Here is a 70,311-nt window from a genome sequence, read left to right as displayed (position 1 = left end):
TAGCGGTATGGGTGAGGCACCCCACCTCAGTGCTTGGTGAGGGCAGCATGTCGTCACTAGGCAGAATGGCCTATTCTTGGCTGCATGGCTTCAAACTGGGTCTTCCCGCAAATTATCCAATCTCCTGTTAATCAGTTCCCTTTCTGCTCACATCTGTCAGAGCTGGTCAGTAACCCACACCCTCAGCCCCTGTCAAAATATTTTCAGCAGTAAGAGTTCATGAAGAATGTTGGTTTTTGCCATCAAATGAGTCCAACAATGAGTCTGTAATCTGTTAACTCAGACTCGACATGAGGCATGAGTTTCATTTAAAAGTCAGAATTTTCCAACACACTTGTTTCTAAAGATGCTTCTGATGGGGGCAGAATTAAGTTCTTTTTGAATATTTGGTGTCTCTTGTCACAAGGATATGTGCCATCTGCTAGTTGAAGCCACAGTATTTTGGGAGGATACCAGCAACCGAAATTAAATATGAATTTAATTAGATTTAATCCAAAATTAAATTAGAAGCATATGCCAAGGGCAGTAGCACTTCACTTATCCAGAGGTGATTTATACAGCAACCTCAATTATTTGGAACAGGAAACAGAAAAGGAGCAAAAACCAATGAAACCCAAAACTGATGAAGAAACAAACAACTACCTTCAAAACAAAACATAAAAGAACGCTGGCAGCCAAAATAAATGTCCCAGAACTCATCCCTCAGAGTTTATGCATTTACCCAGAGGCAAGCTGTTTAGACCCTCCTTTAGTTTTACTCTTGGTGTAGATACAACTCCAGAGAAGATTCGGGTGAAGGACTCCCCATTCCAGAGCGGATTTGAAAAAGTCCCTTGGGGGAGGCGGAGGCTGCCCGAGGTTGACATTCTGATAGGAACGAGATGTTTGCTAGTTTGTAGGAAAGGCAGAAACAAAGGCAGAAGCGGACAGCAGAGCCTCCCAGCCCGTTCATTCCGACAGGAGCCACCCCGTGTTATTGTCCATCCACGAGTGGGGCTGTGCGCGCTATGGTCTGTGTCCCCCCAAATCCATATGCTAACTCCTAGTCCCCAAGGTGATGGTATTAGGAGGTGGGGTCTTTGGGGGTGATTAGGTCATGAGGGTGAAGCCCTCAAAAATGAGATGAGCACCCTTACCAAAGAGGCCCCAGAGAGATTCCTAGACCTGCCACCATGTGAGGCTATAATGAGTCTGCAACACGGACGAGAACCCTCTCCTGACCATGCTGGCACCCTGACCTTGGACTCCCAGCCTCCAGAGTGGTGAGAACTAAGTTTCTGCTTTTATACATCCCCAGGCTGTAGTATTTTGTTATGGCAGCCCAAAGAGCCCCAGAGCACTACAGGGCCCGCAAAGGGGGCCAGTATCCAGTGTCAGTGAAGATGTGGACATTGGGGGGTTCCCCCACTGCTGGTGGGAGAATAACCACTTAGGAAACTGGCTTGGCAGCACCTTGTAAAACCCAGCATGTGCAGAATTCTTGACCCAGCCTTTCCTCTCCTGCATATAGATGGTCCCAACTTACAAGAGTTCAGCTTACGAAAGTTCAACTTAACGATGGTTTGAAAGCCATATGCATTCCGTAGAAATCGTACTTTGAAAAAAAAATCGTAGTTTGAATTTTGAACTGTGATTTTTTTTTTTCTGGACTAGCCTGTGGCACGACACTCTCTCCTGACGTTGGGCAGAGGCAGCCAGCAGCAGCTCTATAGCAAGCCACGCAGTCTCAAGGATAAAAGACCGATACATTAACAATGGTTCAGTTTTTTTACTTTCGGTATAACGATTCAAAAAATCAATATATTGAAGGCTAAGCTATGATGTTGGATAAGTTAGGTGTATTCAATGCATTTTTAATTTATGATATTTTCAACTTATGATGATGGGTTTGTCAGCACATAACCCCATTGTAAGTTGAGAAAGACCTGTGCATAGAAAGAACCCTTGCCCATGGTCATGGAATACATGAGTCTGAAAGTGCATGGCAGCACTGTCCAAAATAGTATTCAAAATCCCTCAGACACCCGCCCAACAGTAGAATGCACAAATGCACTGTGGTATGGTCTGCAATGGAATATTATATATATACTCTCTCTATATATAATCTCTCTATATATCCTCTATATAGAGAGAAAATCAACAAATTACAGCCACACCTAGCAACATGCATGAAACTAAAAAACACAACATTCAACAGAAGGAGCTACTCACAGCAAAATACACAAGTCAGGTTCAAGTTATGTGAAGTTCAAGAACCAGCAAAACAAATTCTACTGTTTGAGGCTACAGGGACATGTGGTAAAACAAAGAAAAGCAAGGACAGGATTAATGTCTGAATTAGTTCCCTCTGATATGGAAAGAGGGGGCTGAGTATAGTGTAGTATTATCGTGCTGTAGTGATACTCTTTTTCTTATCCGGGTGGTGGGTCTATTGGTAGCTACTTGGTTTATATTCTTTATACTGTATATACATGTTTTACTCATATATATGATCTATCCCACCAACAATTTTTTTTAAAAGAAGGAAGAAACAAAAGCAAGAGTCAGGTTTTGTCCAATTTTCTCCGTTGAAGATGGCGAGTTAGCATTTAAGAACGTTAGAAACATTTCCACCAGTAACACTTAAAAGGAAAGAATTTGGGAACCTGGAGGGCTAAGTTTCAGTGATCTGGAAAGTTCATTTATACATGATTGTGGCTCAGCTTCTTCTCTCCATACAATGGAGATTATAGGTAGTGACCTGGAGTCCCATCTGTTTTCCAGTGAATTTCTGAATTGTGCATTGGCTAAAAAAGAAAAATGAGAGGAGTCTTGGTTGAGGCTCCTTGGAGATGGCACAGAGGACTTTCACCAACCAGCTCCAAGCCTGCATTTTGGCTCCTTCCTTCCCTCTGGCAGCCTCCCCATGGGCATCACCTGGAAGCTGGTTCTAGAATCTCAGGCTCACCTTAAAGCTACTGGATGAGAATCTACTTCAAATGCAGACTGAAGTATGAAAGCAGTGCTCAAGCCTAGACCATGACCAGGGACCAGATACCCAGCTTTTTAGACTTTCAGGAAAACCCACCCTTCAAACAGGCCCAAGGTGGACACTCAGTACTGAACTCCATGTTGCAGTAAATAGTGCACAGAAAAATTTGAATGCACGCATTCATTCAATTAATATTAGCATGAAATTGCCATGCTGTAGGTAAAAAATCATTGAATATTGTCAGATTGACATGGTCTGGCTTGGAATATTCATTGAGCTCCTATTATGGGCCAGGCACAATGGGAGTATTAGGGATACAACAGTGGGCCAAGCCAGCCTTGGTGGCTGCCTTCATAGACCTCACAGTCTACCAAGAGAGACAGCCATTAATTTTTTAAAAATTCACACAAATAACATGAAATCACAATGGTGACAACTGCTACAAGGTAGAGGTCCCTGGTGCATGGATGGCCCAGGAGTTGACATGTTTCTGGCCAGGGGGTGGGGGGTTGTGGCCAGAACTAAAATCTCATGGGTGAGGATGGCGTGGGAGTGTGGGGTTCCAGGCAGAGGGCACAGCAGTGTTAAGGCTTCCTGTCACTGATTCCAGGAAGACAGAGGCTCTGCCCTGAGTGCAGGACCCAGCTGGCCTGGTCTGGATCTCTTCTCTCCCAAAGGACTACCAGAGATGTAGCTGAGTTTATCCTCGGCAGCTCCCCATGCTTTCTGCTTTTCCTGCAGCCTCTGTGTTCATAGAGGCTACCGGGGCTTTTTCTCTCCCATGGGAAGGGATTGGCTGACCATGGTTTAATGACCCTGTAGCCAGATCTAGTCACTTCACATCTGTGGGCCCTGATTTTGATCTTTCTTGTTCGAATAAACATTGATGGTCTTGGGATACTTCTGTCATTCGTTCCCTGAATTCCCGTGATGAGCTCTCTTGCTGGTAGGACTTTGCATGTGCTGATCCCTCTGCCTGGAACGCCGTAAGACAACTTGTTCGTGTCTCTCCATTCTGAACAACGAGCTTACTCTTGGGCATTGGCAGCACTTGTGCAGGAAGTCCTCTTTATCCCTTACCCCCAGATCTTGTGCCCCTGCAACCCCCCACACATAAGTCAGCCCAAAGACGCATCACCCTTTAGCGCCAAATCTCATTTTCCTCATCAGTCCTCCCAGCTCTGGGTGCAATAAATGCTCAATACTTACTTGTTTAATACAAAACATGAAACACTGTGTTGAACCAGACACACAGCTGCAGCTTCACATTGGGGGTTGGCCCGCTTGGCTTACTCACCACCATTATTTCCCCCTGTGATGCTTGGAGCTGCAGTGGCCACATTTCAACCAGGAGAGAAAGGCCAATAGAATCAAAGAGACAATAGTACAGACATTGCCGCACCGCAGAACCAGAACTGGCAGCTATTATGTCTGGGCTTCTCTTCATTTAAGGAAGGCGAATGCCTATTCAGTCCACTGTTACATAGATTTTTCGGTTATTTGCAGCTCATAATGTGCCTGAGAAGCTATGTCTCAGTAGCTGCCAGCAGTGGTGTTGGAAGAAGGAGAGAATAGAAAGTCTACTGTTTGGCTTGTCAAAGAAGGAAATTAACATTTCTTGAGCATTTTTATGTCCTAAGTTTTTACCCTAGTCGCTACCTATATATGACATTTAACATCACAGTCTGTCCAGGTAGAATTATTCTGCCATCTCCCAGATGAGGCAACAAAGGCTCGAGACCTGCATGACTTGCCCCCAGCACGCAGCCAGTGTGGCAGAGCTGGTACGGGGGGTGGTCTGCTTTCCCTGCTCTGTCCCACCACTGCCTGAAGAGAAGGGGGGTGGGCTCTTAGCAGAGTCCACCAGCTTTTCTTGGGGTGGGCATCCTGGGAGCTTGTCTTAAATCTAGATCTCTCCCCAGTTGACTAGGATCCCTCTAGCTCAGCACCCTTTGTGTCTAGCAGCTACGCTAGCTTCATAAAGGTCAACTGGGTGTAGTTAGATCAGCAGCGATGGCTTTGTGGGTTAGATGGTCACACATCACCACCATTAGCACTGGCCACTGTCACTGTCACTGCCAGACACACCCTGCAGTCTAACGGACCAGTTCTGGTCGGGGGTGGTGGTCACAAGTGAGGTCTGGGGGCAGGGAGGAGAGGGAGAGGAGAGGAGAATCAAAGTGTTTAATTGGCCCTGGGCCGCTATCCCCTGGGGCCTTGATGAGCCTAAGGTTAGCTCTCTACCTGATTCTTAGGGCCTTAAGGCTGGTCATTGATTCTGAGAGCACCTTCAGCCAGATCAAGTACAGTCTAGTAAGGCTTTGGAAGGGAGCCTGGAGGGCTCCAGAGACAGGCGGCAGCTGGACCACTTGTTCTCTCCTGACCTTGGGATCCAATTGCTGCAGCTGAGAGCCAGGTCCTTCCGAGGTGGGTCTGAGCATTCGGCATGTGCACTTGTGTGTTGGTGGGGAGGGGCTCCACCCTACCGGCTGACCTAGCCCTGTGGGTTGTTATGGCAACCTCTGCTTGAGCCAATCTCAGATGGTATGGTTGTTTCTGAAGGCAAGCTGATAACTTCCTAGCTGGAAGCATTGATTTAGGCTGGACTGAGAGACCCTCTAGATAAAGGGACCACCACATTTCTGGCTTTGACACCTTGGGCTTCCAGAACTCAACTGTAAGAACCAGTATTTGTACTTTTGGCTGGGTACGGAAGTCCCTTTGAGGACCAGCAGGAATAAAACTGTCCCTCCACATTCTGAGTCCGGGCCTGAAGGCAGGCAACAAAGGTCCCCTGATAGGAGGAGGAATGCTTCTGGAACTCCCTTTTGCTGGCTCCTGGCCTCCCTGCTTATGTACTAGATCTGTGTTGACTGCTCTCTTTCCGTGCATATTTTCTGGGAAATAGGATGCAGGTTCTCCTCATGAGGACTAAGCAATAGTTTATCCACATGCCAGCCGTTGTGCTAAGCACTCACACACTTCATTTACCCTCACTGTAGCCGCAGAGCGTACAGAGGGGAGATCAGGCTGCAGAGGAGGGCACTGACGCTCCTTGCTAGGGGAGGCTTGCCAGGGGTCATGGAGCCAGGTGGCGGTAGGGACCTGGAATCGAGCCCAGGTTGTCTGACTGTGGAGCCCTTGCTGGAACCGCTAGCACACTCTCTCAGTTTGAGTCCTGTGAGCAGCCTGGAGGGGGACTAGTCGTGTGTATATGGGGAGATGGATGAACAGAAGCCCAGGAAATACAAAGGCGACCCAGGTAAGTGGGGCCTTCCCTTTCGTTGCCATTCTGCATTGCATGCCCTGTGGAGAGAATGTGTAAGAGGCACCCCTCCCAGGATTTAATTATCTGGAATAAATATCAACTTGCTTCCTCAGAAGTTCAAATTTGGTTTAAAATAGCAACACAGTGAATTTCAGTCTTTTTAGATTTGTAATGCTTCGTTGCTTTTCCTTGTTTCTTTGTTTCTTTTTTCCTCTCTCTTTTTTTGATTTTGTAAATATCCCTTTGGTAAAAGGACATTTATCTATGATATAAAATTCAATAAAAAAAAGTTTGCTTTGGGTGCCTGAGTGGCCCAGTCGGTTAAGCATCTGACTCTTGACTTTGGCTCAGGTCACGATCTCAGAGTTGGGAGGTCGAGCTCTGTGCATAGTGTGGAATCTGCTTGAGATTTTCTCTCTCTCTCTCCCCCGTCCCTCCCCATGCTCATGTACTTATGCTCTCTCTCTAAAATAAATAAATAAATCTTTTTAAAAAAAGTTTGCTTTGAAATCTTCAAGGAAACCCCTTAAGATAATGGAGATGCCTAAAGCTGCTGTTACCTAAACTAAATGGAGCACATTACTAGATGTGTGCCCCCTGTGAACATACATCAAGTCGTACACTTACAGTCTGTGAACTTCTATGTTTGTATGTTAAATTCCAATTAAAAAAATGCACTTAGGGGTGCCTGGGTGGCTCAGTGGGTTAAGCCGCTGCCTTCGGCTCAGGTCATGATCTCGGGGTCCTGGGATCGAGTCCCGCATCGGGCTCTCTGCTCAGCAGGGAGCCTGCTTCCCTATCTCTCTCTCTCTCTCTCTGGCTGCCTCTCCATCTACTTGTGATTTATCTCTGTCAAATTAATAAATTAAAAAAAAATGCACTTAAAGTGTAGAAAAATAAAAGAGTGAGAGCCCTCTCTGGACAGTATGTAAATTAGAATGAGGATCTGAGCATCTATGATCTCAGTTTTTTGGTGGTGCTGGTGTTGGAATTCTGGGTCTCGTGTGCAGGGCCCCCTAAGGCTTGCCTTCAAGGCCCACCCTTGTGAAGACTTTTCTCATGGCAGCTGGCTGGGGCCCTGTGTACCTGCCCTGTAGCTTTCAGGGCCTCCAAACCAGAGTTTGCACAGAGTTGAGTGCAAAGACCTCTGTGTGTGTGTGCACATGCACACACATGTGCAAGACAGAGAGGCAGGCCAGCAATTCTGGAAGCAGTTAGATTGTTTTTATTTGCAGGGCAGCTCAAGCACATGCTAGCTGTGTGACCCTCAGTGAGCTCCTTAACCTTCCTGAAACAGTTTCCTCATTTGCAAAGTGAGGATGGTAATTGGGCCCACATGAGACAATTGTAGAAAGAAGGATAACGTAGTATAATTCACATAAAAGGCTTAGCTCAGGATCTGGTACATAGTCAACACTAATCAAGAATAACGTATGGAATCAGCATCTCTGGGAGGGAGACTCAGTCATCCTGTTGTTAACAAACTCTGTAGGTTGTTAACCTACAACCTACAGGTTGTGAGGCTGACACATAGCCAAGTTTAGGATTACACTCTGACCTGGCCTCTGTCCCCACCAGGGCTTGTGGAAGATCTAGAATGCTAATCCTCTTCTCTCCCTCTCTCCCAGATTAGAGCAGAGGTCTTCCTTTTGGAAAGGGTGCATGGATACCAAAGGAAAGTCATTTCTTCCTTCCTCCTATAAACATCCACTAAATGTGTGCCAAGCACCGTGTGGGGGAAGGATGGAAAGACAGTCAGGTGTGACTCCTGCCCTTCAGGGGGCTAAGTGATCACAAAGGAAACTGCCTGACAGCAGGCAGTGTGGTGAAAAACACTGAGCCCCTGGGTTCTGCTTCTGGTTTTGCTCCATTTGAGTGTCTCTGGGCTGTCATGTTTACATCTAGAAAAGGAAGGGGATGGACTGGATGATTTTTGAAGTCCTTCAATCCCTGAAATTCTATGAATCCTTAAGTGAGTCCCTAAAAATGCTGTATTGTGAAACTCAACACAAAGGAAATATCAACCCAATTAAAAATGGGCAAAAGACATGAATAGGCACCTCACCAAGGAAGATACACAGATAGTAAATAAGCATATGAAAAGATGTTCCACATCACAGATGAGTAGGGACTGCAGATTTAAAAAAACAATAAGATACCACTACACACCTATTAGGTCAAAATCCAAAACATCGACGAGACCAAATACAGGTGTCATGCAGGACATGGAGCAAAAGGAGCACTCACTTGAAGCTGCTGGGAATGCAAAAATGGTACCTCCACTTTGGAAGACAGTTTGGCTGTTTCTTACAAAAGGAAACATAGTCTTACCACACAACCCAGCAACTGTAGTCCTTGGCCTTTGCCCAAGTGGGTTGGAAACTGATGTCCACACAAAAACCTGCATGAGAAATGTTTATATCAGTTTTTGTTCCAAAACTTGGAAGCAACCAAGATGTCCTTCCATAGGTGAATAGATAAATTGTGGTATATCCAGACAATGGAATATTATTCAGTGTTAAAAAGAAGTGAGCTAACAAACCATGACATTGGAGGAAATTTAAATGAATTTTGCTAAGTGAAAGAAACCAATCTGAGAAGGCTATCTACTATATGATTCCAACTATATGATATTCTGAAAAGGCAAAATTAAGGCAGTAAAAGAATCTTTGGTTGCCAGGACTGAGCAGAGAAGAAGAATGAATAAGTGGAACACTGGGAATTTTGAGGGCAGCGAAACTACTCCGGATGATACTATTGGTGGATATATGTCATACATTGGTTCGAATTCAAAGAATATACAACGCCAAGAGTAAACCTTAATGTAAACTATGGACTTTGGATAATAATGATGTGTCCTTATAGGTTCATCAATATAATACATGTTCCTTTCTGGTCAGGGTAGGGGCAGAGAGTGTAGTTGACCTTGAACAACCCATGTTGAAACTACATGGATCCACTTGTACATGGGTTTTTTTCTTCTTTTCTCTTCTCTTCTCTTCCTTCCTCTCTCTCTCTTTCTTTCTCTCTTTCAAGATTTTATTCAATTATTTGACAGAGAGAGAGTTCAAGCAGAGGGAGTGGCAGGGAGTGGGAGAAGCAGGCTCCCACTGAGCAGATAGCTTGATGCGGGGCTCGATCCCAAGACCCTGGGATCATGACCCAAGCCGAATGCAGATGCCCAACTGACTGAGCCATGCAGGAGTCCCTATACGTAGATTTTTTTCCCCAATAAATACGGTACTGTCAATATATTTTCTCTTCCTTATGACTTTTTTTTTTCTTATGACTTTCTTAATAACATTTTCTTTTCCCTAACTTTTATTGTAAGAATACTGTGTATAATACATGTAACATATGAAATAGGTGTTAACTGACTGTTTATGTTATCGATAAGCCTTCCAGTCAATAGTAGGATATTAGTAGTTAAGTTTTTGGAGAGTCCAAAGTTATACACAGATTTTCAACTGCACAAGGTTTCGGTGCCTCTGACCCCCAAATTCTTAGGGGTCAACTATAACTGGGAAATCTTTGTACCTTTTTCTCAATTTTTCTGTGAACCTAAAACTGTTCTAAAAAATAAAGTTTATAAAAAATCAAAATTGGGGCACCTGAGTGGCTCAGTGGGTTAAGCTTCTGTCTTCGGCCCAAGTCATGATCTCAGGGTCATAGGATCAAGCCCCACATTGGGCTCTCTGCTCAGCAGGGAGTCTGCTCCCACCCCCCACCCCCTGCCTGCCTCTCTGCCTACTTGTGATCTCTCTCTCTCTCTGTCAAATAAATAAATAAATAAATAAATAAATTCCTCAAAAAAAAAAAAAATCTAAACCAAAACCAAATAAAATGCCAAATAGTGCATGGTTGGGAGCACAGGCTTTGGAGTTCAACTATTTGAGTTTGAGGCCTGGCTCTGCCTAACTAGCTGTGACCAACAACAAATTAGCTAAACATTCTGTGCATAGGTTTCCTCATCCATGAGATGGGGATAAGAATAGTGCCTGCTTCCTGGGTTTTTGCATGTATTAAATGAATTAATAAATCTAAAGCATTTAGCCCAGTGCTTGGCACTTGGTAAGAGCCCAGTCAATATTAGCCACTGTTTACAAAGTGAACCTTTGAAAGAGTCGATTCCAAACAATTGGTTGTAGCTACCTTTTGACCATAGCAAACCCTTGCGCTTAGGATAAACCATCAGTTGCCTGACAGGATAGCTTCTCTCTGCTGTATGTTGGGGTAGAAGATCTTTTTCAGAACCAGAGCATCCAAGCCCACATGTGTTCTGAGGCCCAGAGAAAATGCCTCTTAATTGGCACCCTGCCAATGAGCCAGGCAGAAAAAGCAGTCATATATCTATGTCTCATTTGCCTGAGTGACCAGGCAGGTCCCCCAGTTCCCATTCTTTCCTTCACCAGCCAAGCATTGTTATGTTTCTGATGTCACTCTGGGGAAGAAATCTCTGTGCTTGATTAAACTGAGGTTGGTGTTGAAACTTAAGGTGATCTTACTATCTTTTGACCATAGCAACCAGCCTTGAGCACCATGGGCTGTGAGAGATGAGTTCATCAACCAGTGATGTACTTGGATGTTATGTTGCATACTTAAAGTGCACTTCATATTTATTGGACATTCTCCCAAATCCTTCTAATGGGATTATTGTGTTTGCAATTTATGCACATACACACCAATACAAGTAGTTTGATTTAGGATTTTTGTTTTATTATTATTATTATTTGGTGGGCAAAGCAAGTTTATTGAGTGATAATACAAAACTCTCAAAGAGGGAGGCAACCTGAGAGAGTTGCCTGGGGATTTTTTTTTTTTTAAAGGTTTTAGTTATTTGACAGAGAGATAGAGAGCACAAGTAGGTAAAGCAGCAGACAGAGAGAGAGGGAGAAGCAGGTTCTCTGCTGAGCAGGGATCCCAACGTGGGGCTTGATCCCTGGACCCTGGGATCATGACCTGAGATGAAGGCAGATGCTTAACCAACTGAGCCACCCAAGCACCCTAGGATTTTTTCTTTTTATTTATTTATTATTCTTTATGTATCTATTTGTTCTTTACTCTTTTTAGTCCCTGAGAATCTTAAATAATATCTATTGCTTATAGATAAAGAATGAACCAGTTATTAACGTAATTAAGAACTGTAGGCACTATAGTTGACCTTGGTCCAAAAGGGTCAAGTGTGGTCACAGCCTGTAAAGTAAGTGAGTGCCCCCAATAGGCAACTACACGTTCCCCTCCCGAGAAGATTTATTCATGTCACCCACTTTCACTAATCATGATCTCTGTGGTAGAGGACATCCTACAGTGCTGGATGTGAAAGTCTCCCGAGCTCACATGCACACTAAGCTACCCTATTTGAACTTCACAGCAGCCTTGTTAGACGGATCTGAGGTTCTCAAAGGCTGAGCCCTACTCAAGCTTTGTCAGTTGCTAAATGACTTAATTTGGACCCAGCTCTTTTGCTTCAAAGCCATATTCAATCTTTTAAGTTTTTTCTTTTTTTAAATATGTTATTTATTTATTTGACACAGAGAGAGAGAATAAGAGAGCACAAGCAGGGGGAGCAGCAGAGGGAGAGAGAGAAGCAGGCTCCTCGCTGAGCAGGGAGCCCAATGAGGGGCTCCATTGGCAGGACCCTGGGATGCTAGCCCATGCTAAACCAACTGAGCTAACCAGGTGCCCCTCGATCCTTTAAGTTTTAACATTTTCTCCCTTTGCTTGATGATGTGAACTGGTTGCAGGAGTAGGCATCACAGGTTGTACTTCTAAGAGCTCCCTTCCCTCTCCCCTGGCAGCAGCAGAGTCCCAATTTATTTTGTTCAGGGGTCTATGCCTCCTCCCAATGACTAAGCCAATCACCGTCATCCTGGCACCCTGGCCAGACACTTGTCTAGAGGTGGGCATGTGACTCAGTTCGGTCAGTGTGATGTGAGAGGAGGTCTAAGAGGGAAAAGAAACCGTCTTCTTTCTCTGATGGGCAGAACTCTCTATTTCCATTGGACTGGCTTTATTTTTAAAAGACTTTATTTATTTATTTGACAGAGAGAAATCACAAGTAGGTAGAGAGGCAGGCAGAGAAAGAGAGAGGAGGAAGCAGGCCCCCTGCCGAGCAGAGAGCCCGATGCGGGACTCGATCCCAGGACCCTGAGATCATGACCTGAGCCGAAGGCAGCGGCTTAACCACTGAGCCACCCAGGCGCCCGGACTGGCTTTATTTTGATTCCTACTTTCTGTGGTTCTCTTTTGCAGAGCACCTGGCTGACTTCCTCTGAGTCCGGGCCCGTGGGCCTTGGCTCATTTCTGGATGACTCCAAGGCTGGGTCTACGGTTTGGTGGCACTTGGCAGCAGCTGCACCCAGGGCTAGAGGCAGGGAGCCGCAGGGTGCAGCTGTCCGGGCTCAACATACCTGAGTGGCTGGCCCAAGGGGAGCCTTGTGGACTCAGGACCCCCGGTTGCTCTCAGACAAGCCTCTCAGGGCATAAAACCTGAAAGGGAGCCCCCGACCAAACAAGCTGTTCATTCTGATGCTTCAGTAGCAGCAGGAGGCAGGGTGACAGGCAACGGCGCCTTCTAGAAGTGAGCACTCTCTGTGAGACCATGATTACTAAGCACTGTGGCTTGGAAAAACCCTTTCTTTGAGCGGCCCTGTCCCAAATAAGAAACCTCCAATAATCAGAAACTAACTTTTTACACATGGACAGCAACTGCTTCATTCGTAGTACCCAGGCCAGCTTCCCAAATGGATTTAATGATCTTCATGGGAGGGTAACATTACCAGCACAGAATGATTGCCTAGAATTTCTATTTTCAGAGCAAGTCTTCTATTGGTTCACTTTATTCTTTTGTCAACCTTATAAAGAAGGTAAGGAAGGAGTTACCAACAACTCATGCGACAGTGGGAAATGCCCTTATGAGTACATACCCAACCATCCCCAGACTGTGGGTTAGATGCGTTACAGACAGCCTCATTAGTCCTCATGGTGACCCTACTTAGTGGGAATTCCTACCTTCACTTTACCTAAGATTATAACGAACCTCAGAGCAGAGATTAAGTCTTGGGGCTGGGATTTGAATCTAGCCTCTGCTGCCCATGTCACACGACATGTCTGGGTCTCAATTTCCTTAGATGGGAAATAAGGGGTTTATAAAATGGACTCTCTAAGGTCAATTTCACGCCAAACTCCATGATTCTATGAACGTTTTCCTCTGCCTTAAAAAAATGGAATTGAAGTATAGAAATGATCTTTGCCCAGCCCGAAATAAGAACCTAGAAGGATAAGAGAGCCCTCCTCAAAACGAGCTCTCTGTGTTCCCTTCTCCTTGTTCGAACAATGAACAGTTGGAGGCATTCCTGGTACTAGGACATTGAGATCAACGTGCTGCCCATGTAGCTGGCTTCGGTGTCCTTGTCGATTTAGCTTCTGGGCAGTCTTCATTGCTGCCAAGGCCTTGTCTCTTTAAAAAAAAATCTCCAGACTCTCCTCCTAGGAAAGCAGCAGCTTGATACTCTGACCCAGGCTGGGTTCCAGGACCCAAGACTGGACACCTTGTCAGGGGAGATCCAAACTCTAGCTTTCAAAATCTCCCTTCCTGAGGCATCTCAGTTGTGGAGCATGAGACTCTTGATCTTAGGGTTGTGAGTTTGAGCCCCACGTTGGGTGAGGAGCCTACTCAAAATAAAATAAGATATATATATATTTTTAAAAGCTCCCTTCCTGAACCCTTACTTGTTTCAAGCACTGTTCCAAGAGATTTCCAGGCAGTAACTCTTTGTATATTTAAATCTTTATAAAATCTATCTGAATTGGATATTATCACACTCACCCCATTTTAATAATGATGAAATTGAGCACAGAGAGGTTAAGTAAGTTGCCCAAGGCCACAGAGCTAGTATGCTTCGAAGACAGGATGCCAACAGGGGCAGTCTGATTCTGGAGTCGATACTCTACCACTAGGCTTTATCACCTTGCATGATGCATTAACCTTAAAAGACCGGGCAACTAGTTGAAAACCACACCTACGGCCACAGATGACAACTTGAGACACTGAGATAGTGAACAAGTTGGAGAGAGAGTTAAGCTTGGGCAGTGGAGCCTGAGGAGATCCCCTGGAGCACTAACTCTTTGACCCATGGGAAGAAGGAGCTAGTCTCCAGGGGCACCTGGGTGGCTCAGTTGGTTAAGCGACTGCCTTTGGCTTAGGTCACGATCCCAGGGTCCTGGAATGGAGCCCTGCGTTGGGTTCCCTGCTCTTTGGGGAGCCTGTTTCTTCCTCTGCCTCTGCCTGCTGCTCCCCCTGCTTGTGCTCGCTCTCTCTCTCTCTCTCTGTCAAATAAATAAAATCTTAAAAAAAAAAAAAAAGCCTCCAAAAAGCGCCCCCCCCTTTTTAAGTAGGCTCCACACCCAGCATGGTGTGGATCCTAAGATCAGGACATGAGCTGAAATCAAGAGCTGGACAGTTAACCAACTGAGCCACCTAGGCATGCCTCCAGAAAGGCATTTTAAAGGACATTCACCCCTGCGCCAGTGAGTAGACTAGGCCTGGGGCACCAAGCTGACTTGCATAAGAGTTTCTGACAAGTTGAAGAAGGTTGATTCTGATGGTTTCTCTATCTGTCTCATAACAGCCCTTAATTCTCCTTTGCACAATTGCAATCATTTAATTAGCTAATTATTCATTCACCAAAGAACTGGGCCAGTCTTGTTCATGGTATTGCTACAGCTCTGCACAGAGAGAGAATCCAGTATTTGTTGAATGAATGAATGAGTGAGTGAAAGTCTGGCCCTGCGGTCTGAAGGGTACTTTGAGCCAGAGCTCTTGGGGAAGGCTCTTGGAGGGGAGGGCACGAAAACAGCAAGTTGACATTTGAGGAAGTATTTGAAAGGAAAGGCAGGCTTTAAAAAAGAGGAAGGAGAGGATTAGGGAGGTGTATTTAAGAGATAGAGAAACACTGGTGGAGGCCAGAGTAGGGAAACATGGGCATAAAACCTGAAAGGGAGCCTGTGAGTCGGGCCAGGGCTACCAAAGAAGCCCTTGTCCAGAGGCTTCCCTCTGCAAGGGGAGGCCTCCCTCAGAGCCTTGTCCTGAAGCCAGCCCAGAGATTTCTCCAGATACAGAAGTGAGCTCTAATTTTAACAGTCTTATCCTCAATTACCCAAGGATAGCAGATTGCCCCTCCGTTCCTGGTGTGGGAAAATTTTTGGTCCTGGGGTGAGTTTCCTAGAGTCTGGCCTGGGGACTCTCCTAACCCAGGTAGGTTGCTGGGTGAGTGGGGCTCTTTGGGCCAACTTAGGGCCACACTTAGAAAAACAGGCGTCAAAACCTGGCCTGGATTACCTGGAGCTGGAAGAACTTTCCTAGAAGTGCAAACCCCACCCCTGCCCCCGCTCAGCCGGTCCACACAACAGCCCAGTCACTGGGCCCCCTTGGCTCCTTCCCACACCTTTCCCTACCCCACCACCAAATTGTTGAGTGTAAGAGGAAACGGCCACCTCCCACAGAAAACCGAGGGGAATTTTTTTTCCCTTTGAATAAACATTTGCTGAAATAACTTTTTATTGGTGGTTGTTTTAAAACACATAGCATAAAAAGTGTCCTGAGGATTATTCCCATCAAAACTTTTGTTCAGCTAGATCTGTGTCATCAATGTGGGCCACAATTTCCTCATCTATAAAATATGGTCCCTTTCTCGTTTAATATCCTACCAGCGTGCCCAGCACCTGTTTGGTGAATTTTTAAGCGCCGAGAGCCCAGACTGCTTTCGGCATTATTGGAGATACAAAAAAGTCATTTGCTATTTCCTAGCCCCTACTTCTCATTTATTGGACTGCCAATGGGGAGCTCAGTATGTGATAGGCGCTACTGGAGTTTTAAAAACAAAAATATAAGGTGTTCTCGCTACCTATAAGGGAACTTCAAGCCCATTGGAATGACAATACATGTATGAAATAGATCAATTTAAAATAACATAGGATTTTTTTAAGAGATAGAAGGTTTTTTTTTTTTTCAGGTTTTATTTATTTATTTGACAGAGAGATAGATCCTAAGTAGGCAGAGAGATGGCAGAAAGAGAGGGGAAACAGGCTTCCCGCTGAGCAGAGAGCCCAATGCAGGGGGTGGGTTGGCGCTCCATCCCAGGACTCTGAGATCATGACCTGAGCTGAGGGCTGAGGCTTAACCCACTGAGCCACCCAGGCATCCTGAGATAGAAGTTTTTTGAATACACTGCAGGGAGCGGTGGGCAGGACAGCAAAAGAGAAGCTGTCTGCTAAAATAGCACATGGTTAATGTTAGCTGGGCAGGGAAGTGCTGTTTAAGTTTAAACCCAAATCTGTGGGTTTGACAGATCTAAGAAGACTCCATAGAAGTAGGGCTTGGATTGGCTAAGTGATGTTGATGGTGATGGTGATAAGGAATATAGCCACATTTATTGAACTCTCAGCATATGAAAGGCACTGATATAGTATTTTGTAAGTATCACATTTAAACCTTACACCAACCCTCTAATGTAGGAACCATTATTATCCCCATTTAACAGACGATGGAACTGAGATCCAAATATTTTAACAAGGAATCCGACCAATCCATAGTAATCCCTGCAAAGCAGGCGGGGATTGAGAAGGAAGGACAGAATGGAGAAGGGTCGTCAGTCACTCTAGAAGCAGTATTAATGTGGGGGCTAGGTGGAAACCCCTTTGCAGTAGAATGTCTACATTTTCAGGTTAAACTCCTTCTTTTAAGAATGGCTTGAAGCTTCTTGAATACACACCCCTAAGGTTATAATGTACCTTTCTGGTCTGAACAAACGGAACCGATTATCTCAAATCTGGTTTTCTGTTATATTTGACCATACTGACACCCCATTTTTGCTTCCCTGGCAGTAGGAAGTCCACTCCTGTCATTGAGGGAGAGAGAGGATTTGAGGAACCTTGAGGTTTTGTGATTCTGTGCCTATGCCTTCCTTTCTTCTCTCTTCTGCATCACGCTTTGTCTGCTAACTTCTTTTTTTTTTTTTTAAGATTTTATTTATTTATCAGAGAGAGAGAAGGGGAGAGAGCGAGCACAGGCAGACAGAATGGCAGGCAGAGGCAGAGGGAGAAGCAGGCTCCCCTCTGAGCAAGGAGCCCGATGTGGGACTCGATCCCAGGACGCTGGGATCATGACCTGAGCCGAAGGCAGCTGCTTAACCAACTGAGCCACCCAGGCGTCCCTGTCTGCTAACTTCTTTGCTTCCTCTTACTTCTCCAGTTTGTTCATTATTAGCATCTCCTAAGACTGAATCATAGGCCAGCTTCTGCTTATTCATTAACTCAAAATTTACTAATCACCTATTATTTGAAATTTAATCTTTCTAAAAATTGTCTTTGCTCCGAAGGAGTTTGGTGATGCTACCTAAGAGTCCGGGTGTTAATTTCAGAGAACACCTGTGTATGAAAGCCTTACTCAGTGCCATCCCCAGCATGGGTCTTTTGTCTTCTATCGGGGTGTTTTCAGGACAATTTCAAAAGACAATATTCTGGATGCAGAATGTATCACATTTCCTCTAGATCGCTCAGGTCCTCATTCCCCTCCATTTTTTATGAATATCATTCATCTTCCTGGGCCTCTAGTCTGTCATCCTCTTTAGACAGGGACAATTACCTTCTTTTTGCTTTGCCTCCTCAAACAGAGTGGCAAGTGGTGTGTGGCTCGGAGCAAACATTCAAACAAGGTTGTCTGACTAAATTATTTAAGGGACTAACTGAACCCTGAGCTGTAAGAAGGCAGCTTGGTGCAGTTCTGTATTTAGTCTCAGATGGTGGAGTGGCATTTGATGGATGAAGCAGGAATAGTAAGCAGATAACATTCCCCCATGTCAGTTCAGCTTTCCTTTATAAGCTTGACTTTGGGCCATTTTATTCATGTATTCTTCAGGGTTTTTTTTTTTTTTTTGGTGGCAAGTGTCAGAAAATCCAACTTAAATGATCTTCACAAGCAAGAGAAAAGGGAGGTATTGACGCCATCACTGTGAATTCTAAAGACTAATTCAGCATGTTCTTGTGGCATGTTAGGTTCAGGGACTCAAAAGATGACATCATACTGTTCTTCTCTTTGTATGTGTTGGCTCTCTTCTCTTTTCTCTCTCTCTCTCTTTTTTTTTTTTTTTTTTTTTTGGTGGGGGGGGTTTGGCTCACTTTTCTTCTGTGTGTTGATTCTATTCTCAGTCAGTTTCTTGTCACATGACAAGAAAAATGGCCACCGAAAGCCACAAACTACATTCTCACATTAGTGTTTTAAAGGAAGGGAGTACCCTTCTTCTTTAACATTCACATATCAAATCTCAGGAAAGACTCTGATTGGCCCTGTTTGGATCAGGTGCCCACCCCTGAACCAATCATCACAGCTTTGAAAATAGATGACTTTAATTGGCCACCTCTAGTCACACACAGACATTTGGTATGAGGATAAAAGGGCATCATGACAGAGACTCCTTCAGGGCCACAGAGAGAGGGAGAGTAGTGGTTCTCCAAAACAAAGGAATGCTGAAGAGAACAACATACACCCACTACACTCTTCTTCCTACTTCCATGTGGGCCAGAATTTTAACCAGAGAATTTACTATTTCTTCACCCTCCAAAGACTTATTATGTTAGATTAAAGAGAAAGTATTGAAATGACTGCATTGCTGTGGGTGCCAATGTATTATTCGGCCTTTAGACGGGAGAACCTGGGTGGCTCGGTCAGTTAAGCATCTGACTTCAGCTCAGATCATGATTTCAGGGTCTTAGGATTGAGCCTTATGTTGGGAGTCTGCTTGTCCCTCTGCCCCTCACTCTGCTCATGCTTTGCACTCTCTCTTTCTCAAATAAAATCTTAAAAAAAAAAAGTTTTAGACATACCTGTTGTTTTATAAAATTCTCATTGGTGGGTATTGGAAGAAAAGCCTTCTCATTCTCAACTCACAAATTTTCTTGTCAAATACTTCAACATTGAAAAAATATATATATCATGTATTTTAATATGATATATTTTATTGTGTATATGATATATGTTATATATGATAATATATTTTAACAATATTAATATACAAATGTATATCTTATTATATTTTATTATATATCATATATATATTTTTAATATATCAGATATATATATCTTTTAAAACTTTAAGCCAAACCACTCCCCAAATCACTATCCTGTAATTTCTTCTCACACCTGAAGAAAGAGAACAGGACCTTCATTTCTCCTGGTCTCTTCTGGTAGGTGTTTGCTTGAGCAAGGAAAGAGGAGGAGGAAGAAACCATCATGAACAGGTCTCTGTAATTTGCAGAATATATAACAGTGAGTCTCAGCTTCTTGTTTGATTTCCTAATACCATCCTGCCCTTCACCAAAGAATTCTTTATGTTATTTTCTTTAAAATTAGCAAATTAAAAAAAAACCCTGGTTTTTAAAAAATTGGTGATAATTCCATGAATCACCAGGAACACAGAAAAATTAATATTGAAGTTGACTTTGTTTGTACCAGGAACTGCGAAATCAAATGTCCTCAGGGGCTCAGCTGGTCTTGTAAATGACCTGGCAGGCTGGGTGGAGACTGGGTCAAACTGGGGTTCTTAAGTCCCATCTCAGGGGGCATCTTCTAGTGGGATGCAACCCACTGCAGCCATTAAGGAGTAGGTGTTGTGGCAGATATTAGTTATTCACTGATACATGATTCCCTTCTCCTCCATGGTACCTGGGATGACTGAGCTTCTTTATCTCTTTGAGATTAAAAATGGTCATATGGGGCACCTGGGTGGCTCAGTGGATTAAAGCCTCTGCCTTCAGCTCAGGTCATGATCACAGGATGCTGGGATCAAGCCCCATATCCAGGCTCTCTGCTCAGCAGGGAGCCTGCTTCCTCCTCTCTGCCTGCCTCTCTGCTTACTTGTGATCTCCGTCAAATAAATAAATAAAATCTTAAAATAAAACAAAATAAAAGTGGTCATGTGACTTGATTTGGCTAATGTAACCTAGAGTGACATATTTCGCTCCAAGAGAAAACCTTTAACTGCCTGGCCCTCTCCAACCTCTCTCTCTTTCCCTGCCATTGTGGCCATACATACTCTCGCAGATATGGTGGTACAATACTGAGCCACCACCTGTGGGACTTCCGCCCTGGACAATCACCTGAACCCATGGTTGTCTCAGGTGGGTAAAAAAATAAGCCTTTCTTGCGTCGAGCTGCTGAGTTTTGGAGGCTGTTTTGTCCTGCAGCATAACCTAGGTCATCCTGACCATTAAATGTTGTCTGACTCATCTTTTTCAAGAGAAGTTAGAAATCTAGATTTTTGTGTGACATCTTTGATATGTTTAAAAAAAAAAAAAAAAAAAGTAAGGTTGAGACAGCAAAACCAAATTTAGCCTGCCAGTTCACAATCTGGGGCCTACAGGGTTTGATTGGAACAACTAATGAATGTCTTTTCCAGGGTGCAACAGTCCTATCAGAACTTAGCCGCACTTACAGTCTGTGTACACACCAGCTCTCTGTGACTACGGGTATTGGTGGTCGTTAGTGTTCAAGACCTTGCTCCTAACGAGATCGGAGGTGGGGACAAATGAGGAATCCCGTCTTAAACTTTGCGTACCTCACAGGCCATGATATAGGACCAACAAATACTAGTACAAAGACTAGTGGATTGGTTGGTTACTCAGACCTGTCACTTTCTTCCTTAATATTGGAGAAACAGGTCTGGGGAATTAATTGTTTTACCTTGCCAGTTCACTTTTTTTTTCCTTCTGCAAAGAGCTTGGGAGTCATAGTTGTCCATTGTCCGTTAAGCTTTCAAATGCAATTGTGTGAATAAGGCAGAGATACAAAACCCAGTGTGTTAATTGAGACTTTCTTAGTCGCACCGCAGGTCTTTCTTGACTTAGAGTGGGGTCCTTCCTTGACTTATATACCAATATGCCCATCATAAGTTGACAATATCTAAAGTCAAAAATGCACTTAATACACCCAACCTGCGGGGTGCCTGGGAAGCTCAGTGTGTTGAGCCTCTGCCTTCGGCTCTGGTCGTGGTCCCAGGGTCCTGGGGTCGAGCCCTGCTAGGACTCTCTGCTCGGCGGGGAGCCTGCTTCTCCCTCTCTCTCTGCCTGCCTCTCTGCCTACTTGCAATCTCTCCCTCTGTCGGGTAGGTAAATAAAATCTTAAAAAAAAAAAAAATACACCCAATCTGCGAACAGCAGAGCCTAGTCTACCTTAAACATGCTCAAACACTTACATCAGCCTACAGTTGGGCAAATTATCTAGCACAAATTCTATTTAACACTAAAGTATTGGAGAACTCATGTAGTTTGTTGAGCACTGCACACGGAGAGTGAAAAGCAGAATGGTGGTATAGGTATAGAACCGTGGTCAGTGTACTGGTTGTCTACCCTTGTGATCGCGTGGCTGACCTGGCGCTGCGGCTGGCAGTCATTGCCCAGTTTCAGGAGACAGGATCGAGTACATATCACTGGCCCGGAAAAGATCGAAATTCAAACTATGGTTTTTGATGAATGCATATGGATTTTGCCTCATCGTAACACTGGAAAATCATCCATTGAACCATCATGAAGTTAAGGACTGTCATAATAGGAAATCTAAATTCAAACTGCCTTAGGTGGGATACAATTTACTGATTCTTCAGCTAAAAACTCCAGAGGGAGGGATGACATCAGCCATGGCCGGCAATGCCCTCAGAGCTTGATGCCTTTCCCCCCCTCGCTATGATTATCCTATACTTTTCTTTGCATTAGCTTCTCTCTCAGTGGTCCCCCTCTGGCAGTTTCAGGTCAAAATTCCGGTAGTTTCTCTTCCCAGGAGATCCTCAAAATCCCTAACCTCCTCAGACCCACTTAGAATATATGACACTCAGTCAAGCCACTGGCCAGGCCTGGGTGCATTAATCAGGCCTCTTTGAGTTGCAAGTGGTAAGAAAGCTAAATTCAAACTGTCTTAGGCTGGTCTCTTGTCTGTCCCTAAGAGCCAGTGGTTAGCTCCATGCAGCAGGGTAGGAAGAGGCAGGCCAACATCTCCATAAATGAGCCAATGTATGGCCTCTCTCTCCAGCTACTTCCAGAGGCAATGACTGTGTAGAGATCTGGGAGGGGGCGATGTGGCTGGCAGGGAGGGCTTGAAGCTCTGTTTACATGGCATTCTATATACAGCTGAAAAAATCCATATCAAATAACAGAGAAGACCTAATGGATATTATAGGGAGGTGGAGGGGGCTAGAGACCCCCAGCTTACCCCTCGGTGCCACCCCTGTAGCATATTTAATTTGTGGGGGAAGCAAGGGCCCAGTAGGACTGCCGGTGGCCCAGCCACGTCCAAAGCAGGCCCCAGAGAGGACTCGCTCTAACCACACACACTAATTATTAGTCCCCACACATAGATCAGTTAAGTTTTTTCAAAGTCCCAGACGAAGACGCATAAAGTAACATTGAGCCTGTTCCATGTTTTCTTCCATATAAACGTCCAGACCTCAGTCTCGTGGGGGAAACATCATAAGGCAGTTTCACAGTACCCAGCTTTGATCTTTCTGCCGTAGTAAAGGTGTAGTTGGCCTTTCTGGGGCTCCAATCAGGCTCTTCCACAAGACTAACCGATTACTACTCATTTTCCATTGTATATTCTTTGAGGACCTTACTTTGTTTTCACTGGCTCACTTCAATGTTTTGAGGGAGACAGCTGATGGTGAAGGTGAAAATGGTCAGTCAATGTCATGGGTGCTTGGTCTGTCATCTGGTGGTAAGACCAGTCCCCTCATCCAGAAAGATTCCAGCGCCCTGGGAAGTAAGGAGGATAAAGCCTGACTGTACTCACACTGACGGCGCCTTCGGTTTTGCTCATCGGGTCCCATCTGTCTCAAGTCTTGTTTCTTTCACTCTGAGCATCTGCGCTCCAAGAAGGCATGAACTTTTTCTTTCACTTCCTTTCTTCTCTGGGTGATGACCTGACATCACTCTGGGAAGGAGGCTGAAGGTTACCGAATATAAACACTGTCACTCCTACTGGCCTAGGCAGAAAGGTAGGCTGGGCATCCAGGGGGTCGGAGGTAGGAGATGCCAACCAGGGTGCCAAGGCCCTGGGAGCCCCATGTGTGCAGGGGGACTCTGTGTCTCTGTGCCTTTACATACTGGAAGGTGCATTTCCTCTGGAGTCGCCATTAACCATCTACCACTCAAGGAGGATGAAAGGCGGGAGTAAGTTGGCAGTGGAAGTCACAATGGGGAAGAAGAGGCCATTTGGGGTCGACTGAGAGCTGGGTGGGCTCACGGGAGCGTCCCTGAGCCGAGAGAAGCCTGCTGGAGTGGGACAGAAAGCCCGGGGGTCAGCCTGTGGAGCCCCAGGGAAAGCGGTGGGCTCTGGCCGCAGGCCCAGAGGAGGGCAGCCCCCTGCCGGGAGCCACCCGGGGCCGCAGGGCGCCCAGGTGGGCTAGTGGGTGGGGGTCATCCTCCGCCCAACCTTCTCCACCGGAAAATAAAACCGGCTCGCGAGATCCTCCCCTCACTCCCTCAGGCATGCAGAGTCCGAGGATGAAAACGTGCTGAAACCCCCTCACGGTTTGGGGGGAAAAGCGCTAAGGACTGAGGAAGATGGTTCAACGCAGGCTGCGAGAGCCTCCGGGAGCTCTGGGGCTCGTCCCGCCGCGCCTTCTCCCTTCCCGCGCGCGAGCGGCGGCTCGGGTCTCGGGGTGGAAGCGGCCGTGCGCGGGGATGCTCTTACATAACCGCCGCCGCGTCCTGCTTCCCCGCGGGGTGGGCGCCGGGGGACGCGCGGGAGCCGGGGCAGCCGCGGCCCCTGCGGCGAGAGCAGCGCGGCGCGCGGCGGGAGGAGGGCGCCCGGGGCGGCGGGGGAGGTGAAGGTCAGTGGGTGTGAGGCGCCGGATCCACACCCCCTCCTCCCTGTCCCCTCCTTCCCTTCCTCTCCGTCCCCCTCTGACGTCTGGAGCTGGCAGCTCGGCGGGTTCCGCATTCCCGACCCCTCCCCGCCGCCCAGGGGCCGCTATATAGCCGGGGCTGATGCAACCCGTCCCGCCGCCCGCCACAGCCTGCGGGAGGGACGCTCGGCGGCCGCGACGGGGGGCGCTGGCGGCGGCGGACGCTGCAGCGGCGGCGGGGCTGGCGCCGCGGCAGCTCCCGGGCCGGGACGGGCCTGGGCACCGGGCGGAGCTCGGCGGCCGGGCGGCAGCGGCGCTGCGTGGGCACGGCGCCTGCAGCCGGGCCCCGGCCCCGGGGGCGCCGCCTCCGCCCGCGGCTTGTGCACGGTGGGTGCGAGGGCGCGCGCCGGGGGGCGCCGGGCGGGGCGGGGCGGGAGGGGCGCGCCGGGCGCGGGCACCTGGGACGGCGGCCCCCGCGCGGGCCGAGGCGGGGAGGCTCCCGCAGCCCCGGGCCGCCCCCCGCGACCCCCCGCGAGCCTGTCCGGGCGGGGGGCGCTGCAGCCCCGGGGCCCCTCCGGCCCGGCGGCGGGGAGCCGGTGAATGCCTTTTGGTTCCCGCCCAGGGACGGTAGACTCCGTCGGCTCGCGGGGCAGCCGGGACGTTCCCTCCCGCGCTCTCCTCCCCCGTCCGTTTGCAGGGAGGTGCTCCCTTCGGGAGGCGGGGAACGCGGGTGAGTGGGGAGAAAACTGCCCGGGGACGGGGAGACGGGCGGCGGAGGTGGAGGTGGAGGCCGAGAGGCCGGGGAGGTGCAGGGTGCTGGTGGTGGAGGGATGACAGGGACCTGCTAGCAAGTCGTGCCGGCCCCCACCCCCTTCGCTGGGAGGTAGCGCGGCTCTCAGAGGACCTGGAGAAGAGCTGGGGCTCTCAGCCCATTGGAGAGAGCTTCTTTCAGGGCCGTTGCTCCGGGGATCTGGGCTGGGAACGGGCTGGGGGCGAAGGGGGCGGCCCGGGTCCCCCGTGGGCTCCCCCTGGTTCCCAAGCCTGGTTACATAAGGAGGAAAGCCTGCTCCTCTAGGTAACCTGCCCCTCCTCTCCTGCCCAGCCCAGTTTAGAAGACTCTCTTCTGCCCCGCCCCTCAAAGGAGGTTGAGGGATTGGGCCATTGGGGCAGGATCTCAGGACCCTGGAGTGGCAGACCCAGCTTTGCCTGGGTCAGTGGGAGGAGCTGGGAAGATGGGAGGTCTTGGCTCTTCTGCCGGGATGGATGGGCCATCCTCGCGGCGGGAGAGGCTGGTGGAAGAGGAACTCAACTGACCCCTTGGGTCAGCTCCAGTTGCAACGTTGCCGGACCCTTGCTCAGTGTAAGGCTCTCCCTACAGTGTAAGTTCAGGGCATCCGGTTATGACCTGACGAAATGTGCTCAGGGCAGATGTGCTCAGGTCTGTCTCTCAAAACAGGCCTTGCAGACTGCGTGGGTGTGCGTACCCCGGACTAAATCTTAGTGGACTCTCCTCGAGGTCTTACTTTGAGGAGCATCTGATCTGAAGCTTTGAAGCGATGGGGTGCTTGCTTGTCCTTTAAGACCTTGCTGCAGGCGGTGTGCCCAGATCATCCCCCCCCCCCCACCTTCCTCCCCTGAGGATTTTTAAAAACACCTCCCATTGCTTTCATCTTTCCAGCAAATCTGGCTGCAGCTTGGATGGACGCCTTATCTTCCTTTGCAGGTTTCTAGGGGAGAGTTTAACCAGGTATCAGGTGTGAGCGTGGCTCTGGTTTTATATAAACCTAGGACCAGGGAAGAGAAGCAGGATCTATTCTTGTGCCTCTGGCTGGTGAAGGTTGTGCCTTGTTTAAAACAGGGAGGACAGATTTGTCAAAGACTCTTCTGTTCCTCTTCTTCTTTGGCTTTGGTTCAGAGCTGCCGGCAGCTCCAGAATCTTCCTGAAGAGCTGGGTGCTGTGAGATCTGAAGGGCTGTTGGAAAGCATGGGCGTTGAGGCCTCTGACTTTCCTCCTAGGTTGGTTCCAGCCACCTCCAGGGAGATGTGTTGGGAAGTGATAAGTGTCCCCGAAGGAAGGATTTGGATGAAGATCTCTCTACTCACTCACCGCCTAGCTTTTGCAGCCGCTGGGGTCTGTTGTCTCCCCCACTTGTTTGCGGGCCTGTGGGCATCCTTTCCAACCTACAGAATCCTTGGCAGGATGGGAAGGGCTAGGCTCCCCGGGCCCTTTTTGTCATGGAGCTGCTGGTGTTGCAGTGGACCGCCTCTCACGCCGAGGTCTCTGTTTTGAGCCAGGCTCTGGAAGAGAGGGGCCCCGTGCGATTCCAGGTTGGCCTGTTCCGTATTCATTCGGCCCCAGCTCAACTTGAGCAGCCAGAGCCAGGGCTGAGGGCAAGCTCCATTCTTTTCTGCTGCAGGATGCAGTTTGCTTTTTTTCCATGTGAATGAATTATGTTTGCAACCGAAATGGGAGGAAGAGAAAAATAGAGTGAGTGTGTATGGGTATGTGTGTGTGCATACCTATATAGGTGGGGGGGGTGTGTGTGTGGCAGCAGGCATATTATTTTTCCATTTTCCTTTAATTAAGGCTCTGTGGAGGTGTGTTTGAAAACAGAGGGTCTCCTATGCCTTTGAGGAGGGTGAGAACACTGTTTTGGCTGCGTCCCGGGCCATATGCAGCGTATGGTGGCCAATGAAACTGGGCCTGGCTCATTCTGTTGCTTGTCTTGGCAGTCGGTTCCGTGGCTTGTGTTACCAGCTCTGGAACTTACGGGCTGCCAAGCTCTGTGTGCCTGTGTGTGTGTGCGCACGCGCGCGTGTGTGTGCGTGTGCACGTGTGCACTCGTGTGTGTGTGTGGTTTGGCTTCTTGAAGCTCCGCAGAGACAAATGCCTTAGCAACCCAAGGTCGGAATTTTTAGTCTGTGTTTCTTTACATTCATAGCGGGCTGTGGCAGGCCCAGCCCCAACCCACCGTTCTGGGTTTTGGGGTTTTTTTTTTTTTTTTTTTTTTTGTATTATTGTTATTTTTTAGTCTGTTTTCTTGCTGCAGCCCCTGGGATTCCATTTGCAGAGCTTGATTTCCAAAGCTTGAGCTGGCCAATGGGATTTTTTTTTTTTTAAAGGGCCAAGAATTTGTCACACAGTGTGTGCAGGTCTGTGTTACGGGTCATACGTGAACTGCCCACACCAGAGATGGGCTGAGCGGGGAAGAGAGGAGGGAAAGCTTGTCCAATGGTAGTGCCTTCCCAGCTCTTCGCTGTTTGGAATAAGGATCTTGGCAGAAATGCCTTGATGTGTTTTTATTGAGCACCTACATTAGGCAGTGTTTATAGGCAGGGCCTTATCAAAGGCATTTCTCTGGTCTCCAGAGAAGACTCTTTCCTGGGAGGAGAGGTTCCAGTTTCTTCTTTGGCTGGGATGACATCAAAGATCATGCATGCTGGGGTGTCATATGGATGGCTTGTGATCCTGTCACCCCTCATTCCTTTCTTGGGAGGATGTAAGGACTAACCCCTTCTAAGCAGTGCGGGAATACAGTAGATGGAAAGACTCGGATGATGCTGGCCCGCTGCCTCTGGAGGCCAGCGTGGAAAACCCTGGTGGTGTCTTGTTGCCAGTGATCTATGCAGCTGTGTTCTGGCAGCTGGAGGAAACCTTAGGAGAAACTAAGGCAAAGCATGGGTGCCGAGCCTCGTTTCTGCACCTTTGCACCCACCGCTGATCGGGCATCCTTTTAAAAAAAAAGATTTTATTTATTTATTTGAGAGAGAGAGTTCATGAGAGAGCACAAGCAGGGGAGCATCAGAGGGAGAAAGAGAAGCAGGTTCCCCACTGAGCAGGGAGCCCGACATGGGACTTGATCCCAGAACCCTGGGATCATGACCTGAGCCAAGGGCAGACACTCAACTCACTGAGCCACGCAGGCGCCCCTGATCAGGCATCCTTTGTTTCTCTTCAGTAGTGACCTGGAAGCAGGGTGGTTTTGCCCCCTTGGGGTTTAGAGCTGGAAAGTGGGACAGCAGAGAGTCCCCTGGGGAAGAACCCTCTTCACAGTCATAGGAAAGGGAGATCAGTGCTGGGGGGAACCGTGCGGAAGGGAGGTCGCGGGGTCATCCAGCACTGGTGTCCCTGCAGGAAGGAAGGCCTTCATGGCCACACTGACATCACGCTCACTAGGTACAGGCGCTGTTCCAGGTACTTTCCAGGTATTAACTAATTTAATCCTCTTCTCAGTCTTACAGGGCAAATAACATTATTATTCCCACTTTACAGCGGAGAAAAGTGAGATGTGGCGAGGTTAGGGAACTCGCCCGGTGTCACACGGCTAGTAAGGGGCAGAGCTTGGACTCCCCTTCAGATGATGGGGCTCCATCGTTCCTACTGTTTGCCTGCCTCCCTGTCCTGCCTGCAGAGCTGAGGCCCCCATCGGAGACGCCGGTGCCACGCGCCTGTTCTTGGTTTTAGAGTTTTCTCCGTTCTTCTGCTCCTTGCCTTCTGGATCATCTTATCTTTCGGAAGCTGATTTACCCACCTCATTTCAGATTCCAGGAGGGAGATCATTCCAGATGATTCCTTAGCTCCAAGAACAGGTTTGCTCTTTAATTCTCTGAGATTCACCATAGTTAATATTATGTTTTATCATCACTGGCCTGGCACCTTTCTGTCTGCCACCCCTCACCCCTTCCTGCCCATGGACTTCTGTCCCCCCACTCCTCACCCCCGTTTTCCTCCTGGGAATCTTCCCAGGCTCTGGCTCCCAAGACCTCCCACCCCCTCACGTTGATTCTCAGTCACTGGCTACCCACTCGAACCCCACTAGTGTTCCTGGACCCTGACCCGTGAGCAGCCTTGCTCCTTGACCTGCCCCCACTCACCTCTACTTTCTCTTAGTGCTGAGCCTTGTGGCCCCAGGCCTTTTGCACTCTTTACACACCCATTCCTGGCTCCCGATGCCAGCCCGGTCTAGCTGTTTGCCTAGAGGGGGGCTGGCCTTCTCAAAAAGACCCAGGGACTTTAGTGCTTCCCTTAAACTTTTATTTCTATGGGCAGAGAGTTCATGATGCAGATCCTGACTTTCTCTTAACCTACGTCCCACCACTTCTAATCTGTCTTCACCATTCTAGATTAAAATGATGATTATTGGGCACTTTCTCACAAGATAGCCCTGTACAAGGTTCACCCATCACAGCAAGACTGTTATTTCATTAAAAACTGTATCTTACAGAGTTACGTACAGTACACAAGGGAAGAAAATTAGAGGGGAAAACTTAGGTTCCTCTACCTTTCCTTCTTTTGGCTGAAATGATTCTTCATCTTAGTATCTTCCAAGGGGACCCAGTCTGGAATTGAAGTATATTGTGGCTTTTCTTGTGCTTGTACAAGGCAGTGCCCCAAACTGTGTGCCTAAGACCACCCCCACCCCTCGCCTCCAGAAGTCAGAACAGAGAGATACAGATGTTGGATCTCTATTTTAGGTTCTTGCCTCTTGGACCCATCTGGTCCCTATCTTTTCCAAGCCTGCTTTTAGGGAGCTGCATCAAACCTCCCCAAATCTTGGGTTTCAGAGCAGCTTGGTGTCTGCTGTGACCTCCTGAACGCTTTCCGTCTTATTCGTGACTTACTTGTCAGTCTCATCTTGGATCTGCGCATTATCCAGTTTTTCTTCATTGGCTAGTTTCCAAGTTGTTCCTGGTCAATGTCCCAAATTGCCCAAATCTTCTTGGATTCTGGGCCTGTCTTTTGAGGTCAAAGCCCCATTTGCCAGTTCTGGTCTTCTGCCAACGTATAGAGCTTGCTCTTTATTTATGCATCCCAGTTACTAATGGAGACATGGATGGTGTTTATCTTGCTTTCCGACCTCCTGGGCTCGAAGGGAAAAAAATCTCCGGGTTCTTCCCCTAAAGCTTTTTAGTGCGTAGCTCTCCTTTTCCTCCTAGATTGTTTCCGTATGGAACAAGCAGTTCAGGAGATGATTTCACCTCTTGTCATCTTTCCTATGTCTTCCTTGAAGTGGGTAAATTCCTCCTGGCTATTATTGGTTCCCAGCCACTGCCCCTCTCCCCCATTTTTATAGATCCCTAAATCACATCAAATTATTTTATTTTTCAAATCACCAAAGTTGCCTTTCAACCTTGGATCGTGAGCCAGCTCTTTCCAGTTAATGAGGACCCGGTTATGAAAGGCAGCCGCTGCAGCAGCTCTGTCTTCTGCCACCCTCCCCAGCCCCCCCGAACACTCCCTCCACCCCAACTGTTTAGGATGACTTCGCACTGGTGAATGTCAGCTGTTGCGATGGTCTCCTAGGAATGGCATGTGTTAAGGACTTTGTGGTTTGTATCTGAGCAGTTAGGGGCGCCCTTGCGGGGGTGGGGGTGCTGCGAGAAAAGGGGGATTTTTGCTTCTGTAGAGGAAAACCTGGTGGCTGAATCTCTGAGTGCAGCTTGCCATTGGGATGGGTTCACAGGGGAGCAGGAATGGCAAGAATTTATGGGGCTGCTGCTCCCAGGGGGTGGTTACCCCTCCGAGGGGGTCCCACAGTAGCAAAGAAACCATTATATTTTGGGATCATTTGTTAGTGTCTCATTTAGACCATCTGTATGAAAATAAACAGAAGCTGCGAGCAGAGCCTATCATTCCCGGAATAGAGTGGGGTCTGGCTTCCATCTTTCTGAGATGGTTTAGGCAGGGAAACATACAGAAGCCTCTGGAGTATTTTTCTTGGGGTCTACTGTGGGAACGAATGATCTGGAGGTGGATGATGAGTGTCTAAAACTCCCAGAGACAAATCCTTATCCCACTCACTCAGTTTTGTTCCATCGTGACTTTATTTTTCATCGCTTGTTCATTCATTCGTTTTTACTTATTTATTAATTCACCAAGTATTTGTTGGTTACCCTTTCTGTGCCAGAGATGACGCTAGGCCCTGGGGTTCCATGGGGCAGCAACCAGCCATGACTGCTGCTTCCCTCTTGAACTCACCCCTATGCTTGCTGAGTGCCCACATGCACCTTTTGCCCGGTAGGAATTGGCCTTTGCAGTACGGGAAGGTTCCGGGAGGTTCCTGGCCAAGGAGGGGATTTTGTGCTGTATTTTTGCTTGGCTGCATAGTGGAGTTGTGGTGCCCCCATCCCATTAGGGGTTTGTATCCAGCTGAAACACCAGGCACAGAGCATTTCCCTGCCTCCTGTTGCCTGTCTGGTTTGACTAGCTTAAGCATCCTTTTTTTGGGGGGGGGGTGGGGAGGGTGGTCACTGACTCCTTGTGGCATGAGTTCAGGCCTGGCAGAGGGGATATGGGAAGGTTTTCTCCTCTTCTGGAAAGGAAATGTGAGTTTCCTTTGTCAGCTTGGCTCAGGTAGCCTGAAATCACTCCCCACTGCCTGCCAGGTGTCCCTGTGGCTGGGCCCAGGCATTATTTTGCCACATGGAATGAGTCTTTCCATTGGGCCCTTTCTTGTTCTCCCTGGGGGAGGCCCTGGGAAATAGCAGCTCATTCAGTCTGCCCCAGAGCCACCTTCTGGTGCGGAAACCTGCAGGCCTCTCTGCATTGCAGGCCTGGCTCTGGAGGTAGGGCAGGGTGCTTTCAGTCTAGTTTAGGCTTAGGAAGGGTCACAACACCTTGACCCACCACATAGATGTCTCAGGGGCCATGTCCACATCTGGGCTCCCCCCCAGCATACCATGGGCTTGTTTGGGGAATTTCCTAAACCTGGATCTGCATGGAAGGCACAGTAGAGGGTCCTCAGTGCAAGAGAGTGATCCTTTGTTAGGGTCTAGTGTCTCAAAGTCCACCATTAAAAGATTATTAATATCTGCATATATATCTCTTGAACTCCAGTGGTGGGGCGGCGGGGGACAAAAAAGACAGAGTGAGAAAGCTTTGGTTCTAAAATCCAGAGACAGGGAGTCCAGCCCTGGCTTTTCCTCTGTGTGACCTTGGACAAGTCATTTCACCCCTCTGAGCTTTAATTTCCTCATGTGCAAAATGAGGATGTGGTTAGATAAGCTCAGGGCCTCCTCCAGCTCTAAGATGATGACTTGATGTGAATGAGTCTCAGATCCTTTTCTGAAATGGCCCGGAGGACACTGGGTGCTAAGGAGGGGCGAGGGGCCGGGTGTGGGAGGCAGAGCAGGTGGAGACCAGACATAGGGCCTGGGGTACCAAGTATGAACTCGGGTGCCTGGCAGGGAACTCTGCACAAACGGCTTCATAGGCGGGTGCGCTGGGGTGCTGAGGGCAAAATGGCAGGTCCGTCGTCCACTCACACACACACACACCTTTTTTTTTTTTTTTAAAGATTTTATTTATTTATTTGACAGAGATCACAAGTAGGCAGAGAGGCAGGCAGAGAGAGAGGAAGGGAAGCAGGCTCCCCGCTGAGCAGATAGGCAGATGTGGGGCTCGATCCCAGGACCCTGGGATCATGACCTGGGCCAAAGGCAGAGGCTTTAACCCACTGACCCACCCAGGTGCCCCCCCCATACCCTTTTTTAAGGAAAGAGATGTCCAGCGGAAGTCTTTGAGTCTTTGTGGTTCAAGGGTGCCAATCCCTCACATGCTTTTCCCCTCAGAGTGCAGAACCTATTGAGAAAGAGACACAGGGTTGGATGGGGAAGCAAATTTCACCTTTAAAAGAGAACAGAGATGGAGAACATGGTGTGTACTTGTGGTCAAAAGGGGCTCCCTAGTGGGCCTCTGTCCTGCAAAATAGACCTGGCAGCGTGGGTGGGGACAGAGAGTTGTGGGTTATGCCCCCGGGGGCCACTCCTGAGGGAGGCCATGAGCCCAAGACAGCATGGCCATAGGAGACCATGAAATCTGCCCAGCGGGAAAGTGTGGTCCAAGGGATGTCACATCTCCCCTGTCTCACCAAATGCATCCCTCTCCCTGGGAAGAGGCTGATGGAGGTGGAAGGGTAGGACAAAGCTCCCCCAGGATTTCCAGGATCGTTAAGGTTTTGATTTTATGGCCCTATGCAGAGGGGTGGGAAAGGAGAGAAGTCCCCTTTTGCAGGACTGGAATCCTGGAGCAGCTTTGCACTAAAATATGACTTACAAGGCTGTACACATCAGATCTCCATATTCTCAGAGACTCCTGACTCATAGGTGATCATCAGTTGGGTGGCTGGATAGATGGATGGATAGATACGAGCCCTCGAAGGGACCAGATGAGTCTGGCTTTCTTGGTAGACATGCTTTTCTTCACTGCTATCTGTGTCTTGAAGGGACCCGTTTCTTACCCACAAGCTTCTCCCCGTAGAGAGAAGGAATGAGTTCCCTGGTGTTGACCTGTCTGACTTCTGTCTTTCTCTCATGCCTGCAGCTGTCTTCCTTTATACACCTTCTGGGTCTGGCAGAGCCAGAATATGTGTTTTCTTGGAGAATAAAGAGACCAGGAGGGCTTTTCTAAGCCCGGGCTCTGCTGGGCAGGCACCCACTAGTGCATTTCATCTTTGCCTCCGTATTATCCCCATAGAAACCAGACGCACGCACTCACCTGCACGCTTACCTTGAACTTTGACTTGCTTCATTTCGTATTCAGGGTGACTTAACAAGTATGCAGAGCGGGGTGTGTGATCTGAGGGGAGGCACCGCACCAGAGCAAAAATAGCTCCTTCTCAAACAGGTGCACCAGGGCCTGAGATCCCACGGTTGTAACCCGTTTTCTTCAGAGGCAGCCCGGTGCGGTTTAAATCCCGGCTACTCCAGTTTTAACAGTGTACCAACTTGAGCAAATTCTCTTCCTAAGCCTCGGCTTCTTCATCTGTGTAATGGGTCTGACCCTGTCTTACGGGCTCCCAGAAGGATTACCGCAGTGCCGAGCACATAGCAAATACCGAGTCAGTGTGGCCTTTGCTTGGGTTAAGCGTTGCCTTCAGTGGCAAGAATAACTTTGGTGGGAACCAACTGATCAGAGTTCTCCGCTATCACAGAATGGATGTAAAGGCAGGAGGAGCAGCTGGGCAGGAAAGGGGTTCAGGGGAAAATTAGTGAAAGAAAGGAAGAGCCCCCCACAAGGCATGGGGGCTTAAGCCTGGCTGACGGCGCGTGTCCTGATCTTCTCCTACCCACTCCAGGCTGGGCTGCCGCTCCTCCTGCTATGATGCCTGGGCAGATTCCAGACCCTTCCGTGACTGCGGGCTCTCTGCCAGGGCTCGGCCCCCTGACCGGACTCCCCAGCTCGGCTCTGACTGCAGAGGAGCTGAAATACGCCGACATCCGCAATATTGGGGCCATGATCGCCCCCTTGCACTTCCTGGAGGTGAAGCTGGGCAAAAGGCCCCAACCCGTGAAAAGTGAGGTGAGCAAGCCTTGTTCCTCTGAGGGCACTCCGAGGGTAGACGCCTGGGTTACAGCCCCAGCTCCAGCCCTGTGTTCACTGAGGGACCTGAGCATTGCTGTTCTGCCTGGGGTCTGAGGACCGGTAGAATCTATGTCACTCATTAGAGATGCAGCAGCTCAGGCCCTCTGCAGAAACTTCTGCCTCAGAATCTGCATTTTAACAGTCTCTCCCGAGGAATTCACGGAGACATATTAAAGTTTGAGAAGGTCTGGCTCGGGCAGGATGCTGGACTTGTATCTGGTTCTCCTGGAGGCAAAGGAAGGGTGATTAACAATAACAGTAATGAATAATAATGTATTGGTGGTCTCTCTGGGCTGTTGGGACCATCGGGGGAGGTGGTGGGCACATGCACATGCTTTGGAAGCCATACAAGAGAATGCCAATCGGGGACTACCTATAAAAATTATTATCATGAGGCACCTCCCTGCCTCTTACCTGTCTTGGCCCCAGGCTGGAGCTGAAGGTAGGCACTGGGGGAGAGCATGTGGGAAATCCGTTTCCCAGCAGCTGCTGGAGACAGGCATGGCGACGGTCACTCGGTTCCATCTGCTTTGGATAATGTTTGTAGAGGACCTGCAGGTGAAGCGCTGCCTCCACGGGTCCCTTGAGGCACAGTTCCCATGAGCCTTCTTTGCAGAAGAGCAGCGTTTCCCTGGGGACTGGTGAGAAGCAGAAGTCCTCAGCGTGGGTGAGCCTCTGCGCAGGACACGCCCCCAGCCATGTCCCCAGGGGTGGCAGTTAGTCCCAAGACCTGCCCCAGTGAGGTTCTTCATAGGCAACGGTGCCCCTGGATGTGGGTCCCTCCTGTGGCCTGGAGCTCAGAGGGCAGGACACTCAGGAGGGAGGGACTTTTGAGTGGGGACGGGGGTCTGGGTACTGCATTGGGTTTGTTATGCTACTGATCTACTCCCCCTGCCTCCCAATCCCCAGGAGTGCCATCAAATCTGCAAAGGGGGGTTGCCGTGGCTTGGTCAGGGGTGGCAAACTGGCCGTTTGCGGTCTGGATCTGGCTTTCAGAGGTGTTTGGTTTGGCCCGCACAGTGTTTGAAAAGAAACCTGAACCAACATTTCACCTGGAAATTTGGATTTTAATCTTTGATTACAAACTCGGGAGACCTGGTCACACGGTACCCCGCTGTGGCCTGGCTACATGGAATGGAGAGCTCTACCTCACCTCTTTCCTCCCTCCAGTTTGCCGCAGGCCCCCACCCCTCCCTATTGTCCTTGGTTTTGTTTCCCCTTTTGCTTTTGTTAGCACAAGCTGCCTCCATTTACCTTAACTGCTTGGCTCCCGCTGGAGCAGGAGACACCTGCATGCGGTGCATTGTGGGTGCCCGTCAAAGCCTGTTAAGTTGGAGATGGAAGTTGACGGTAATTACAGTCTTCTGAGTTGATTTTGTAAATCAACGTGCTGTTAATAGCACTTCCTGGCTTTTTTAGTGCTCTGTTTTCTTTATGGAGGGCCCTCGTCTTTGGTCTTTTTGCTATTCCCTTTCCCAGGCTCATCACTTGAAAGCATCCGTTTCTGGGTCGTTCCACAGTATAATTGCCTCTGAAAAGCAGCAGCTGAGCAGTTTCACTGGGGCTCTGAGGCTGAGGGACCCGTGAAGAGCCAGGTGCCTTGGTCCAGGGCTGGCCCAGCAGGGGATTTGTCCCCGGGGGCTGAGTTACTACCCTGTTCCCTTTCTGCAGAGGGCACCCGAGGAGCTTTCTTTTTCTTTGGAAAAGGGCTTTATTTGGGTTGGGTATTTTTACATTTCACAGCCTCCCCCAGATTGGTGGCATATGCCTTGTACCTGACAGTGACGCGCTGTCTTCACAGGCCCCCACAAACGCGCACAGCCAGGCCGTGAAAATAACAAGCCGTTTTTAGGGCGTATTTGCATGTCCCCTCCCTCGCTGTCAGACTGCAGCCCCGTGGGGGCGAAGAGGCAGATGGAGCCCTGCAGACAGCGCTGGCGTGGAGCGAGCTCAGCCCCGCACTGGGAACTGACCTCCAAATGCTTCCTAGGGCAGACCTAAGATTGGGGGAGGGTTATTCTTAGAGCAACGGAAAAATAAAGGAGGTGGGGAGAGAAACTTGCCACTGGAGAACCTTCTGTCCCGATGATTTCTTTGCACATGGCAAACTGCCTTTGGAGGATTCTTCACGTTGGCATTTTAGACTAGTAGAAGTTTCTTGAGGGATAATGAGATACTAGCTCACAACTATTAAGCATTTAAGTTGCATCGGGCCCTGTGCTAAGTACCGATTATATGATCTTGCAGATTCCTCATTCCCGGATCCTGGTGATTGGGTTCTCCCCGTTTTAAGGCGGAGGAATTTGAGGTCTAGGGAGGAAGAGATGGAGACACCCAGGATCATACCGCTGGAAAGTGGCGGAGCTGGGGCTGTCTAGGGGCGCTGGCGCAGCTGCTGGGGAGGGGGCCCGGGCTGGGTGCGGTGCTAGGCGCTCTTTGTCAGGAGTGTCGTGGAAGGGGTACCTGGGTGGCTCAGTGGGTTAAAGCCTCTGCCTTCTGCTGGGGTCATGATCTCAGGGTCCTGGGATCGAGCCCTGCATCGGGCTCTCTGCTCAGTGGGGAGCCTGCTTCCCCCTCTCTCTCTGCCTGCCTCTCTGCCTCCTTGTGATCTCTCTCTCTGTGTCAAATAAATTTTAAAAATCTTAAAAAAAAAATAAAGAGTTTATGGAACCCTTAGAAGTGACTGTTACCGTGATGGTGGTTTGTGCCCGCATGACAGATGAGGTTGATAAGACTTACAGAGGTCCAATACCATGTAGCTGAGAAGTCAGCCCAGCGGTCAAACTTTATGGAGCCAGAGTGTTAACCTTAGACTGTGCTGCCGCCACCCCCCACCTCCCCACGGCTCTCTACATCCTTCCACGTGTCTAATCAGCCCGCGCTCAGGCTGGGGAGGCCAGATGAACCCAGCCCCCGCCATGCTCCATCATTCTGAATGCACAGCCCTGTTAGTGCTGAATCCTGCACTTCTGGAGCCTTGTCGTCCCCCAGGCCCCGGAGAGAGAGCTGGCCGAACTGGCCGGCAGGCGGTCCGCCTTGCAGAGGCCAGCGTTCTCTTGGGTCGTGGCCAAACACACAAAGCATTTCGGTAAAGGAACATTGGAGGAATTAAGTTAAACGACAGGTTTTGTAAATGATAGAGTGCTTTGTGCTGATGTTGTTATTATTATGTGGTTGACACTTGAATTGTTTTGTGCCAAGAGCTTGGCTGCAGTCCGCTGGTCCAGCAGATAGTGCTAAGCAACTACTGTGTGCTTGGCCCTGTGCCAGGCACTGGGAACTGAACCATAAACAAAGGAGAGGAAGCCCCCTTCTCTTGGAGCTGTATATCAGAGTCGGGGGCACCCAGAAATGCAAATAGACGAAGTAGTGTGTGATGTAAAAGGTCAGGTAGTGGTCAGTATTGTGAGGACAAATTTAGCCGAGCAAGCACATGGAGAATGGCCAGAGGGCTCGTTTGGATGGCTGGCTGGGGATTCTGGAGATGTCATATTCGGGGGGATGGAATTTCTAGAGCCGATGCTTCTCCCTAGCCTCTTTGTTCTTCTTGCCTTTCCAACAGTCCTTTTCAAGACAGCTGTGCTCTCTAGCTTTCTCCAGAGTTGTCCTTCTTTGGCATTTCATTCTGTAGCCCCTTCCAGCCAGACTCCTCAGCCAACTAGCCCCTACTGGCCTGAAGATCTTAGCCCTCCCCAGGGCATCTCCGAGTGGGCTGCTGGGCCCACACCCTGCCTCTGTGCCTGGAAGGCATTTCCAGCATGGACAGAGGGAGACCAGAAGCCCCACCCTTGCACACATGAGGGTACACACACACACACTTAACCTGCTAGAGGGGACAGCTCACCCTCTGGTCCACTCTGCAGGGCCCTGGAGGACATTCAAGTTCAACAGGGTTTGGACTGGATGACCTTTTAGGAAAGAGGCTGCAAACCATCATTCCATGGGCAAGAGTCAGCCTACGGATGAATCTCATTTGGCCCTGACTGTGTGGTTTCCTTTCTTGCCTTTTTTTTTTTTTTTTTTTTTTAATTTTTAAAAAATTGAATGTGTTGTTAGATTTAAAAGCCAGGAAATGTGGAATTTCTGGCTCCTTTAAAAAAAACCCAGAATATCTGGTCAGTCCAGGCCCACACCCTCATAAATACCAAGAAGCTAGAGCTGAGTAGCAAATGCTCACTGTATTAGCACAAGCCTTTAGTTTGCCACAGTCCCCACTATTCCCTGTTGCCTTCCACACAGCCTGCTTTTGAGTGTGCGTCCTGTGTGTAGGCCCCAAAGACGGGGATGACATCTTACATTTCCTTTTATTTCCACCACATTGTGTGCAGTCCCTTGCATGGATTGTATGTTTGATATGTGCTTGTTGGTTTAAATGTTAATTAACTGTGTCAACTTAGCAAATCCCTTAAACTTTCTACCCCTTGATTGCTGTATCTCTCAGTTCTTATCTCCAAACATTGTCCGTTTGTTTTTTATTCCTGGACTTTAGGGACTTTAGGCAGAAAAGAAAGAAAGAGAGAGAGAAAGAGAGGAAGAAAGAAAATCATGAAAATCAAACCAACTGTTTCTAAAACTTAGCTAATCATCAAAACTGTTTGCAAAACTTGATAGATGCAGATTCCCAGGCCTGACCGTCGGCCCATGGACTCAGAAGCTATGAGAGCAGAGTCCACGGAATCTGTATATTTAGTAGGTTCAGAGATTCCTCGGCTACACTTGGGGACCTTTTACTGTTTATACCTCTCCTTGGGCTCTTCTGATCCTTGATTGGGGGCATTCTGAGGGCTTCACCTTGAGGAATCAGGGTGCGCATCCCCTCCTGGGCTGTCTTTCCAGCACACCTTCCATGTGGAGACTGAGTCCGTGTCCTTGTCATTCTCAGAGCAGGAAAGACCTGGCTGTTTGTGAGTTTCACACTGGTCATTACCCAACTTCTACCAGGGGTCCCCCAAAAACACTGTGGGGCTTTTCACCACTGATGAAGTATGAATCTGAGTCTGTGGGCTACTGGGTGGTCTTGGAAGGTGTGCTCATCCTTGGCCACGGGTGGTCATCCCAGAGTTGGTGCACCAAACTGTTCACCCGTGTTTAGCCTGAGCATGTGCAGAGTTACCCCAAATCATCTGATGTGCTGGGTAAACGTTGGCGTAAGCACGCTTGTGTTTTTAGTGATTTAAAACATAAAAGCAGCCCACTGACATTTTTTAGCAAGCTTTGCATAATTGGTTTTTAATTTGCGGCTCTTTGAAATAGCATTGGCCTTCTTCCCCCTGACTCAGACACTTTTTCTGTCTCATACTTGTTTGGCAGAGAGATCCAATCTGTCCCTTCTTGGAACAGGAATCTCCCAGCTCATCTTTGAAATCCTGACTTTCTGCTTTAGTTCCGTCACTTTGTTAGCACGCCGTCAAGAGCTGTTAGCTTTTTTATTTCCTTTAATAGTTTCATTTGAGGGAGAGCGAGCGATCGCTGTAGGCCGCTCTGGATGTTTTTATCGTTGACCCCCGTGTTACCGAGTCCCCTGAGATGCAGGACCCCAAGCCTTCACAAGGGTTCTGATGCTCTGGGTTCACCTCATCGGTTGGTCACACCTGCTGTCGTTTGAGGGCAGTGTCCCTTGGAGAGAGGGTGGTGGGGACATGGCTGCATCTGTGTGTCCTTAGAAATCAGACACCTCTGCAAAGTGCAGGGAGTCCTGTGCTGCCTTCTTAGAGTTTCTGCCTTAAGATGGGGGTAATCTTAGTACTCACCCCTTGGGGCTGCTCTGATGAGCAAATGAACTAATTCAGTTGGAAGGTCTCACGTAACGCCGGGCGTTCAGTAAGATACACAACAAACATAGGACAGAAATGTGCTTCACTTTTCCAAGGTGTTAATTATGCAAGTTACTTTGGATTATCGATTCCAACACTGTTCCTTGGGCTTTCATTTCTTTGAGGGTAATTTGCCCTTGGATATGGTGAGTGGCCCGAATGTGTGGAGGTCCCAGGTATCACGGGTACAGGACACCATTCTGGCTTCCTAACCCGAGGGTCTGCTTCTGGAGCCTGGAAAGAGCTCTGGACTTGGGCTCAAGCTTCTGGGTTTGAAGTCTGGCTCCTTCGCTTACTCCCTGTATGACCTTGGACAGGTCGGCTGTCTCGTTGAGCATCAGTTTCTTTCTCTATATAAAGAGGAAACTCATACTCACCGAGTTGCATCATGAAGATTAATTGAGGCGCAGTGTAAAACGATGACCTTGACTCCAGCACAATATGATTGTAAATTGCCTCTTCTAGGGGCTGCGGCCCATGTGCAGTGAATCACACCACACGTTCTGACAGCATTGGCCTTTCCAGTGTGTTGCACCTTTGACCTGGATTTCGGGGAAGCAAGCAGACCTTCCTGTGTCTGGTTGTTCATGCAAGAGTCATGCAGCCAGTTTTAGTTACCCCCGCACACTGTAAATGAGAAGGCCCTTCGACCCTCTGTCTTCTCCTAAGCTGCTTTGTGTGACCCTTATCTTGTTTCCTGTGGTGTTAAGGTCAATGCTAGAGTCTGTGAGCCATCAGTTTTTTTAGCAGCCGTACAAAGTGGCCTCTTCTGTTAAGGCTGGCCGTCTTTCTTTGGTGTCCCCAGGTCCACTGGCAGCCTGGACTCAGAGTTGGGAAAGTGGGTCATCTCGCCGGTGAGCTCCGCTGGCTGAACAGCGCTGGAGCCAGCCAAGCTGCTCTCCCTTCTACCACGTCCCCAAGACACAAGACCACTTGGCCTGAGGTTGGAGCTCTGAGACCTGGGACTTACAGGCAGATTTAGGCAGGCTGCAGGTGCTGGGAGTCAGGTCATGGGCTTCCTCTGGGTTTAGCAGCCCCTTGAGGCTGTGCACATCGTGCCCGTGCTGGGGCTCTGTGTGTTCTGCTTAGCGGCTGTGGCTGCAGGGGTCCCCTTCGCTAAGCAGGGTGCTTGTGCGTGTTCTGGATGGCAAGCTCCCACACAGTTTGGCTCCATAACCCTTCTTCCTGCCCCTCCCCACAGCCAGCACCAATAGAAAAACTTGGCTCTTTGGAGGCACTGTAGCAAAGCAGGACTGTTGCATTGGAACAATTGGGCTCTGGAGAGGTTACTAGGCATTTGAACTTCAGTTCTGCCTTTGTATAAATGGGGGAGACAGGCCCCTGTCTCACACCAGATGCAAAAATTAGCTCAAAATGGATCTAAGACTTAATATAAGAGCTAAAAGTATAAAACTCTTAGAAGAAAACAGCTGTTAATCTTTGTGAGCTTGGATTAGGCAATGATTTCTTAGACAGGACACCAAACTACAAGCAACAAAATAAAAAATAGGTACATCTGACATCGTCAAAATTAAAAACTTTTGTCCTTCAAGGGTCATAAAGTAAAAAGATAGTCCACAGAACTAGAGCAAAGTTTTGCACGTTATAGATCTGATAAGGGTCTTGTATATAGAACATGTAAAGAGCTATTACAACTCAATAATAAAAGTGGGTGATGCACATTTCTTCAGAGAAGATACATGAATGACTAATAAGCACAAGAAAAGATGCTCAACATCATTAGCCATCAAAGAAATGAAAACCACTGAGAGACCACTTCACATCCACTAGGATGACTATACTAAATTTGTAACAAATATTGTAACAAATATTAGTGACCCTTTGGAGAAGTTGTAATCCTCATACTCTGCTGGTGGGACCATAAAATGGTGCAACCACAGAAAATAGTTCTCAAAAATTCCACTCCTAGATAGGTACCCAATAGAAAGAAGCAGATGTCCATGCAAAAACTTGTACATGAATGTTCATAGAAGTATTATTCACAATATTTCAAAAGTAGAGATGACCCAAAAGTCCATAAGTGGAAGAACAGATTAAAAAATATGATCTACCCATACAGTAGACTATCACTTGGTCATGAAAAGGAATAAAATACGGATACTTGCTACAACATGGATGAACTTGAGAACATTTACATTTAGTGGAAGAATCCAGTCACAAAGAACCATGTGCTGCAGGATTCCATTGATAGGAAATGTCCAGAATTGGCAAATCCATAGAGATGGCAAGGAGAACCATCCCTGGGGCCTGGCGCTGGGGGAGATGGGAGAGGTGGGGAGCGGCTGGTAAGGAGTGTGGGGTTTCTTTTGGAATTCATGAAAATACTCTAACATTTATGGTGGTGATAGTCACACAACTTTGTGAATATACTGAAAGCCATCAAGTTGTGGACTTCAAGAGGGCAAATTGGTGAATTTCATCTCAATAAAGCTGCTTTTAAAATGAGGAAGGATAATATCTATGTCACATAGGTGTGGGGAGGATTCGAAGACATAATGCTGTAAATGGCCTGGCATGTATCCGGGCTCCAAAATTCGTAGCTATAGTGATTAAAACCCCCTCTTAAGCCAACAGCGGTGAAAAAACCAGGATCTCATTAGGGGCATTTTCTCCTCTTTTCCTTTTTATTGCTAGGGGCCATCCAGAAGCAATGAGAGCTATGTGGCAGGATTTTGTATGGAACTTGGGAGGAAATATGGAGTAATCCTGCCTACTCATTAGAGTCCCTTGGAGAGTTTAAAAAAAAAAAAAATATATATATATATATATATATATATATAGACATGAATGGAGCCTAGAGACTGAATCAGTTGGTCTGGGTGGAGCCAGCAGGTGGCTGTAGCCTGTGGCCGTTGGTGGAAACCTCTGGTGCCATATAAACCGGCCCAGGTCTTTGAAGGAGTGAGGACATCTGGGTTCAGGATAGAAGGCTCACGTGAGCAATGCACTTTATAGTTTGCAAACTGCTTTTGTAGACATCATCTCTTTTGATCTGTTTAACAACCGTACAGCGGGTGGGTGTTATTGGTGCCATTCGTTGTGAGAGAACTGAGATTTTGAGAGGTTAAGTCACTTTTAAAGCATAATTTTATCCTGTGCTTTTTTAAAATCAAGACCCACACACATGCTCATACCTATTAGTTATCAAATCTAACGCTTTGGGGAGCACCACGGGGGCGATGCCTGCCACCAGGTTAATTGACTTTGTGTAGACTTCAGAACAGAGCTTTTCCTGCTACTCCTCTTTAACTGATGAGCAAGCAGGGCAAGCTGGTACAGTGTGATTTACCTGTGTCCGTATTCACACACGTGCCACTGGTAATTACGGATCGGCGTGTGCAAGGGAACATGAGATGGGAATAATTTGGATCCTGAGGCTGTCAGAAATCCGCAGCTGTTCCCCATAACCTCAGAGCAAAAGGCTTTACATCAGTCACACCACACCTTATTGTTCTCACTGAATGACTACAGTAAGTCTGTGATACAATGTGAGCCCCTTAATAAAATACCGCCTGTGTCTGTTTAGTATAGTGTGATATTATCTGCGCAAGATACTTCTGCTGCCGAAACCAATCGGAAATCCACTGGCTCACGTTGGCACACCTCCAAGCGGGGTCTGCAGAGCAGTGGACCAGCATCCGGGGAGCACGTTAAAAGTTCTTGGGTCTCATTCTGAGACCACTGAAGCAGCTGTTCTAGAAGGTGGAGTCCAGAAATCTGGGAGGAAACAAGCCCTCCGGGGCATTCTGATGCTCTCTGCGGTTTTTGTTTTGTTTTTAAGATTTTATTTATTTATTTGAGAGAGAGAGAGAGATTGAGAGAATAAGTGGGGGCAAGGGGAGGGGCAGAGGGAGAAGCAGACTCTCCGCAGAGCAGGGAGTCCAACATGGGACACTATCCCGGGACCCCAGGATGATGACCTGAGTCGAAGGTGGACGCTTAACCCGCCGAGCCACCCAGACGCCCTCTCTGCAGGTTTAGATGACCCTAGCATCTCTTCCAGCTCTGACTGACCATGATCCTCTCTGAGAATGCTACGAGGGTCTAAGAACACGTTTTTCTCGACAGCGATCTCAAACTGTCTGGAGGGACCTGCACGCCATCAGCTGTCCATTCATGTGTGCGGCACCTGAATTTGTGTGAGGCGGGAAGCCCTTCTGAGTTTGCAGACATTTCCAAACCAGTTATTTCCAGGTATTGAGAACCTCCCCGCTGCCAGCATTCACAGCCTAAGGGATTTCTGAATTAATGAAGCTGCTTTATAGTTTCAGAGGGAAGATCAGATCATCGCTGTAGCTGGCTAGAGTTCTCGGGGCTTTGCTCGGAGAACCTGGGGCTGGGGGAGCTCTCTGGCTCCACCCCACCCCCACCTCACCCCCACCCCACCCCCACCCCTACCTGCCTGCGTGCTGCAAAGCCCTTCCTTCCCCATCTCTCAACTTTTATTGCATCCATTTCCTTACATGTATCACCCATGGTGAAACCCCTCCATCCTCCGGGCCAAGGCTTCCCTGGCTGTGAATTCATCTGGTCGCGTCACCTGGGTGGGATTTTTATTAGCCAGAGTTCAGGACCCGCAAAATAGAGGTCGCCTGTTCTGCTCAGTGATTTGTCTGTTATCTATGCCTTATGCCTGAAAGAAATTGGCTGAAATCCGTGTTTTAGCTGCACACCCTGCATACAGATGAAACCGAACAGCATTGGTGGAGAATAATTAAGCCAAGGACCTTGATTTTCACCTTCATGATGAAAGACAAATGACTTCCAAGGCTTTAATAGGATGATGGTACTTGAAACGTTCTACTACTTTGGCCAACTCGGGACTTTGAGAACAGCTCTGCTCATGAAAATTCTTTGCAACAACTGCATTTTCATTTAATTGTAGGTAGTCATTTTGCAGGAGCTCTTGTCTGTGTGGTTTTTTTTTTTTTTTTTTTTTTGGTTTTTGGTTTTTTTTTTTTTTTACCCCAGTATAATCAAGGCATATTACACTGCTGTTGTTAAAGAATTGGTTTTAACTGTGTTTTTAACTCTTTTCGAGAAAATTGATTTTCCCTGCCAGATATATTCTGCTCCTTACCAGTCTTTTGGGGGGTGGGGAGAGTCTTGTGGGGGCCACTGTTTCTCTCCCTTTCTCATCTTTTGAATCGAATGTCAATTGGGCAAGAAAATTGACTGATGGCCTCGTGGGAAACGAAACCTCACCAAACCATAAATATGAAACAGACCTGAAAAAGACGTATTTCAACAAAAGCCATCATTCTTCAAATAGCTCTTCTCTAGCAAAAGGTTTTCCTGACAATCATCAGCTCCTTTCTGTTCAGTGCTAGACTCTCCATCCCGGCCAAGGTGATTTTTCCCATGTCTCAAGGCCCCTAGCTCCCTTTTGCAGTAACAGCATTTGTGCTTTTCTGGGCAGGACCATCCACAAATGGGTGTCACCCTGCCCGGCTGGCTTGTTCAGGCTTTGTTCCAAACACAATGCTGTCTTTTCTTAGCGTGGAAACGGGCTGTTCTCCGCTGCTTTCTGAGAGAATGGCCCTTTCCTATTCTGCTCATAGAAACCAGCCCCAAGCCTCAGCAGCTTATTGTTTTCCAGGTTCTCTTAACCCAGGAGAAGGTTCTTACTAAGGACAGGGGGCTGGGAGGACCAAGGTCAGGGGGATGCTTTGTCTTGCTGAGATGTGTGGAGACTGAGAAGTCAGTTCAGTTGGGATTGATTCCCCACCCTGCCCTAAACACCCCCCCTCCCCCTCCCCCCACCGTGGGCTCTGATGCCCCAACAATGGCAGCAGCGTCAGGCTTTCAGTACAAAAAGAAAGCGTTCCCTCCCTCTAGAAGGTGTTTAGGAAGCGGTGGTGTTCAGATGGGTCCTGCCACCATCTGACCGGGGACGGAGGCAGACTTCCTCCCCTTCTTTGAGCTTGAGCTTCCTGGCCTGTGGGTGCCGCAGGGTGCTAGGATCTCTAGGTCTGCTCAGTTCCGGAACCTCAGGATGGGGCTTACTTTGCAGCCCCGCCACTCCCCGCCACTTCCTGTGGACGCCGAGTGCGAGTGCGCTGAGCGGGTGCCTACCCACCTGCGCTTGCAGCCAGAGGAGCCGAGTGAGTCATCCTGGCAGGTGGAGGCCTTGCCCCTGGCAGCTCTTGCTCACTCAGAGCCTTCACCTGGTGGCTGGCTGGGCTGGCTTGATGCTTTGAGTGAGCCCGGCACCCACCACGTGGGTTTGCTCCTAGGTGGGTGTGTTTGCTGTAGCCTGGCCATGGGGGCATCCGGGCTGAAGTGGAGAGGGCACGGAACGGGCGTGAGGAGTCTCGCCCAGGTCACCAGCTCTGTGGATCAGGCCTCCTTTTAGCAAACATTTAGTGAGCACTCCGGATGGCCACAAACTCAGCGAGGTGCAGAGCACACAGAAAGCCAACGAGACATGCGTTGTGCTCTCACAGAACTCCCAGTTTCAAGGAGGGGAGCAGAAACTAAGGTCACAATACAGCATGACAGGGTCCAGGATAAGCTCAGAGTTCTATGGGAGCCCAGAGCAAAAGGATACCTCCTCAGCCTGGAAGGGTTGAGAACCAAGGAGGGCTTCCTGTAGGTGGTGATGCTTGAGCTGAATGTCCAGGGTGAGAAGAAGCCAAGGAGACAGCAAAGGCATGTGGCCTGCAGAGTGTGGGGTTTGGAGAGGGTCAGGGCTGCAGTAACATGGGGGGGGGGGTGGAACAGATGGCAGCTGAGACCAGAGTTCATGAGGCCAAGTCAAAGCCTCCCTTACTTGACACATTAAGGGGCTTGAGCTCTATCCTGAATCGAATGTCAATTGGGCAAGAAAATTGAGGACCCAAGACCGGTAACTGGGTCAGATTTGCATTCTCGAAAGATTCCCCTCCCGTGGCTGGGATGGAGGATAGGGCTGTGCAGGGTCAGGAGGCCTCCTAGGAGGTCTAGGAGAGAGAGAGAGACGGAAGGAAGGCCTGGAAAGTGGCAATGGGGAAAAGGAGGATTCAGGATGTAGAGTGGGACGGCCTGGGTAGCCAAAACTGGACGTAAGAAGAAGGACACATGAGTGAGCCTGGAGGCCTGAAGGTCTCCGTCCAGTGAGCACGTAGGCCACGGTGCCAGCCTGGGGCAAGAGTAGGAGGAAGTATCTCATCAAGGATAAAGACTTTGAGGGGCTGAGGGACATCCAGATTGAACACCCAGACCATCAGCTGGATGTTTTGGCCTCATGCCAGAGATCCGGTTGGCATTCGTACACAGACGGCGGTCAAAAGCACAGTGATCTGTGGCGGGTGCACGTGGAGTGAGAAAAGCCACAGGCCAGGGGTGGGACCCTGGGAGACATCAGCCTGAAGGGGACAGGAAGAGGGTCCTGGGCAAGGGACAGAAAAGGAGAGGCCAGAGAAGTAGAAGAGGGACAGACGAGGTCAGGGTTGTGCTTCCAGAGCACAGAGAATTCTAGAAAGAGGGAGTCAGGTGGAGCCAGAAGGCCCCGGGAGCAGGGGGGAGCTGAGCAAGCAGCATCCTTTGGACTCATCCGTGAGGACCCAGGCCCTACCCTCGAGCGTGAGTCTTGGAGGAAACCACTCCCTTCTCTGGGACTCAGTCTTCTCATCTATAAAATGCAGGGGTTGGCTTAGGGGTTTCCCCTTTCTGGCTCTAAGAGTCTGTGAAGTGACTATTTCTGAAACTTTTTAAAAGGGAAAAGGTATCCTTCCCACATCCTCCTGCCTCTCCCCTCAGTCAGACCAACACTGCTCTTGAAGGCTGGGGGAGTAAAAACCCGGGGACGTCAGAGCTGGCTGCGGCCTGTGGGAGCTTTGACTCCAGCCCCCTGTCGGAAGGCAGTGTGACATCATGGATTCAGAGCCCTGTCTACTCCTGGCTTGGCAACCTTGGGCTGACCTTTGCCTTGTTTCCTCGCCTGGGAGAGACGCCCCTAAAACCCCCCTTGCAAAGAAAGGTGTTAAAGGTTAGCAAGAAGTAGGCAATATTGTGTTTATTAAAGATGAGCCAGAGGATGGGAGAGAGAAACTGGCCCACGGTCCTGGAGGGGGACATCTTGGTGACTAGAGCCAAGTGTCTGAGGACCCACCCTGCCGGAGTCTGTCCCCTGCTGGGGGTCCTTAAATCAGCTGCCCACACAAGTTCAGCCCTTAAAGTGTTCTTTTCAAGATGGAATTTGTTGCCAACTTTGAAAACTGGAAGATTTTACTTAAAAACTCATATTTTCAGCAAGCCTTGAAAACTTGGAAGATCTGTCCGTGCTGAGACCATGCAGCCGGTGTGGGGCCAGCTGGGGTGTTCCTGTCTGCAGACCCCAGCCCCGTCCAGCCCTCTTCCCTCACTAATGGTTCCTTGCTTGGCCCCTGGAGGTGACTAGAGTTTGCAACTCGAGCCTTAGACTGACCATTTGGCTTGAATTTTCTCTTACGGCCCTGCCCAGGATTTCACAGCTGATATCCAGACTACGGCCCGTTGAGAGAGGGGGAGGCTTGCTGGAGAAGACAGGAGAGGAGGGCAGAAGGTTTCCAGCGGCTCGGGCGCTGGAGAGATGCTGATGGGAAGGGGGGCTTGGCCCCTGCGGGGTGGGGGTGGTGGGGTCAGCCAGGGTGTTGGACGGAGGCCCCCGGGGTTTCCTCATTCCTCCCCCGGGGAGGAGGAATTGTGGAGGAGGAGGATTGTGGGCCTGGCCCTGCTGGCTTGCAGAGGTCTTGCCCCTGAACTGCCCTGCTCTGTGTGTGGATGCGTGGCTGGACAGGGGAGTGGCGAGGAACCGCAGCCTGGGCTCAGCGCAGCCGTGTTTATGTGGGGGAATGTCTGGTATGTTTGGTATTTGGGTGTTTACTTCCCAGGGTGCTCGTGGGTCCCTGGTGTTGAAATGTGGCTCCTCCGTGCCGTGTGGCTCCTGTGGGGGGGGGTGGGGTGGGACCCTAGTGTGCCCGGCTGGGGCTTAACATGGAGGCTGTAGGGCTGCTACGGACAGCTTGTGTGCCTTAAAGCACCCTCAAGCCTGCCTCCCTCCACGTCCCCCCCCCTTGGGTCTCCTGTGCCACATTCCGCCACATGGGGGGTGGGTGTGCCCCAGGCTGTGCCAGCACTGCCTCCCTACCTCACCTGGGAAGGCAGGCCCGAGATCTGGCACGTGGCGGACACGTCCTGTGTCCCAGGCCCTGGGCTAGACTAGTTTTGGACTAGAACTCAGTCCTTGTTACAAGCTTGGGCTGTAGTGCTCAGTGCTTTCCTTGCACGGGGAGACTCAGAGGCTCAGAGAGGCCATGTCTGGGCTCAAGTCTGGGCTCCAGACTTGCCCAGGAGCACACAGGCCTCGGAGGCCCTGAAGGCGGGGCTGACCGCCCTGATGCCCTGAGTCTCCACTCGGCCTGCTTCTCTCTGTCCGTGCTATGGTTCCTAGCGCATGACATGGCCTCTCAGACCTCCGGCCCTCTGGTGAGTGTTGGGGGCTTGTCGCCTGCCTGACTGCGCTCGCCTTCATTGCTCCGTCCATGGGAGAGCGGCCCTGTGTCCGGCGCCCCGGGTTACACAGCGTCATCGCTCGCTCTTATCCTATCTCTTTGTCGGCCCTGCCAGATATATTTTTGGAAATGCTTATGAAATATCAGAATTCAAAGTCAAGTCTGGGCGAAGTTTGCCACCGCGTGAAAGCCACATGGCCTGCGAGAGGGGAGTGGCGGGGGGCCCCTCCTCAACGCCGGTCAGCTTGGACGGGACCCATCCAGCGTTCCTTGTGCAATGAATTGTATTTATTTTAAAAGACCCAAATCGGAAAGAGAACAACATAGTCATGGCCCTCAGAGCCAGGGGATGGGGGCCGTGCCAGGGCCCAAGCAGGAGGCGCTTGGGCCCTAAGGCCAAAAGGCCTGGATCCGAAGCGGTCCCTGCCTCCCAGGCAGCCTTGATATCTTTGCTTTCTCATCTGTAAAAATGGGGGAGGGTAACAGGACTGTCCTAGATGGTCTCCTGGGACCGATTAGCCTCCTGGGACTTCTAGGCCCAAGGATTTGATGCCTGCTGAGGTGACCCACCTCTGTTTGCTCAGGTCCTTCTGCCTCCCAGCTCTGCCATATTCTCAGTGTTCTAGAAGCAGGGCTCCTGGGTAGCAGTGATTCCCCCACCCACCCACCCACCGAATCCCTGGGGGACACCTTCTGCTCCTCCATTATTATCTGGCATCACCTGATTTCCTAAGGAAGAGACCCTGGTGTCCCAGAGGCGGAAACCTTCTCAAACTCCCTTCAGGCCACAAGAGGAATTTTTCAGGGTAGTTTCAGGGGTATGCATCAGGGATCCAAGGGGCAGGACCCAAGGGCCCCTCCAAGGGTGGAATCCAGACGATTCTCCGCATGTGCTTTCTGTCTGTCCTCTCGGCCTGAATGAACCGCCGACCTCTGTTCATGAGTCTGTGTTCCTCTTTCTAAAGGCTCTGCCTCTTTGTCTCTGTTTCTCTCTTTCCTCTCCATCTCTGTCATCACCTTCTCTGTCAGGAGCTCTCTCCTCTCTCTCTCTCTCTCTCTCTCTGCCTGGACGGGGTGAGGCAAACAGGATACCCTGCAAGAGGCCGTTGAAGGAGGCAGTCAGTCTCGGGTGGCGGCCCTGGGCCTGCGTGAGCTCGAGAATGAGCGCCTCCTTCCCTGTGTGTCCTGGGCGCCTCCCTGGCCGCACCCCGGGGCCTGGCCCTGCTTTCTCTGTCACCCATTCCCGCTTTTTGTCTCCCCGACGCCCCTCTCTGGTTGAGTGTTTGTTTCTGTCCCGACACAGGGGGTTCGGTTTCTGCTCGTCTCCGAACATCAGATCAGTATCCTGGTCTTTCTGCTTCTCAGGGCCCAGGGTTGAAGGTGGCTGCCCCCCGGCCCAGCAGCCCGATTTCAGATTTCCAGGAGCGAACACAGCCCAGCTTGGTCAGCCGTTCACACCTTGTCCAGTCAGCCGTGGTCAGGGGCTCACATCCCCCAGCCCCACAGCAGAGCTCTGAGAACAGCCTCTCTGAGGAGGGACTGCCTGGCAGGAGGACCCTCTCGGCTATGGGTCCCCAAGCCTGTCCCTCCAATGGAAGTGTGGCACAGGGGCCAACGAGAAGTGTGGCACAGGGGTACCCCTCTCTGCTCACCCCAAAACACCGACAGCTTTGCCCTGGGCCTTCCTGGGAACTGGGGAGAGCCAGAGCTCACTTTGAGAACAGGCACCCATCTCCTGGGTCTTTAAATGTGTCCAGCTGCCTCCCTCTTAAATAGTCTCGTAAATTCCAGCTGTATCTGCAGAAAACAAATCGTCATGCCCCATTTTGGGGTTCCAGTTTTAGAGGGCTGAACTGTGTGTGGTGAGAACGCTGTCTGCTGCCTCACCCCCTCCCGGCCAAGTGCTTGAGGGACCCTGGGGCACATTGGAGCCGTGGAAAGTAGCCTTGACCTGTGGGGAGAGAAGGCTGGGAGGAGGGTGGAGGCCGTGGCGGCGGTGCAGGGCCGTCTCCCTTCTGGCCCAGCAGGGGACACAGAGTGCCCGTGGGGGAAGAGAAGGCTGAGGGCACTGCCCAGCTCCCTGCTTATTTTTGGCAGGACTTCAGCTGCCGTTTTCTAAATGTTCCCGGAGGGCTCTTGTGTAGCGGCAGGAGGATTTGGGGAAGACGCCGTGCGGTGTCCGTGGGGGAGGTGTGGTCGTGGGGCTTCAGGCCATTTCTGGCTTTATTGGGAGATGTCAGCTGAGAGGGAGCAGGGGTGCAGGAGAGGCCTGGGGGGGGGGTGGGCTTGAAGGCTGCTGGGGGGCCGTGGGACTTTAGCAGGGGTTAAGCTTCACTGCCCAGCCCAGACTGTGTCCGGGCCTATTCAGGATCTGTGCAGACCCGCTGTACATATCAGGGGCCTGCGGCTCTGTGGTCCATGTGCTCCTGGGGAAGACAGGACTGAACCCCCAACCTTTGAAGGCCTCCTGTAGGCAGACCGAAGAGGCCAACCCTGGTGGAAAAGGCTTCTTACTAGCACCAAGGAAAGGCTTATGCAGAGACAAACACAGGCAATAAATCGCTTTTATAATTCTAGAATCCAAACCCGTGCCATCTTTCCCTGGCATCTTTTATCTCATTCATTCGACTAACATTTGCTGAGCCCGTATGAAGCGCCGTGTTCTGGTCAGGTGTTGGGGCTGCTCAGGTCCCCCATCCTTCAGCCTAGCGGGGAGGACAAATATGACGGGACATGAGAGAGACTCTTACAGTGGGGTACTCAGTGCTGCGGCAGCACAAAGCAGTTAATTCTGTCTGGGGAGTCAGAAGAGCCTTCCTGGGAGAGGTGACATTTGCTCTTGAAGGTGGAGTAAGAGTTCAAGGGGGAAAGGAAGGTCATCTCAGGAGGGTCCAGCTGGCGTGGAGAAGGGGGAGACATTTGGAGAGAGGGTGATGGCTGGAGGGGGTGGATGAGGCGGGACAGGGAGGCTGGAGCAGCCCCCCATGTGGGCATCAGCCTGGCCCAGCTGAGTTCTTAAATGCCCAGCACTGAGCCCCTTCGAATCTGTGGCAGGAGCAGCTTCCGTTTGTGTCTGGCTCTGTGCAGGTCTGGTGGTGGGGTCTTGGAGGACAGAGCTTGTATCTCCTGGGAAGTGGCTTCCCTGCCAGGACCCCGACTTGCCCCGGCCCCGTGAGCCCCGCACTCTGCCCGGGTTGCACACATCACCTCGGCAGTTTGTGGGCAAACCCTCCTGGCCGAGGGGAGATTGCACTGCCAGCCACTTCCTCCAGTTCCTTCCCTCTGCCTGTCGTCACGGTTACCTCGGCAGTGCTGGGGGTGAGGTTGAGGTTGGGTGGAATCAATTTTGTCCGGGTTTCTATTTTCCCAGATGCAGGTCAGCCAAAGGGGCTGTCACTTCTGGTTCTGTTTCAAGGGAGGCCAAGGGGCTGGGAGGTGCTTGGGTGTGGCGGTGTTGACAAGGAGCCTCTCCGGCCAGCCTCCCAGGAGGGGTGGGCGTGGGTCAGGGAAAAGCTCAGAGGTGGTGGAGAAGGAGAAAGGGCTGCCTCACCAAGGCCTGTGCTGATGGCCGTGGGTGCTGGTCTCCAGCCAGGCTCTGGGTCCTCAGCTCCTAGAGCATGCCGGGAGTGCACGGAGAGAGGCTGTTTATTTTCCTGGCCTGGAGCCCTGTGGGCTGAGACCTTGTTCCAGGCCTCAGGCTGCCAGATTCACCCCCACTGGCTGGAGAAGTGAGAGAGTTGGCAAGCTCAGAGCAATCCGACGACTTCTCTAGTGGCCTCTGACTCTAGGCTGTCCCCTGCCCAGCTGGTCCTGTGTGTCCTCCAGATCCTCCTGGTAGCTAACCGGCAGCGAGAGGCACCGCATCATACTGATCCTGATGGGGCCGTGTGCGGCCTGTGGTCAGTCAAGAGCAGGAAGGTTGAAGTCAGGGAAATCCGAGTTGAAATCCCAACCCTGCCTTGGTCTTCAGTCCCTCCAACTGTGAAATGGGTCAGCAACAGGACCTTCCTCACTAATTGTGAGGATAGCATGACCTGTGTGGGAAGCATTTAAGAAAAAGTCATGGAAGAGCAACTCTTGTTGTTATTACTAAGGAAACAACAGAACCTGCAACTTCCATTGAAAGTCAGGGTTGGTGGGCTGTGAATTGCTACCTTGCCATTTATGGGCCCTGTCTTATGTGTGGGAAACTTTCTAATGTGTCCCAGGGGAGAAGCAAGCCAAGCTGGAGACTTAGGAAGCCCCTCTGCTTGTGTCCAGCTCAGGGCGCTCTGGGGGGCCCTGGGATCCTGGGGTGCAGGTAGGTGTCAGAGGAGGAGTGTGCAGAAGACAGGAAAAGAATCAGAGCTGGGTGAGGAGACTGGGGAGTCTGTTTGAGAGCACCAGGAGGTAGATGGGAGCCTCTGGAAGGACCAGGAGGGAGGGTAGCCCGGGGAGGTGGAAGTGCGTGGGAGTAGAATGTGAAATCTGTGTTCATGACCAAGGCATTTTTTAAAGGAAGTGCCTGGGAACCACTGGCCTGGAAAATAGTGCCCAGAAGGCTCGGGCTGGGCAAGGGACCTCTGTGTGAGTAGACTTGCCAGGCTCGGAGCCTCCTGAACTCTGGCAGAACCCGACCGCCCTGCTCTCCCGGGCCACTGACCCCTCCCGGGTTTGCCCACCTGCTCCAGAAGGATCCGTGGGCCGGCTGGGAGACGTTTCCACTTCATCAGCCGGGAAGCCGTGGGCTGGCAGGCAGGGGCGGCTCACTTTCTGCCGAGACGTGAGTTAGAAGGGGGACGGTCCGTCCGTCTGTGTGTGTCAGGAGGGACGCTGTCCTCCAGGCCTGCCTCCACGTCTGACCGGCGGCTCTGTGCCCTCACAGCTAGATGAAGAAGAGGAGCGGAGGAAAAGACGCCGGGAGAAGAACAAAGTGGCAGCAGCCCGATGCCGGAACAAGAAGAAGGAGCGGACGGAGTTTCTGCAGCGGGTGAGCGGGGTGGTGGGGGTTGGGGGGGTGGGCCGGGGCACCCATGTTGTTCTTCAGAGTGAGCAGGTTACCAAAGCCTGTGGGATCGAGGTGGACCTGCTGGCATCGGTCCCTCCGGCCGCTACCCCTCAGTCCTTCCCTGCCTCCCAGCCAGTGCCCCTTCCCCAACACAAGATAACCCGGGGCCACTGGCCTCAGATCCCGCCCAGCCAGATCCCGGGAAGACCAGAGAAGCTGGGAGGAGCCAAGTCCCCTCTATGAGATCAGACCTGGTGTTGATGGACCCACATGGCCTAGGACGGTGCCGACTCATTTCGAAACCCTGGTGGCTGCCAAAGTTGTCTAGGGTGTATGCTAAAGATGTAGGTGACAGCCGCTGAGCTGGGAGCGGTGTTCCTGGCACCTGGAGAGTCTCCTAGCACCAGAGAGGCAGCTGGAGGCACCCTGAGCTGCAAGGGGCTCTTCCAGCCCCGCATCTCATCTGGCTGGCCTCAGCCTCCTCCCTCAGTCCCTCTGGGGGGACCCCCCAAGCCTCTACCCTCAGGGACCTTGGGGTCCGACCCAGCTCTGCATGCATGAAGACCACCAGAGGGGGTCACCTTCCCCCACCCCCCGCCCAGGCCCTCAGAGCAGGTCCTGACCCTTTCACATGGACCGTGCCAAGCAGGGTGTTTGTTCTCCATACCACCCCCCAGCCCCCAACCAGAGTCCCAGCTCTTAAGCCTTTGCTATGTCTCAAAAATGATAGATGTCGGTGAAGGAAGATGACCAGGAACGCTCATCAGTCCAGGCTGGTGGTCTCCAGCGTCCCACTCTGGATCGTTTGTTCATTACCAGGTAGTGATAGTAACACCAGTATCCGTGGCTCCGGCTCTGTTCTGTGGGATCCAGCAGGTAGCCGCCATTGCTAACGTTTGTAAAGTCGGGCAGTGTGCCGAGTCCTGTGAGTGTATTATCTCTTCGTTGGCTTGATAACTGTGTGAGGTTGGTGCCTTCATTATCATCTCTCTACAGTTGGGGAAGCTAGGGCACGGTGAGGTTAAGTTACTTGCCCAGGACCCTCAGCAGCTGAGTGGTAGAACTGAGATTCAAGCCTGAGGCTACTTCAAAGCATTTGCTCTTAACACTCTGCTAGTTCTAATTCATTCATTCATTCATCTGTGTGTTCATTCTTTTTTTTTTTTTTTAAGATTTTTATTTATTTATTTGACAGACAGAGATCACAAGTAAGCAGAGAAGCAGGCAGAGAGTGAGGAGGAAGCAGGCTCCCCTGCCGAGCAGAAAGCCCAATGCGGGGCTCGATCCCAGGACCTCAGGATCATGACCTGAGCCAAAGGCAGAGGCTTTCACCCCCTGAGCCACCCAGGCGCCCCGTCCGTGTGTTCATTCTTTCACTCAGTCATTGATTCATTGACAGACATTTTTAGACATGTACTAAGTTCCTAGCACTGTGCCAGCTGCCATGGGGGACACATAGGAAGGAGCAGACATAGTCTCTCCTGTGGGAGCTGGAGACAGAAGGCTCATGTGGCCTCGGTTTTCTCCGATGCTGAGGAATATATGGGTTTCTTCTCATGCTTGCAACAAGCAGAGAGAAAATCCAAGGTCACAGGTGCAGACAGCATGGGGCCATGTGTACACCAGTGGGCTGTGAGTATCTGGGGTAGGCAAATGGCCGTTACAGGTTGGAGTTAGACTCCAAGAGCTGGGAGCCTTCTTGGAAGAGATGGTGGACCAACACTGGGCTGGAAGTTTTCAAGAAGGTTCCAAGGCACAGGTCTCCCACAGGCCCCAAGACGGATGGAGGGTCCCGCACCTCCTTTCCAGCCCTGAGTGCCTGAAGAGCTGGGCGGGGCATAGCAGGGAGTGGGAAGTCTCACACCAGATGCCCGCCTTCCAGGGCTTGTCAGCCCGTTAGCAGGCAAGATATGCCAAGTGAGGGACGCTTGGGTGGCTCAGTTGGTTAAGCAGCTGCCTTCGGCTCAGGTCATGATCCCAGCGTCCTGGGATCGAGTCCCACATCGGGCTCCTTGCTCGGCAGGGAGCCTGCTTCTCCCTCTGCCTCTGTCTGCCATTCTGTCTGCCTGTGGTTGCTTGCTCTCCCTCACTCTCTCTCTGACAAATAAATAAAATCTTTAAAAAAAAAAAAAAAGGAGGAGAAACTTAAAAAAAAAAAAAAAGATATGCCAAGTGAACACACACTGGTGCAGTGAAGGGCGCCCGATGAATGCTGCTAGCTGTCCTTCATGTTCCGGGAACATTTGCTGAGCACCTACTGTATGCAGACAACTCACATGCCTCGTTTAATCTTATAACATTCCAGTAAGATAAACATTGGTTATCCCCATTGTAGAGACTGACCTAGAGCTCAGAAGAGGTCACATTACTTTCCCAAAGTCACACTGCTAGCAAGTGCTGGAGCTGGAATTCATTTATCCCCTGTTTATCCATCCATCCCTCCATCCCTGCCTCCAGCTCTCCATCCCTCCCTCCTCCCATGCAGTGTGTAGCAAGTACCCGCTGCAGAGCAGACAAGCAGGTGATGTCTGCATGGGACAGCAGACGGAAGCGGGGACTGGTCATGCGCACTGCGTCAGGCACTGGGCAAGCCGGGCGGGCTGATAGAACACGCCGCGAGGTCCTAGCCCAGCCCCCGCGGAGGAAAGACTGCTTATCGAGACATAAAAGAGGCACAGGAGCTAAGGAGATGAAGGACAGCATGGAGGGGCTTAGCAGGAACCGTGCAAGCAAAGGTTAGAGGCAGGAGGTGTTTAAGGATGTGGTTACAGAATTGAAAAACATGTCAGTGTAGCTGTAGCTACACTATCGCTACAATGTAGCTACAAGGGAGAGTACAAGGGAGAGAACAGAGGGACAGGCAGCCCCCGGTCCCGTCCTCGCTATGTAGGATCATCCTCTGTGCTGCACAGTCTAGGGCAGTCCCCCTTTATGCCTCTGGTCCTGGCCTATTTATCAATAGCTCCCGCTTTCACTCTCACAAGTGTCCCTGTTATGATGATGGATTATGCAGTCATGGAGAGCAATGGAAGGTTTCCGTTGGAGAGAGATAGACCTTGGAAAGATCCCTCCGGCTGCAGTGTGGAACAGGGATTGGGGCAGTGGGAAGGCCAGTTACTTGGCTATGGAGGTGTCCCTGGTGGCCTCAGGGTCTGGGAGGGAGGTTTGGGCAGGCCTATCTGGACCCAGCCCAATCCCCATCCCCACCTGTGCTCCTCTCTTCCCCTCTGGCCTTGGAAACAGAGTTGGGTGTGAGGTTTAAGACACAGATGCAGATGGCTGTGTTGATGGCTACAGACCTGAGGAATTCTCTTGCCATTTATTCATTTATTATTTTTAAAAAGATTTATTTATTATTTGAGAGAGAGAGAGAAGGGGCAGAGGGAGAGAATCCCAAGCAGACTCCCCACGGAGCACAGAGCCCAACATGGGGCTCCATCTCACGACCCTGAAGGTGGTGAGGTCGTCCCCACTCTCCGGCGAGGATTTGGAGCCTCAGAGGGCTGGAAGTTTGCTCAAGACCCCACAGCAGCTGAGGCAGGACTTAGAGCCTGGGGCTCCCTCTCCTGCCAGCACGCTATTTGGGTTGCCGGGCTCAGGGAAATTGGGGTCTGGTTCACAGGGACATAGCTCAAGTGGCAGAGTTGGGATTTTAATTCAGACAGGTCTTTTGTGCTCAGGAGGGGCTATACCAGCCTTCTTCCCTATACTTACCAAAAAAGTTGGGAAGCAGAACTCTACTTTAAGTGCATTAGGGTAAATGTTTTTTTTTTTTTTTTTTTTTAAATTTTATTTATTTACTTGACAGACAGAGATCACAAGTAGGCAGAGAGGCAGAGAGAGAGGAGGAAGCAGGCTCCCCGCTGAGCAGAGAGCCCAATGAATGCGGGGCTCGATCCCAGGACCCTGGGATCATGACCCGAGCCGAAAGCAGAGGCTTTAACCCACTGAGCCACCCAGGCGCCCCGGTAAATGTTTTTTTTTTAAAGATAAAATCAGAGGGGGCGCCTGGGTGGCTCAGTGGGTTAAGCCTCTGCCTTTGGCTCAGGTCATGATCTCAGGGTCCTGGGATCGAGCCCCACATCAGGCTCTCTGCTCAGCAGGAAGCCTGCTTCCTCCCGCCTCTGTCTCTGCCTGCCTCTCTGCCTACTTGTGATCTCTGTCTGTCAAATAAGTAAATAAAATCTTTGGGGAAAAAAAAAAAGATAAAATCAGAGAATCTTAATGCTGAAAGTCCCCTGGGCCAATCATTTTATTTTCTGGGAGGAGACAGAAGCCCCAAGAAAGGAATTGACTTGGCCAAGGCCCCACAGCCAGGATGAAAAGCCAGAACACCCAGCCCCTCACCTGTATCTTTTCTCCGGCCTTTGCTGAGCACAGTAGAAGAGACAATGTTCATTCGCTTGCACTGATTCTATTCTAAAACAACAAATGGTTTCATTTTCTCTAGGGCAATAAATATCTAAGAGAAGGCAAAACAACAAACAAAAACGCAAGCAGAGTTATTTGCTTCGTAATTAACGTGTGACGATCCTAGCCCATAATTAAGAAACCCCTAGTTTCTTAATTAATTAGGAAAACAGACCAGGTAGTTGCTGTTATAAAACCACAAACAAGTTCTACAATCGTGGTTAAAAAAAAAAAAGGTTCTTCTGAACTCAGCTTCTACTTTCCCAATAAATAAAGACATAGCACCACCCCATAAAACAGAAGGAAATAAAACTACAAAGCACTTAGTTGTGTTCTGACAGTCGGCCGGTCAGAGTTTGGGATGGTCCACGATATATTCTGACATTTTAAAACCAACAGAACGCAGTGCCGTTCCAGTGATGAATGAATGTGGGAAGCCCCTCGCCTGCGTGGGTTTCTGTGTGGCACGGATGTTTGTCCATGACGTTGGTCCGACGCGCGGCCAAGGAGGTGGGGAGGCGCGGTGCGGATTGCGGCGTGTCTGACACCGGACAGCGCACGTCCACTTTAAATGTCCACTTGCACGCAACCCAGCAGCTTCCTTGCCACCCCCAAACAGCAGCCCTGTCCCCAGCAGCCCTGTCCCCCACCGCAGTCGTTGGACCCTTCCCCCGGGCAGCCTCTCCCGTTCTCCAGATCCAGTCACCTGGGCCTGCCAGGCTTCTCTGAACCCTCCTCCTCCTCCTCTTCTCCTTCTGTCTCGTCAGAGGCCCTTGCTCAACGCTTAAAGTTGAGCCTCTTCCTTAAGCCTCCCTAACCTTTCAGTTGACAAGTGCTTTCCCTGAGTTCCTTTAACCCCCCACGAGCATCATCTTTTATATTTAAGATAACAAGGACTCAGGGCAGTGAGGAAACTTGCTCTAGACTCTGATTCCAAACCCTGAAGCTTTGTCTTATGTGACTCTGAACCCACCTTCCAGAAGGCTCTCTGCCCTTCTGTCCTAAAGTGACCTATGGTCACAGTGGAAGATCTCATCTCCTAAACACATCTTCAGCTTATTTCCCGTGTCTGGGTCCGTGTTCACCCAGGGCTCCCTTCCTGATGTCCCTCTCCTCCACACCAACCGACCCTCTCAACACAACCGTGTTTTAAACCTGGGGCCAGACCTAGCCATTAGGGCTCTTGGAAGGTGTTCTAAGCCGTGCACCCCTGATGGGCCCATAGTAAGCTCTTCCCCGCTGTGTGGGTCCCGGTCCCCAAGACATCCTTTGTAAGTCCTCACAAACGCTGGTGGGTGTTTGAGCAGAGACTCCCGAGACAGAGCCTCTGAGGACTCAAACTTGGAGCTAAAACCTTGGCTCAGGGGAACCAGACGGTCAGAGGGTTTGCGAGAAGTCCCCAAGGTCACAAGCTCATGAGACCTAGTGAGCAGGCACCCAAGATTAACACCTACGTGACCCCAACTGATGGGTCATGGACTCGTGGTTTCCACATGGGCTCTCTCCTGGCTCCCGGAGATGACGTCTCTTGGAATTCTGAGAACAGGGGACAGGGCCAGCCTCCCCATCGTGCTTCATCCTGTTGAACCAAAAACCACCATAGCTGGTTTTTAATATTTTCCCCCTGAGCATTTTTTTCCTTTTTCGAGGCTGTGCTCCCCCAGTGTCTGGTCACGAGGCCTGTGCATCTTGGCCATCTGAGCTGCCCGGGCTCCCATGCTGTGACCTGAGAGACCAGTGCAAAGACAGTTCAGGCAGGCCAGTGGGTGGGAGACAGTCAGCAGCCCTGGGATGTGTGTGGGCACCCCCCGAGGGCCCCCTGAAGGAGGCTGCTCAGCCTGGCCCCGCCGGCCCCTGGGCCCAAGCTGGCGTCATCCAGCTCAGCTGTTGCACACGCAACCGCAACCACAGCTTGTCCTTTGCTGCTACAGGTTGTTCAGCCTTAGCTGTGGACATTCTGTCTAGACGGTTCTTCTTGTGGGGCCGTCTTGTGCAGGATGCTTAGTTAGGGGCACCCCCCCCAGCCTCTACCCACTCGATGCCAGCAGCAACCCCCTCCCCAGTTGTGACAACCAAAAACATCCCCAGTCATCGTCCAGATGTCTCCCGGTAGGCAGAACCACTCCTAGTTGAGAACCAGTGGGCGAAAACGTCGCCGGCCCTTGAGTAAATTGTAGCTCTCGAACTGGTTGCCGGTTTTCAGACACAGTCCCATAAACATTATTCAGGAGCTTTTCAGCCTTCACGGTTTTGACCCCCAAGCCTTGAATTGGTATATATGCTCATCCCCTATCCTCACTCCGAACAGGTGAACGCCCCCAAAATCAAATGGCCAGCATGGCTTCTTTTCCTTGGAAAAAGGGACTCCAGCTAAGCTGGAAGTTCACTGGGAATCTCACTTGGGATGTGAAATTTTATTTTGGATCCAGAAGGATGGCAGCTGAGTGCCTCCCAATGGGCACAGCTTCTAGATAACAGAGGATAAAGAAGAGGCTGTTTAAATGATTTGGGGCTAATAATCAGGAAACCCATGTTTTAGGAGGAATGACATGACCCCACTGGGCTTGGGGATCCCACAGGCCAAAATATCCCCAAGGTACAGTTACACATCACACATCTAAGCACCTCGCCACCGCACTGCCAACTGTGGGCCCCGTCTCACCCCCTCTGGACCCTTCTTGCCCCTGCTGTAGTGCCCCTGGACCCATATTCTTCTCCTACCCTTTGTTTCTGGGGCAAGGGCCGGGAGGCGAGAGCGTGTTGGCATATTTGAGTGATAACAAGGAAGTCGCTGTGGCTGGAGTGCGCTGAGTGAGGGGAGGGAGGTGGGACCAGAGACGGGCTGGTCCCCGGAATGTAACCCGGGTTCATCCCACATTGACCCTGTCCCGTGTCACCACTGTGACAGGCACTGCTGCAGAAAATCACTTACCCCAGGGGCCCAACGCTTCCTCCAGTGGGAACGTGACAGGCAGAAGACAGGCAGAGGCCAGCTGGGGATGCCTTGTACCTCCCCAGATAGAGCTGGTCCCCAGCGAGAGCTTACAGCCCCGTCTCTGTTCCAGGAATCTGAGCGGCTGGAACTCATGAACGCGGAGCTGAAGACCCAGATTGAGGAGCTGAAGCAGGAGCGACAGCAGCTCATTCTGATGCTGAACCGGCACCGCCCCACCTGCATTGTCCGGACGGACAGCGTCAAGACCCCCGAGTCCGAAGGCAACCCGCTGCTCGAGCAGCTAGAGAAGAAGTGACCATGGGTTGGGAGCAGGAGGAGGAGGACCTGGAGGACGAGGAGGAGGATTTGGGAAGAGGGGAGAGAACCAGGGCTCCCAGAGGGCCCTTCCTTGCTGCATGACAAACTTGACAACGAGGCTCAGCCCAGCCAGTGCCGGCCGGGCTTTCTTTTTTTTTTTTTTTTTTTTTTTTGTGAAACTCTGATCAGCCACACAAGGGGAAGAACAGGCTGACGAAACCAGAAGGACCAAGCGCTGAGACCAAAGTAGACCCTCGGATGGAGCTGCCGTGCCTGGGGCCCAGCTCGAAGAAGGCAGGACAGAGATCCCTGGCCAGAGAGACACCCTAGCGAATGGCCTGGGGCGCCGCTCTGGCCTCTCCACTGGGTGCCTGTGGAGGGACCTCGGAGCAGCCAGGAAAAGCCATGACTTGCAAACGAAATGTGGCTGGGCATGGAACTCAGAGACCAACTGCAGCCTGCCTGCCCCCGGCCGTGCCTCCCAACCCTGCTGCGAGGCCACCAGGGTCCAGCGTGGGTCCCGCTGGGAGCAGCAGCCGGGACGCACCCTCGGCGGCCCTGCCGGAGTTTGCTGCGGGCATGAGGCGCGGGCGCCCTTCCAAAGCACATACTCACCGAATGTTTACAGACTGGCTGTCCTGGCAGGGCTTTCAACTGCACATGTTTTTTTATACTTTCTTTTTTTTTTTTAATATTTTTTACAAAAAAAAAAAAGATTTTATACAAGCAATATATATATGGATTTCTATAATCACTCGATGTGATATAGTATAAATATGCTACGGTTTGTTTGTTACGAGCAGATATCCAGCAGTTATGGCCATTGTGTGTAACCCTAAGTACTGTAGTCGTCTCTGGGTGTTGGGGGTGGCCGGGGTGGGCGTGGGGTGCATTTCCATCCTGGTAAACCCTTCATAGTACTCAGTCCTGTATTGCTCAGTAAACGTTACTCTTACCTACTCAGCTGCCTCTTGTGGTGTCTACCTAGGGAGTGGGGTGCAAGCCACGCTCGGGGGGGCCTCCCAGTGTGTGGCATCAGGGGATGTTTGGAGCATCTGCTGTAGGCCCTTGGTTTTCACCATGGCCCTCCCGGGTAAGTGTTTATATGCCCATTTTACAGATGCAGAAGTCGAGACTCGGAAAAGTTCAAGAACTCTGCAGTACTTCCTTAGTTTCTTTCCTCTGCGAGTGTCCCAAGTGTGTGCCCTGTGTGTGCCAGCCAATCTCCAAGGAGCTGAGCAGTCACCATAAAATGACAATTATCTTGTTCTCTGCCAGTGTGGATAGTTGTTATTTACGACCTTTGTGCCAATGATTTCCTCTCTTCTATTCTCTAAAGGTAGCTGCAGAGTTTGTGTTCTGTATTCAGCTCTTCTAGAGACAAATGCTGGGATTCACGATTCCTAGGTTCATTCGGCTCCTGCATGGCCACAGTCATCGGTGTTGAGCTCCTCATCCCCTCCCTGGGCCTCCCCGTGCCTTCCTGCCAGGTGGTCATAAATGAGGCCTCCACCCAGAGTTGCTGTGAGAATCAACCGTACAACCCCAAAGAAGGACAAGACCCATTAGCAATCAGATGGGCAGAAACCAGTATGTGTTGGTCAGGATACGAATTAAAGGGAACTTACAGAGGCCACTAGTGGGAAATCGGTGTGACTCCTGTGCAAAGCAATTTGGCAATTACCGGTGATGCTAACGCAAAACGCATCCTTTGACCCAGCAATTTCCCTCCTAAGTCTGTGCCCTGGAGGAACTCGAGCACAGGGGCCGAGGAACCGGACAAGCTGTCACTGAAGCTCTGTTTGTAATAGAGAAACTGGAAACAGCCTAAATACACGTGAAGAGAAGACCAGATAAACAAATTGTATTTTTATAGAATCAAATATTATTCAGCCGCTAAAAAGAATGAACCAGAGCTACAGGTGTCGGTGCGGATAAATCTCAGGAACACAGTGTTGAGCTGGAGAGGATGGCAATTTGCAAGAGGTTATACGCAGTCCACCACGTATGCAATCTTCCTGAACATGTAAACTGATGCTTTACTTTTTACGGGTACACACAGAACTGGATAGTGGAGTTACAAAAGCATGCACAGGACTGCTCTAAAAATCAAATATCAAAATCAGTAATGGGGAATGCTCCTGGGGGGAGGGGAGAGAGGGGGTGGAAGGCAGCATCTGCAAGGCTAAGCACTGGGTTTCAACTGTATGAGTAAGATTTCATTTATTTTAAAAAACCGGAATCAAATATGGAATAATGTTTTAGTTTGTCAGAGGGGAGTGGTATCGTCACATTCTTCTGCATGCTTGGTATATTTCATAATAAAAGAAAACTTGCCACAGCACAAATAGGTTTTGTTTTTCCATTCCTTCCACAGCAAACTCAGGAAATAAAATACAAAATCTGAAATTACAGTGGAGTTCCAGCAAGTGCTCTTTGAATTGATGCAAATTTAATGGAATGCCTAGAGGGAGAGAGAGATAATTCAAAGGGTGTGATTTGTTGAGCTGGCCCTTGTATTCAGTAAGGCCAAGCCCAGGAGTGAAGGCACCTTGGGGAGTGTAGATCTGCTGCTTTCAGTGGGTTCTGGTCCCTGCTCTCTGCAAACTGCGCAATTAAAGACATACGTGTTTCTCCTTAAATGCTGACTTTTCATCCCAACCCGAGGGAAAATGTAATCCACCGCACCTTTAAGTTAAGGCTCAAAGCAGAGTGAGGGGGAGGCATTTTTAAAGAGCTGAATGCCGTTTCCACAGGCATGTTCATTTCTTGTTGTTGCCCTAAGGAATCACCACAGATTTAGTAGCTTAAGGCAATACAAATTTTAATGTCTTAAAGTTCTGGAGATTGGAAGTCCAAAATGGGTCTCACTGGGTTAAAATTCAGGTGTCAGCTGGTCTGTGTTCCATTTGCAGGCTCTGGTTGGGGGGGGGTGTCTGTTTTCTTGCCCTTCCCAGTTTATGGAGGCTGCCCTCATTCCTTGGCTTGTGGCCCTCTCCCTCTCTAAAGCCAGCAGTGGCTAGGTGAGTCTCTCTCACGTCTCATCCCTCTGACACCGACTCCTCTGCCTTCCCTCTTCCATCTTTTAAGGACCGGTGTTGATTATATTGGGCCCACCTGGATAATAAGGACAATCTTATTTTAAGGTCAAGTGATTAGCAGCTTTAATTCTATATGCAACCTTAACTCCCCCTTGCCGCGTAACTCAACATATTATAACATAATATATTATAACATAACATAATATATTCATGGGTTCTGTCCCCGAGAGGCCATAACTTCGCCTCCTGCAACAATAATTTAAGAGTTGGAGGTTCTTACAGCTCTCCTCCCTCCCTGGCAAGTTAGGTTGTTTTGCATCTAAGTGTTATGAGAATAGAGTCTCTATGCGGGGCGTCCCCCGTGCCTGGCACTGTGCTTGGCACAGAGCTGATGGTCAACACACAAGCACCATACACACAGACACACGAGCTCACAAATACACTCACAGATGTATGTGATACGGTAAAGACACAGGCAGATACAGCTGTGCACAACACACAGACACACAGGCAGATACACACAGTTAGTTATTCACGTCAGGTGTGACTGAGCATAAAGTAATGAGATTGACACGTCTTACTCCTGTATATTACATTTCTATAATTTTGGAATGAACTTCTTCTCCATACTGACAAATCATCTTTCTTTGGGAAGAGCTTGTTATGGTTAATGACAATGTTAATCAAGTTGGGCATACTGTTTTGGCTTAAAAAACCTAAATATGTCACTGAGTTTCTTGTTTGGTTTTTAATACTGCTCTGGGGGCAAATCCTGAAGAAACAAGTGGAGTCCTAATGCTTGGACCACCTGCAGTGAAATTAACATTGAAGCATCAGCCTCCGCAGTTCTGCGGGTTGGTCCTCGTTTGGGTGGACGATCCTGGGCACCTATTGTGCCCCATTTAAAATCCTCAAACTCTAATTCTAGTGCATGACTGGGTCTGAGCAGGTGTGGACAACCTCACACAGGTGCAAGCTGATCGTGCCCTCCCCACCCTTGCCACAGGCATGCCCTGCATTCCCACTTCCTGTCCTGGGAGACATCCCGTGATCCCCTCCACACTTACATATATGCAGCCTGGAAATTCGGGGGAGTTGGCGCCTGTAGGTCCTCCATTGACTAGCTGTGGGGAGGGACCAATAGATGAATTCTTTTCCCTTTCATCCTCCAGGTGGAGAGTGTCCAGGTGGAGATTTCTGGAATGTGTTTCCTAAGCTTCCTCAAAAGGTCTTGCAAGATTAAGCAAGTCCTGTAGAAGTGACCCGCAGAGTTGGCCCAACTCAGTAGTGCATCTTGTATTGGTTTTCTCTCCTTCCCTGTTTCACTCCTTTGTTCCCTGGGATCACTTCCCAAATAAAGAACCTGAGCCCAAGCTTTGGTCTCAGGGGGAACCCAGGTGAAAAGAGTTGGTGTCAGAAGTAGCCCTAGAAATCAGACCCTCGGGTTGGGATAGATGGAGGGATTCACTTGCCAGCCAGATGGCAGGGACAGGAAGTGGGATGGAGAGAATCGCTGACCTACAGAAGCATCACAGTTACTCGGTTGTCTCCTGTGTGGATTGCGATGTGATACAGGTGGGAAGGGAAGTGGTTATCTGCGGCACCTGTATGGTATGAGGCTAAGGTATGGAGTTTGAGCGGATTCCCTTTTGTTAACTGTGTTGGAAGTCTTGGGGGGGAAAAGATGCAAAACTTAGTTTGGCCAACCGTCAAGTCAAGACATGCACAAAACCAGAAGATATCCTCGGCAGTATTTAAGGAGATGTTTGGTTCTTCTAGTCCCAGGACACAGTGCTGAGAATCAGGCCCAGAATCTAACTCCAAAGGTGGCAGACTCATTAAAGAGAATGAGTGTCTACCCTTGAAAATGTTTCCATATCGAAGTCAGTATGCTAAAGGGAAAAAGGTAGGATCTTGAGAGCTGAAATGGGGCCGTTTGAGTAAAAGTAACTCTTGAAATCCTAGAATCCCTTGAACCCTCTGGACAGGCAGAAGCAGCCCCCTGCCCCTTACCTGAGGCAGAGTGCTCTTGAAGCAGGTGCCCCGCAGCACGATGGTCATCCTCAGGACCCACCTCCGCCACACTCATGACCACCAGAGAGAGAGGATCATGTGTCAGGACAGTCCGAGTAGGAGAAATACAGTCGCTGCCCCATAAGGAAATCGCCTATTTGTTGAAGGACCTGCGAGACCTGGGTGATGTGGATTCACAGGCACAAGGGAGGCCTATGGGGATGATGGTGCCTCGAGGCTGTTGGACCAGCAGTGCCTGGACATCAGTCTGGGAAGGGGAGCACCGGGCACAGGAGCACTCAGCTGTGACTCTGGGCTCAAAGCCATGGCACTGGCACCGGGAATGTGCCCTAGTACATTGCAAGTATCGCTCCTCGAAGCTTCCTCATGCCATGAACCCACAGTATGGGAAGTGGAGATCCTGAAACAGCACTGGCAGAGACTCAACGAAGGGGTCAGAAGGTTCAGGGAGGAGGCCGTGTTCGCATGGGTTTGTTATACGAGACTGGAGTCCCATGACCTGGACCATGGTCCTCAGGAGGACCAGAGGAATGCTCACTAGTGCAATGCTGAGCTACTGGAGAGGGGCCACTAGCATCCTAGAGAAGCTCTGAACATGTCAGGGTGGACCGAAGATGCTGCCATAAAACTGGCGCTCCCTAATATCAGTAGGGATTACCGAGTTCCAGAACGGTAAAAGCCAGGAGAAGGCAATTAACCGGCATCATGGACAGCAAGGCCCTCATCCCTTTCTAGGTCTAAGTCATTTCACAGAGCCAGAACCCACTGATGGCAGGGTAGGCTGGGTCCCCTTGAGGAAGACCCTGAATTACTTAATAAAACATTCAGGAATCTTCCCAACGGGTATCTAGACAGCGAGGAAGGTGGAATTCTCACATCTTTTGGGCACCACTGCATCCCACATCCCTGTTAAAACTCCGGGTATGAGATGACCGTGATGTTGGAATATCTGAAGGGCGAGATGCTCTCCTGGCTAGAGACTGGTTCAGTGGAGCTAGGAGGTCAAGGGTATTCGGGCCAGAGTCCGCCTGTCAAGGCGGTTCAGTGCACCCGCAGACCCTCCCCGTAGCTCTCTACCCAGAGCCTGACCGAAAGGAGGGTTTTGATAGGAGAACCTGAGCCAAAATGATTCAAACTGCCTCCTCCATTCACCCGCGTGAATCCGAAGTGATGGGTCTGGGCCAAGAGCAGCTGCGGAGAACAGCGCCCCCATCGATCACTCCCGGGATGAAAGGAAATGGGGGCGGGCCCTATCCTATTCCCGCGGGACTCATTCGCGGCGGGGGCGGGGCGGGGGAGACCCGGTGGATTGTGCCGGGCAGCGGTGGGCTCCTGGTACTCCGAGTCACTGCTGCGTGTTGACGGGTTATCGCTGTTCCAACACACGGTCCAGCCCCTGGCGTCCGGTAAGCAGCTAATAATTGGTAGATGCTTTCTTCTTAATTCCCATCACGAAGGAGAGTCAAAAACAGCTCACTTTTACTGCAAGGAAGGCAGAAATAGCATTCGTTGTCTGGCGGGGGCGGGGGGGGGGGCGTGCTGTACTAACTCTCTAGCTCCCCATCGGAATATGATTTTCCAGAGTTTTGATCTTTCTGTCCTTCCACAGAATTCAACTGCTGGCCTTATACTCAGGGCCTGATGCTAATAGGACCCGCAGAGCGGGAGGTGGCCCGCGCTCTGGATGCCCCAGTGAGGCGCGCGAGCACCAGCCCTTGGGAAAGAAGCCCTGTGAGTGATCCGACGCCTGCCGCGTGGGTGGAGTTTTTATTGGTCCTGTGTCCCGGCGTTCCAAAGCACCCCCTTCAAGATAAAGGACAGGTAATCGCACCTTGCACCCCAGCTGAGAAAGAGGCTCAGGGCCTAAGGAACATCTTTGGGTTTTGGAGGCAGCGTAAACACCTCACTTAGGAATACTGCTCGTGGGATAGCTGGGCGGCTCAGTGGGTCAAGTGTCTGCCTTCGGCTGTGGTCACGATACGGGAGTCCTGGGATTGCAATGCATGCATTGGGTTCCCTGCTCAGTGGGGAGCCTGCTTCTCCCTCTGCCTGCCGCTCCCCCTGCTTGTACTCTCTCTCACTCTCTGACATCTAAGTAAATAAAGTCTTTAAAAAAAAAAAAGGCAATACTGCTCTGACCCCTTTTGCAGTGACTTGGAAAGCTGCCCGTCTGGAGTGGGGTTCTTTAGCAGCTCAGGCTGTGGTGCAAAGGGCTCTGCCACCATGGGACGTGTCCCTGTAGGCTCTGCCATCATATCACCTGGCACACCCAGGGGTCTGGAGGTTTCCACGGTGCATAAGATGCTGCTGTTGTGAATGTGCAACCCATGAAAAATTAAAATAAAACCTTATGTACTGTCTCCCATGGTCCCTGTGAAATCTATCCATGAGGATCAGCTTTCCTTGCCTTCCTGCAGGCCTGGAACTTTCGTGCTCCCTGTCAGGTAAGAAATGGCCCTGTGTCCTTGTAAATCTCCATTCTCCATCTGTTCATTAGAAGGTCCAGTCTAAGAGGAAAGAAAAACCTCTAAGTTTTTGTGTTCAAATCTTCTCCCCTTGCCAGCGCAGGCCAGCTTCAGTCTGATAGTCTATAGCCAAAGGGCAAACTGGGCAGATATATCCGTAGGAAGCGCTCTCCTCAGGCCCAAGAGACGGTCTACCTCCAGTTTCTTTCTGGTACAATCCAGCATGTTCTAGATGGCCTTATTGGACAGACCAACGCCAGCTACACCAGCCCACACAGGCCTTGGGATCCTCTTGGTCATGCCCTGTCCAGAGACACTCAG

The 70,311-nt window shown here is 50.1% G+C and overlaps 1 protein-coding gene across 6 annotated transcripts; it reads left to right on the top strand.

Moving 5' to 3' along the window:
• Positions 1-24,421: 24,421 nt before the first annotated feature.
• Positions 24,422-70,095, top strand: JDP2 (Jun dimerization protein 2). Of its 6 annotated transcripts, XR_009355828.1 has the most exons (6): positions 24,658-24,860; positions 34,207-34,430; positions 41,112-41,249; positions 44,396-44,521; positions 54,665-54,769; positions 69,135-70,095. XR_009355828.1 is itself a non-coding variant. In XM_059182775.1 (5 exons), the coding sequence occupies exons 2-5, from the start codon at positions 34,230-34,232 to the stop codon at positions 62,446-62,448; spliced, it is 630 nt and encodes a 209-aa protein (XP_059038758.1). In that variant the 5' UTR covers positions 24,422-24,517; positions 34,207-34,229; the 3' UTR covers positions 62,449-63,410. The 6 variants fall into 6 exon arrangements, 5 of the variants coding, with proteins under 5 accessions (XP_059038758.1, XP_059038756.1, XP_059038760.1 ...); XM_059182775.1 differs by lacking the exons at positions 24,658-24,860; positions 44,396-44,521; positions 69,135-70,095 and adding exons at positions 24,422-24,517; positions 62,263-63,410; XM_059182773.1 differs by lacking the exons at positions 44,396-44,521; positions 69,135-70,095 and adding an exon at positions 55,518-56,702 and having other exon boundaries at positions 24,655-24,860.
• The last annotated feature ends 216 nt before the right edge of the window (positions 70,096-70,311 follow it).

The sequence above is a fragment of the Mustela lutreola genome, chromosome 7, assembly GCF_030435805.1.
Source record: "Mustela lutreola isolate mMusLut2 chromosome 7, mMusLut2.pri, whole genome shotgun sequence".
NCBI lineage: Eukaryota > Metazoa > Chordata > Mammalia > Carnivora > Mustelidae > Mustela > Mustela lutreola.
Note: the sequence above shows the minus strand (reverse complement) of the source record. Positions and strands in the feature narration are given on the sequence as shown.

Coding starts and splice junctions, on each gene's coding strand:
- JDP2 (XM_059182772.1), top strand. CDS start 24,731: ATGCCTTTTGGTTCCCGCCCAGGGACGGTAGACTCCGTCGGCTCGCGG. Junction 24,861..34,206: donor TCGGGAGGCGGGGAACGCGG/GTGAGTGGGGAG, acceptor TACCCACTCCAG/GCTGGGCTGCCGCTCCTCCT. Junction 41,250..54,664: donor ACAAGACCACTTGGCCTGAG/GTTGGAGCTCTG, acceptor GTGCCCTCACAG/CTAGATGAAGAAGAGGAGCG.